Genomic DNA, 70,788 nt, shown 5'->3' on the forward strand with positions numbered 1-70,788 from the left:
TATTTTAAGGGGAATGGGAAAAGTATTCTTGTGGTGTTATGGGTTTGATTTGAAGGCAGCCCACCCCATTTTCATCACCCTCGGGTTTAAATGGAGGGGGCAGCCCTGGTGTCCCTCCTTTTCAAGGGTTTGAATGGAGGTCGAAATCGCCCTTTCCCATCAGTCGAAGACTTTCATTTAAGGAGCGCCCCTTCTTTTCTGCTCTCGTAGGGGACGAAACTGAAGGGAAGAACGCATTTCTTTGCCCTTGTTGAAGTGAGGAAAGGAAAGGAAAGGGAAGATTTATATAGAAATATAAATCTAAATATAGAAATATACAGTCAATATAGAAAGATATTTGTAAAAACACGACTGAACGACGCCGCCTTCGGCCGAATGGAACGAGCTCAGCCGAACCAAGGCGAGACCGGCCGAACCTGACGGGCTCGAGCGAACCGAGGCCAGGCTTGCGAGGCTGCCTGAACGGAGCCGAGCTCAGCCGAACCGAGCCCACTGCTCTCGTGCGCGCTAATTAGCACGAGTGCGGTCACAGCCCAATGAGCTCCTGTGCCACCCCGCGCTCCCGGTGCGATGGCCGGGCCACCCGCGGGACGCGGCAGCAGGAGAGCCCCGAGCCGGGCGAGTTTAACGTGAGGCGCCGCCGCTTGCCTGCCCTCAGGGAGCCCCGAGCCGCGTCGAGCGCATTGAGCGGCTCCGAGTTCGGCCGAAGCGAGCCGAACGCACGGAGAGGCTCCGAGTTCGGCCGAATGAAGCCGAGCCGCGCCGAAGGCACAGAGAGCGGCTCCGAGTTCGGCCGAAGCGAGCCGAGCGCACGGAGAGGCTCAGAGTTCGGCCGAAGCGAGCCGAGTGGCGCCGAACGTACAGAGCGGCTCCGAGTTCGGCCGAAACGAGCCGAGCCGCACCGAGCGCGCTGAGCGGCTCCGAGTTCGGCCGAAACGAGCCAAGCCGCACCGAGCGCACTGAGCGGCTCCGAGTTTGGCCGAAGCGAGCCGAGCCGCGCCGAAGAGGCGAGTCCAGCCGAACGCAGCCGACAATAGCCGAGTTTAGCCGTTTACAGCCGAATTTAGCCGAGCAGCTGTGAGCCTTGCACGCTTGAGGTGAGCGTGCATCATTGCCGGTTTGGGATTGAGTGAAATGCACTAAGGAAACCAGCTCTGGGGAGGGAGGCAGGGAAATCCTCTCTTAACATTTACCAATTCTTCCGTCAAAGCCATCACGGCAGGACAGCGTGAAGACCGAAAGTGTAAGAAGATGTGGAGGGAAACAGAGAATCTGACAGGAGCAGCCAACGCACGAGTGCACGAATTTTGCTTGTTGCTTGGATGTAAACTCAGAAGTTGTAAGGAATTTGGGAATGAGAAGGGACATTTCAGAAGAAGAAGTTGTTGTTACAGTCCTGGCAAAATTTTTTGTTCTAGCTAATAAAAGAAGTTAGTTTAAATTAAAAAAAAAAAAAAGTGTTTTTTTTTTTTTTCTTCACTATTATATTCATTGGTGGTATATGGTGTGTTGTTTTATTTCTTGGTGTTATTAACTCTGTGTAAATTGTTTTTTGAGTGAAGCTGACTTTCTGGATGGGTTGGTTTGTATTTGAGGTAGGATTGATTTCAATAGGTTTCTTTCATAGACTTGTGATAGCTATTACTGGGATTTTGGTTTTGTTTACTGTATGTATAAACATACAGATTTGGTAGGGCCAGCTGGGCTGCTGGAGTTTTGAGTGTGAACTTATTAGATGGCTTTTCCTAAACACAGAATAATTATGTAAGGTAACAGCAAATTTTTTGTGAGAAAAAGTTACAAAAAGCAGCCAGACCACGGGTAGCTGCTGAAGTTCTTCGTGTTTTGTTATTGTAATCACGAGTCGTTGTGGCTAATCGCTCCTTTTGTATCAGCAGAGCCTCGCCCGAGGCTAAGTTGTACCTTTCCCAGAAGGGTGGGAACCTTCCCGAACAGTAGAAGAGACCTGAGAAGGTGCGGGGGGGCTATGCAAAGTGACTCCAAGACCACAATGCAGCATGGGTCCCCCGCTGTATGGAGAAAACCCCAAAAAAAACGAGCCACCTAAGAATTGAGAGACCAGAGTGATGTCTAGACGTGAGGAGCCGAATGCTGAGCTTGCAGAGATGCAGAACACCTTCGGACCCTCTCGCCCTGACCAAGAGAGACGACCCCGGCGGTGAGACCAGGCCGACTGAGTGGGTGGGGCACCATCTGACGGGATCAGCAGGCCCTAAAGGCTCCCACGAGGACGTGATCCCCAGCTCTGCCCCTAGTGGACAGAGCTGTGCATATCTTCCTCCTCTGAGTCGCCCGGGAAGACGACGGAGACTGCAGACCCGTTGAGCCACCCAATCCTGAGCTGTTCACTTTTAATAAAGGCATTAAAAAGGAGAAGAAGTCTCCTGGCCCTTTCTGTTTATTTCACTGTCCAGCTGTAAATTTATCTTGTGTTTTGTCTTCCAGGTTCGCTCGTGTTGTAATTTGCAAATGGCACGCCGAATGCCACGAGAGCAGCTGGTGAAGGTGGTTCAGAAGCAATGACAAGAATGTGCTGCAAAGTTGGGTCCAGCAGTCCAGCTTCCCGACACGGTAGGGCAGGCACACCTTTTGATAAAGCATCAAACGCTGTAGTTTTTATTCTTGGTGTTTGTCTGTGCTCCCATTCTGATCACCCCTTGAAGTATTATTTTTCAAAATGATATCTAGGAGAGAAATCATGTTTATTCAGGGGGAGCCATAATTTTCATCTGTTCCAAATGCACCAGGTGTGTTTTAAGGCCTGCACACACAGCAAGAGCCACAGAGCTTGTTGTGCAGTTTCCTGCAGCACTGATTTATTCTGTATTCCAGTAACCATGCCCTGGGCTGCCAGCCAGGCTCAATGCCAGGAGCGGGAGGAGTAGACCCGAGAGGTGCTTTGGGTGGAGCCCAGCCAGGTTTCAGGCAGGCCGCAGAGTCTGCCCTTGCAGTCCACACCGGTCTGCTGTTGCCATCTGCTGGAAAAATCCCTAATGGATATTTCCAAAGGTGGGGAGGAGCATCCGCTCCTGTCACGGACCTGCTGGGGGCTCTTTGCCCTCTGGCTCCGTGCGCTCTGCCCAAGAACAGCGTGTGCAGCAGGCTGTCACCGCTCTCTGCAGGGTGAAGCACCTTCAGCCAAGGTCAGTGCAAGAGCAAAACAATCCTGCCAGCAAAGCCTGCTACTAGAGAGGCAAACAATGATCCTTTCAAAGGAATTCATCCTTCTTCTCCCTTACAACTCTCCTGTGTCATCACACCGCAGAATGGTTTGGGGTGGAAGAGATCTTGAAAACAACCTAGTTCCACCCCTGTCCTGGGCAGGCTCACCTTCCTCTGGGCCAGGGTGCTGTGCTGTCACAGATCAGGTGGCAGATCTGTGGAAATTGTAATGATATTATTAAGGCGTGTCTCTTATTGCCTTGCCATTCGTGAATCCCGAGGCTGTCTTGTCCTAGTTTAGCTTTCTGATGTGGAGGAGCTGAACTGCCAACTGATATGGAATTTGGTGCTCTCTGTGGAGTGACGTCCTGTAAAATTTCTGTCCCAGAAATGCTGTCACAATGGCTCTGCTCCATAAAGAATGACACGGCCTGATTGTCAGCAATTTTTGCTGCTGCAATAGTGTATAAATGCTAAAATTTGAACACTGCTTATTATTTCAAAAGAGAATATTTTAAAACTGGAAGTGATAGCTAAAATTACGCCTGAAAGGTAGCAAGAGCAAATACATAGAATATTTCTCCCTGTTTGTAGATATACTTTTCATTTAAAATTATGCTGATGGGGATATGCTTTTATGTATTTAGTGACTTTACAGATTTCTTCCCCGAGTTTTTTGAGTTCATAGAATCATGGAATAATTCAGGTTGGAAGGGGCTCTAAAGATCACCTCGTTCCAAGCCTGCTGCCGTGGGCAGGGACACGGTTCCATGGACCAGGTTGCTCTGAGCCTGATCCCAGAGCACCAATGGGCCTTGGAACACTTCCAGGGATGGGGCAGCCCCAGCCTGTGTGAGCAACCTGTGCCAGCCAGGTGCCAGAGGAGGAAGAAAGCCCTTCCCAGCTGGAGCAGAGGCTGCTGCAGCTTGGCGCAGCCTCGTGTCACCGAGCGTGTGAGGCAGAAGGGCCCTTCCCGTGGAGGGAGAACGGCACTGGAAGATCTTTTTTGGGAGGAGCGGAGCAATGGAACGCCAAAGCAGCCTTCAGTTCTTGCAGCAGAGTTGGGAACAACCGGAAGCAGGAGCAGAGCTGGCCTGGTGCCTGGCAGCTCTGCAGGCAGTGGGGATGGAGAAGGTGCAGTTGTCTGTCTTCTTGGCTGAGTCTTGAAAAATGAGGCACTTTTCTGTAGTTCCTTTTCAAGCATTATGTGGCAGTTGCCCCTAGAAGTCCAAAGGCAGCTGTTTTCTTAGCAGGAGGAAGTCAGGAAGAGGCAAAGCAGGCAAAGACATCAGATAAGTCTGGATAAAAATCTTGGCTAAGCTGTTTTTTCCCCCTCCTCCAAACAGGCAATTCTGAAGCGCTGAGCAGAGATCTGCCCCCGGGAGGCAGAGCAGAGCCGATCTGTGAGAGCTGACACGGGAGCTGTGGTGAGGACAGCTGCTCCCCTGCCTCGGTGTGGGACCTGCTGAGCTGCCGTTCCTGTGCTGGGAGTGTTTCTCCTCTCATGCAGGCAAGCCAGAGAGCTCCTAGGGAAGGAGCAGGTAAGGTTGAAGTGCCGAGATCTCCCCGGTAAGAAGTGCCGTGACAAAAGGAAATGGCCTCAAGTTGCAGCAGGGAAGGCTCAGATTGGCTTTGAGGACCAATTTGTTCACTGAAAGGGTGGTCAGGCATAGGAGCGGGCTGCCCAGGGCAGTCCTCATTGCTGGAGACATTTGAAGCATGGCAAGATGTGGTGTTTAGGGACCTGATTTGGGTGGGGGCTTGGCAGTGCTGGGGCAGCAGCTGGGCTCAATGGCCTTAGCAGGCTTTTGCAGCCTAAAGGATGCTATGGTTCTGGAAAGCCTCGACCCCTCTGGCTCCGACACAGCACCTGGATGCTGACGGAAGGAGGCTGGTCATAGAGCCTGGAGGTGCCTGTGCCACAGGGAGGGAGAGGACAAGGCAGTGTCACCTGCAGGGAGGGTCTCGTCCCCAGAGAGCGGCCAGTGACTCCATCCGTGCCCGGGGCTCTGGGTGCACCCTCGGGGTGGATACCTGCCCTCAGGTTTCCCTCTGGGCACCCGGGGAGGGAACCAGGTCCATCCGTGTGGCAGCTCCAGGGCCTGCAGGCTCTGGGGCCCTGCAGCCGTGCGCCCTGTCACAGGGCGGCAGGGACGTGACGCTGCCCGGCCGCGCCGCTGGCCTGGGATCCTTGCTGCTTTCCTCCCGATCCCACATGGCTGTAGCAGCAATCTTGTGTCTTTTCTTTAAAAGTGTCCTTGGGAGAGTTCAAAGAGAGGGTAATTAGTTATGTCAAAGCCTACATATTTGACCTGTTGGCACTCAAGAGAAAAGACAGAAACCTGCTTGGCATCCTTGTGCCTGGAAGTCATTGTGACCCAGGGAAGCGAGGAAGTGGCTGGCCGAGGTCACTGAGGCTCTGAGATGGAGGTGAGTTTGCATTCCAGTTGATTGGAACGGAGGCTCATCAGAAGTTTCCTCGGCTATCTAAGGCACAGAGCCCTGGAGCCAAGTGAGCCTGAGCTGCTGCATGCTTGCTGTGAGCTTTGGGGGTGAGGGTGCATCGTTGCAGGCCTGGGATGGATTGAAATGCGCTGAGGAAAGCAGAGGGAGGGAGGGAGGGAAATGCTCTGTTAACTTGTGCCAATTCTTCTGTCAGACTCATCACGGCGGGACAGCATGGAGACTGAAAGTGTGAGAAGATGTGGAGGGGAAGAGAGAATCTGACGGGAGCAGCGAACGCACGAGTGCACGAATTTTGCTTTTTGCTTGGATGTAAACTCAGGAGTTTTAAGGAATTTGGGAGTGAGAAGGGACATTTCAGAAGGAGAAGAAGAAAAAGAGGTTGTTGTTGTTGTTACAGTCCTGGCAAAATCTTTTGTCCTAGCTAATAAAAGAAGTTAGTTTAAAAAACAAAAAGAAAAAGGTGTAGGGTTTTTTTTTACTTCACTGTTATATTCATTGGTGGTATATGGTGTGTTGTTTTATTTCTTGGTATTATTAACTCTGTGTAAATTGTTTTTTGAGTGAAGCTGACTTTCTGGATGGGTTGGTTTGTATTTGAGGCAGGATTAATTTCAATGGGATTCTTTCATAGATTTCTGATGGTTATTACTGGGATTTTGGTTTTGTTTGCTGTATGTATAAACATAGAGCTTTGGTAGGGCCAGCTGGGCTGCTGGAGTTTTGGGTGTGAATTTATGAGATGGCTTTTGTTAAATGCAGATTTTAATTTTTGAAATGTTTTCCAATGTAGTGGTTTTAAGGTGGTTTTTAAGAATTCATTGTATTGTTTCCTGTTGTTTGTAGTTGGTGTATGATAAGGGATGTGGTGTGACTTCTTAAACACTATGGTTTTAGTGTTCCTAAGTTCTGATTTCTTTCTGGTTCGATAGTTTTTTTTATTTTTTAGGACAAGGGCATTTATATGGTGGGTTTTTATAGGCAATACGTTTTTTAATTTAGGTAGTGATATTTTTTAGTATTTTAATAGTTTAGGTTTTTTATTTTCATGGTTTTAATTATTTTTTTAAATTTTTTCAAATAACTTTTCTAGATGATAGGTTATTATTTGTGCATTAGCATAAAGGTAGAGCTTTGGGGACTTTTTTTAGTAATGTTTAGGGTCAGTTGTACAGTTTTGAGTCTCATGAGTTGGTTTGATTTAGTTTTTACTGGGTGTTTGTTTTTATTAGCAGTTGTGTCATTTTCAAGGTGTATTTGAGTTTTTTGGGGTTTTTGAGATATTGGTTTAGGAGGAAGTTTATGATGAGAATGTGCGGAGGTTTTGAGCTACTTTATAGTGGGATTTAAAATTTATTGACAGTTAGGTTTATTTGAGTTTTTATTAGGGTTCAATGACGTTGTGGGACGTTTGTTCCGTTAGTAATAGCAATGGGTTTTGTTTTGATGCGCTGCGATGGGACGAGCATGTGCTGCGTGCCGGTGCTGACAAAGGTACGGTATTGTTGTGGTTCTGGTGCGTGGGGTTAATGAACATGTATGGTTTAATATAGAGATGAAAATAGAAATAAATATACATTTAAAAATAAATATAACATTAGAGTGGTAGACATGAATATAGATAACAGATACATACATAAAACTGTAATATCTGGTATATAATTGTAACATCATATAGATAAATGATAGTCTATTATATATATATATATATACACAAAGATATATAAATATAGATAGTTAATATGAAAATATTTAAATGGAGTTAAAATAAATGGGGGGGTTTTATTAGGTTATAGGCTGGGGTTTTTAAATAAATGATAGAAATAAAATATCAATTCAGATATACAAATATATATACAAATACAAATCTCTATAAATATTTAATTTAAATAAATATAAGGAAAAGAAATCTATAATACAGAAAATACAGATCTATTATTATATTAGAAGGTATTCTCTCTAATATATATAATATCTATGAATAAAATAAATTAAAATATCCATATGAATATCATTTTAATTTTGAAAAATAAATTTACTTCCTACATTTTTAAATCTGGTTCAAATAAAGGGGTGTCCTTGCTTTTCATTTGGTTAGAGGCAGGAGTTTTATTTGAAATAATATAAGTAATATCGAAATGTGGATCTTAAGATAGAAATATGTAATAAATATATAAGGAGAAATTGCTAAAATATGAATATAAATTTATATATAAATATATGTAAGTAATATGAAGAGTTGTAGTGTAGAATGTAAATAACATTATACGGCAATATAAATTATAAATGGGAATATAAATATAAAAATATGTAAATATAGCTTAAAAGAAAGGGAATGTTTTGGCTTTTATTTAAGTAGAGGCAGGGGTTTTATTTTGAATATCATAAGTGTTCCAGAAGTAAAAACCTTGAGGCAGAAATATTTAATCAATATAAAAAATATGAATAAAAATATATAAAAATTCATAAATAACTACTCGCATCAGATGTAATATAGAATATAAATTTGTTTATAACTTGACATTGGTAAAGATAAATGTATAAGTAAGCAATAGACATTAATATACATTATAAATACAAATATGAATATAAAAATTGAATATAAGGATAAGGTCTATTTAAATATTGTTTAAAAAAAGGGTTGGGGTTTTATTTATTCTTATTGTGTTTTGAGACAGGGTTTTTATTTTAAATAGTATGAATGTAGATATTATTGTCATATATTTCTAAATATTGAGATATACAATCAAGATCTAAATATATATATAAACACAAAATATAAAGAAATACAAATAATAGGAAGAGATGTAATGAAGAATACAAATAACAGTATACATAAGTGTACATTTTAAATGTAAATGTGAATATGAACCTGAAAACTAGAATTTTAAAAAATATTTAAATACAGTTGAGAAGAAAGGGGTTCTTTTTGGCTTTAACGTGGATGGAGGCAAAGGTTTTATTTTAAATAATGCAAGTGTTACAGAAGTAAAAATCATAACAGAAATATATACTTACCATGTAAAAATACGTATAAAAATACACAAATAAATTTAAGTTTTAGGGATATATGCAATATGGAATAGAAATGTATTTATAAAAAGAAACGTATAAATGGATAGTGTACATCAATGTACATTGTAAATAGAAATGTGAATATTAATAGGAAAAAACTTTTTAAAAAATATTTAAATATTTTTTAAAAGAAATTGTTGTTTATTTGGGTTTTTTTTGTGTGTTGTGTTTTGTTTTGTCTTTTATCCTTTTAGATTAGAGGCAGAAGTTTATTTTTCCTCTTCCCCGTTGTTTTGGGGCATTTATTTCAGAGCAGTTTTCGGCGGGGGCCGCCCCTGTTCTTTTTCGCCGCCTTCCCTGCCCGCAGCCCCGAGGCGCGCTGCGCCCCCGGCTGGGGCGTGCGGCAGTGCTGCCGCCTTGTGGGCAGAGCGCGGTACTGCAGCCCTGCACCGAGAGGGCGCCACCTTGGGAGTGGCGCGTCGCGGGCGTCGCGGACTTTTAATTGACCTTCTCATCATGGCGGCGAAAAGGGCGGGGAAGTGGAGGACCGGGGTGGGTGTAAGTGGACTGCCTGCATGAAATACCGACGTCATGACGGCCCCGACGGATTTTTCTGTGGCGTTTCATGTGTACCCGACACAAGGTGTGGGCTCAGTGGCGCTGCGGGCAGGCGTATTTTGGCGGGTTTGTGCCAGGCATGTGGGTTAAACGCCTCGCTGTGCCGGGGTCCTCTGACGGCCTCCTTCCCGCCCTGAGGGAGCCGAGCCGGGCTGAATTGTTCCGAAGAGCCGAAGAGCCGAGGGTGGCCGAAAAGAGCTGAGTTTACCCGAAGAGCCGAGGGAAGCCGGAAACAGCCGAGTTTACCCGAAGGGCCGAGGGAAGCCGGAAATAGCCGAGTTTACCCGAAGGGCCGAGGGAAGCCGGAAATAGCCGACTTGAACCGAAGAGCCCAGGGCGGCCCAAAATAGCCCAGTTTACACCAAGAGACCATGATAGCCGACTGGAACCGATAGCCGAGTGTAGCCGACACTGGCCGCATTTAGACAATGTGCCCAATATGACCGAGTTTAGCCGAACCGTGCCGAGTTCGGCCGAAGAGCCGAACTGAAACGACTTTAGACCAAGAGCCGAACCAAGCCGAATTCAGCCGAGTTTCGTTAAACAGAACCGAACGACGCCGCAGCGCTCTGCCTGCAGTGCGCCTGTGCAGGGGGCAGGGATCGCTGTGCCTGCAGTGCTCCGAGGCAGACGGCAGGAGGCGCTCTGCCTGCAGTGCGCCTGTGCAGACGGCAGGGATCGCTGTGCCTGCACTGCGCCGGGGCAGACGGCAGGGGGCGCTGTATAAAGTAAGTAGACAATATCAACTCTCTATAAGAAGGAATAAAAGCTCTATGTCACGTGCAGCAGTAGAAAATTTCAGGCTCCCAGGGAAGAAATAGTTTTCTTTAAATCCTTTTCGTTCTGGAGTTTTTTTTTTTACTCCCAGGTAGCCTGAAAGTTTCTACTGCTGCTTTTTTGTTCTAAAGCTAGAAAGGTAAACCAAGATCAGAAATACAAGAAAGGGAAAGGCAAAGGCAAAGGAAAGGAAAGGAAGCGGGAGAGCAAGAGGGAAGGGAAGGGGTGAAAAACAGAGTGAAAAAAGAAAAAAGGGTTGGAGGGAAAAAGAGAGGGCATTCGGGAGGAGCGGTGGTGCCTCAGGTCCTCCCCCGCCCAGGGGTGAAGGTCCCGTTTGATGCCCGGGAGGTTCTGCAGCTCCCGGCGGCGGGGGACGGAGCCGTGGCTGTCAGCCCGAGACTACAACTCCCGGCAGGCCCTGCTGCCGGCGCGGCGCGTGACGCAACGGCTGACGCGGCACCTGAGTGGCTGGCGTGCCAGGGGGCCGGGCGGGGCTGTGCGCGGGCAGCTCCCGGCGCCTCTCCCGCGCGTGATGGCGACGCCGGACGGGCGAAGCCTCCGTCCGGCCGCCCGCACGGCGCCGAGCAGCGCGGAAGGAGCGTCCGCGGGGTTCCTCGGCCTCACTCGGCGGTGCCGGGGGCGGGGGGCGGGGCGGTGCTTTGCTGCCGCGGGCCGGGAGCTGCAGGAGCCGCCCCGGGCGAGCGGCGCCGGGCGCTCCCGCGATCCCGGTGGGGCGGCTACCCTCGGGCTGGCGGAGGCGCAGCAGCCCCTGAGCTGCAGCCGTCTCCCTCGGGCTGCTGCCGGTGCTGCGGGCGGAGGCGGCTCCGCCGCGTGTTGGGCGTTGCGACCAGAGAGCGCTGCGATATCGCGTTAGTGCTCGTGGCTCTTTGTTCCATGAAAACGGATGGAGCGGCGCTGACCGGTAAAGCCAGAGATGGCCAGGAGAATGCCCAGCGCAAGGAGCAGGCTGGCTGTATGCTTCGGATGGCACAGGTGCGGTGTGCAAACGCACCCCTTTCCGCCCCTGCCCTCCCGAGCCCCAGGGAAAATGTTTTCCAGCATTTTCGAGCTTCTGAAAGACAAAACTTGTGATTTGACACTAGCATCCAGAAAAGGTTTCTGACTAGATTAGCAACTGCCTAAATTATTCTTGGTTACATCCCATGACCGGATTTAGGCAGTGAATTTATACTGCTTTTAGGATTTTCTTGTACAATGGTGAGAAAATAGGCAGGTCTGATATTGGTTTCACTTTTTTACTACTTCACGTTCCGTAAGATTCTTTTATCCAAGCACTTGTTTAAAAAATCTACTGTAGGCGTTACTGGTTCACGTTTTTTTTCTTTGCAGCACCCGTGACTTCTATCAAAACTCAATCTGTGAAATTTCTGGGGAAAACCCTTTTGTGTCCTGAAGGGTTCAAACTCTGTTGAGGATCCAGTTATCAGTTGCTCACCTGGATGGTTCCAGATCCCAAAGGTAACACTTTTACTCTTGCCCTGTAGTTTATATCTATTGCATTTTTGTTATTTTGCAAGATTTTTTGTCTTTGCAAAATATTGTTCTTTTCACTCTTTGGAGCCTCTCCCATCGTTCTTTGGTGTAGCAGCACCCCATAGGACACTTGGCTGCTGTCCTAAAGGGGATGGTCGCTAGAATTGTAAATTCTGGAGAGTTTGTAAGTCTTCTATCCCCAGTGAGGTACCGTGCTTTGTTTACTTTTGTTCTGTTGGTTAGGCGCTGCTTCTTGTTGGAAGTATGAATTTCAAACTACCCTGTTCTTTTTTTAACTGTTTTCCTGGTTCTCTCTGTACGGCAGGGAAAGACTCTCGTATCCTTGTCTTCAGGCTCGGTGCTGTCCAAGAAGATACAGAGACTAGAAAAATCATAAGAAGCAAAATATGACTGCAGGGAAAACAAGCTGGAGAGAACAAAAGGTGATATTGTTATCCTTACCCTGTATTAGAAACATCCACTGTGCTTTGATGCTGGCAGCTGCCAGGGGCTTGTTAGCTCTTTTTAGGCAGGTGTAGGTGTTCAGTTGCAGGTTTTTTCTCTGGACAAGTCAGTTCAAACTTTGCTAAGCTTATATTTGCAGATTACTCTCTAGCACAGTCCAGCATGACATTTTTGAATGCTGTAAAAAAAGCATGTTACTTGGAAATTGCTAATGATGAGAAGCTTTAGGGGAAAATAAGATTTCAGAGTTGGGAGATATGAGAAGAATTTTGTGGGGATGTTAGACTGAAATAAAGCACACTGTAGGCTGGACTGGCACGCTGGCAGGTCCCCTATTAAACAGTAGTGCTTAGATTAGCCTGGGGGTTGCCCGTTGTTTCTGTAGAAATCAGTGTTTCCTGGTCTTCAGAAGTAAGCTGCTTTGAAAAGCTGGAAGGTGCAGCATGGTGACAATCCGTGTGCTTTGGATTAAAAGTAGATTTCAGAAGGGTCCTAGGCTTTTGTCTTTTCCTAGAAGTCGATGTAATCCTATCGAGCAGTTTTTAATTCTGTGCTGCCGCGTCATCGGTCAGGGCCCTGTCGTACTAATCATCATACAGATACAAAACAAAAAATCGGACCCCGTCCCAACCACTTAGAGCCCAGAACACGATTTCCTCGGGCTGCCATTTGTGTGCCATCGGCACTCACCACGGAAGCGAGCTGGGGATTGTTGCAGCTGCTGGGAACAAACCGCTCCTCGTCACACAGGAACGGAATTGGGACGACGCCTCGGCCAGCCCCTCTCTGCCATCGTCTCCTGAATCTGCAGCAGAGCAGTTCCGGTCCATCCGGGCACGTGTAATCCAGTTCCTGATGATCTGAGCGCACGGAGCAGCGCTCCGCTGCTGTGGGGGGCTCAGGGAAGGCAGAGTGTGCATTGTCATCTTCCTGAACCTGCAGACGAATCCAAGTGAGAAGCCACAGGGTGGAAATCAGTCGCATATATGCTAAACGAAACTTGCAGGTTTTTTTTAAGAATTGTTTCTGCTTGTTCTTTTTTGTGCTTCAGCACTTAGAAAACCTCTCTTTAAAATCAGTTCAATTCATCAGTTGAGCCTTTTTTTGCAGACCCTCAGTGAGCAGAATTTGTTGCAGACTCCGTGCACGCTGTGCCGGCCTCCCAGGAGTGTGAGGGGCTCACGTGTGCTACTTTTTGCTTTAGGACGCTCTGAGGTATTTATTCCTTTTGGGATACATGATGAGAATTGCCAAGAGAGGTAGTTACAAGGTATGACATGGGGAAAAAGCCTGTGTGGTTGGAACGTTGTTGCTGTCAAAAGTTAATTTTTCCTTCTTTCTTAGCCAGTAGTTAGCTTTTTGCTTAATTTTTGTGGTATCATTATTTTATTGTTTAAAAAATTCCTTCAAAATCACTTTGGTGGTTGGTGTTGGCCACCAGTACCTTGTTCAGATTTGCCTATTTGCTTGTAGCTAAAATGTTCGCATCCTGTTTATCATTCTATTTAAGAAACTGCTGCCCAGCCAACTAATAACTGAATATCCATCTGTCTGGGACACGGAGAGAGGATTTAGGTAATGTCTTTGTTTCCAGAAAAAAGTTCCAGTGTAGTTTCTAAATAGAGGAGAAGGGGATGAAGACTCGGGGCTCTGATGCCGTATGGGCACCCCAAGGTCCCCAGGAGCGGGAGCCCCACTGGAGTGCAGGAGCAGGTATGTTCTCATGTAATATTGAACAAATTATAAATATAAATATGACAATTATAAGCATGAAAATATTTTTTAAAATAGTTAAACCAAGTGGGTTTTTTCATTTGTCAATAGGCAGTGTTTTGATTGTAAAAATTATAACTACAAATAATATAAAGGGAGAAATCTAAGTATAGAAATATAAATATATACAGATATATATAAAATTTAAACCTATAAGAAAAAATTAGTTTTAGCAGTAGATGTGATACCTAATATAAATAATAATTTAAATACTTTCCTAGAATTTTGTATCTATTATATATAATTATGAATATAATGCATCAAAAGAAACTATAAATATAAATGTGAATATAATTATACAAAAGTATAAAAATATTTCAATATCGTTCAAAAGAAGGCTTTTTTTGTGTTTATTTGGTTAGAGACGGGGGTTTTATTTGGAATCATAGAAGTGTTATGGAAGTATAAATCTAAATGTAGAAATATACAGTCAATAAAGAAAGGTATTTATAAGAACACGACTGAACGACGCCGCCTTCGGCCGAATGGAACGAGCTCAGCCGAACCAAGGCGAGACCGGCCGAACCTGACGGGCTCCAGGGAACCGAGGCCAGGCTTGCGAGGCTGCCTGAACGGAGCCGAGCTCGGCCGAACCGAGCCCGCCGCTCTCGTGCGCGCTAATTAGCGCGAGTGCGGTCACAGCGTAATGAGTTCCTGTGCCACCCCGCGCTCCCGGTCGTGTCGGTGCGATGGCCGGGCCGCCCGCGGGACGCGGCAGCAGGAGAGCCCCGAGCCGGGCGAGTTTAACGTGAGGCGGCGCCGCTTGCCCGCCCTCGGGGAGGCGAGCCGAGCCGACCTCAGCCGAACGCGCAGAGAGCGGCTCCGAGTTCGGCCGAAGCGAGCCGAAGGGACGAATGCAGCCGAATGCGGCCGCCAATAGCCGAGTTTAGCCGAAAATAGCCGAGTTTAGCCGAAGAGCCGACTGGAGCCGAGTGACTCCGGAGCGAGCCGAGCTCCCCCGAGCGCAGCCTCCCGGGCAGGGCGAGGCGCCGGGCCGGGCTCGGAGTGCAGCCGGGGCTCTGTGAGGCTTCCCCGCCCGTCCCTCTCTCTCGCCCTCCTTCCTTCTCCCCGTATTCGCCTTCTCTCGCTCCCTTTCCCCCATTCCCTCTCCCCCCACAAGCCCGGCTCCTTCCTGTCCAGCCCCTTCCCCGCTACTCCCTTTCTCTTCCCCGTTTCTGCCTCCTCTGTCCACCCTCCCTCTACCCCCTCCCGGGCTTTCCCTTCCCGTCCCGCTTTCCTGCACAGCCCGCCCTCCCTCGCCGCCCTTTGTCATGCCCTGCTCTCGCTCCTCTCTTCCGGTGCCCGCTTTCCTTCTTTGCCGCGCAGCCGCGGGGCTCGGGGTGCCGGAGAATGAAGGCCCGAGGGTATGGGGGTTCATCCGTGGTGCTGTTAACACAGTCAGAATGGCTCAGTGACTCTGTGCCAGGCTGGTGTGGCCTCAAAGGCTGCCCCTGCTGCTGGCAGAGTGTGTGAAGCGTCTGCTGAGCGGGCAGCGGCATCCCCCTGAACACCTTCTCGCAGCAGGGACGGAGATGGAGCCAGCCCAGCGCGTGGAAATGGATCTCTCCAGCTGAACGCTCAGGTGAAGCGAGCAGAGAACTTGCCCAGCATGAACCAGGTGAGCTGCACGTCTCCAGGGTAATGGTTCTTGCACCTTCAGAGCCACAGTGTCGCTGAGCTTTTTTTTTCCCCAGGCTTTCCATCACCTCTCAAACAGACGAATGCTCCCCTTGGAGGCTGCTGTGCCCTGGGGAGCCTGGCAGGTGGCCCCGTTGGTGAGAGGAGGGCAGCTGCAGGCAGGCAGCCCCCAGGAAAACACGGGAGTTTCAGTGGTTTCTGATGCCTGAGGAACGGGGAGATGGCGTGAGCTGAGCAGGAGTTAAGCACGGTCGTACAGAGGCCTGGCTGTTATGATTTAAGATGGCTTATTGAATATCTGTAGTTTCTATAGATATTTGTATATCTGTCCAAGTAGGATATAGAGCCTTGTGCAGGAGAAAAAGAACTCTTGATGTAAGATATGACCTGGGGGAGGCATCATGCCAGGCTATCCCTTCCAGATTTGGACGGCTTCAGTGTCTTGTGTGGCATGATGGGAAGTTCTGAAAATTAAGATTTCCTCTTTGGTGCGGGTCAGATGGGTGACGCCTGGCAGCTCGTGCACTGCCACTGTGCTAACCTGTGTGCCTCTCCTTCCCTCCCTGCTCCACAGGCAGCACAACACGGGAGCAGCAGGGAGAGCTGGCTTTGTCCTGGAAGATCCAGGAGCTCGCGGTGGATATCTGAGCCTGCAGCTCCAGGCTGCCGCACGACGCAAGGGCTGCACACACCCAGAGCGTACAGGTACTGTCACAAACGTGGGCTGTCGTGGCTGAGCCCTCAGGAGCTGGCGGTGCCAGCTGGGAGAAGAACAGTAGCTTCCAGCCTTTTCTTTTGTCTGCGTTTCCCGTGTTCAGTCAGTCTGATTACTTCTGGGCATTGCCCAGCAGGGTGTGAAATGCTTCCAGGGCTAAAGGGGGAAAAAAAGGGAAACACAAACTATAATCCACACCTCAGGAGGGAGAAGGCATCTGTCAGGACAAACTCTTAAGAGAAATGGGATGAAGAATACTTGTTTATTCGGTCTTTGGTATGTGTAGCTAGTTCAAAGAGGTCTCCCAGTCCTTCCCATTAGCAGAGCAAAGGAAGAGCAGCAAAGCCCTCAGGCTAAGCCATTAAAAGCAGCAGCAGCAGCTTTGTGTGCTGGAGTGTGGCAGGCATTCCTAGGTTTACTTTTTGGTTTTGCATCTAGCAGTGGTAGAGGAAAGTTCTTTGCAAGGTGATAGTTCCAGCCTTGTATTGAAATGTGAGCAAAGAGGAACTTTCTCAGTTGGATTGGGGTTTATTCACAGCACTTGTAAACAGAGTTAACATTCAGATAACATGTGCAGGGAGTGTGTGCTGTGGGTTAGCACAAGTGACAAAGGAAGTGGGACAGGGACAGGGCACTTTCCCCTTCAAGGTACTGGTTTTTTTTCTGGAAGAATGACGTGAGAGCAGAAAAGTTGCAATGGCATTGCAGTTCCCTGCACAGAATATACCCAGGGAGGTGAAGCACAGCCCAGTGGTGCCATTCACCTGCGCCCCAATGGGGAGCATCAGTGAAGTGAGGAGGACTGAGGAGCTCTCCCCTTGAGCAATCACAACAGTCATGTCAACGAGTGTCACCCTTTTCCAGACCACTGGCATGTGCTTGGGGACAATAACCTGTGTTTTTTACAGCCAGGTCTTCTGAGCCGCTGCTCACTGCTCGCAGTGAAAAGAAACAGGCACTCTGCAAAATTGCCACCTCAGATGCCACTGAAGCACAGCTTTGGCTTTCAGGCATCTCCCCTGCAAGCTGTCCCTTGCAGCGTTTCCGCACTGGGTTCATTGTAAATTCATTCCTCCCATTTTTTATTTGTAATTTCCAAAGAATATCAGTCGACTTTTACGGCCTCTTCAGGGCTCCCCAAGCTTCATACCACACCTAAATGCTCGTTTTCACTGCCTGAAGGGCTTCTCTCACCCGAGTGATTCTATGAATTTGGCCTGTACTTCAGCTTAAGGGGAAAGCTGTACATTGATTGCATTTTGGAGAAAAAGATTTGACTGTCCAGCTGTAAATTTATCTTGTGTTTTGCCTTCCAGGTTCGCTCGTATTGTAATTTGCAAATGGCACGGCAAATGCCACGAGAGCAGCTGGTGAAGGTGGCTCAGAAGCAATGACAAGAATGTGCTGCGAAGTTTGGTCCAGCAGTCCAGCTTCCCGACACGGTAGGGCAGGCACACCTTTTGATAAAGCATCAAACGCTGCAGTTTTTATTCTTGGTGTTTGTCTGCGCTCCCATTCTGATCACCCCTTGAAGTATTATTTTTCAAAATGATATCTAGGAGAGAAATCATGTTTATTCAGGGGGAGCCATAATTTTCATCTGTTCCAAATGCACCAGGTGTGTTTTAAGGCCTGCACACACAGCAAGAGCTGCAGAGCTTGTTGTGCAGTTTCCTGCAGCACTGATTCATTCTGTATTCCAGTAACCATGCCCTGGGCTGCCAGCCAGGCTCAATGCCAGGAGCGGGAGGAGCAGACCCGAGAGGTGCTTTGGGTGGAGCCCAGCCAGGTTTCAGGCAGCCCGCAGAGTCTGCCCTTGCAGTCCACGCCGGTCTGCTGTTGCCATCTGCTGGAAAAATCCCTAATGGATATTTCCAAAGGTGGGGAGGAGCATCCGCTCCTGTCACGGACCTGCTGGGGGCTCTTTGCCCTCTGGCTCCGTGCGCTCTGCCCAAGAACAGCGTGTGCAGCAGGCTGTCACCGCTCTCTGCAGGGTGAAGCACCTTCAGCCAAGGTCAGTGCAAGAGCAAAACAATCCTGCCAGCAAAGCCTGCTACTAGAGAGGCAAACAATGATCCTTCCAAAGGAATTCATCCTTCTTCTCCCTTACAACTCTCCTGTGTCATCACACGGCAGAATGGTTTGGGGTGGAAGAGATCTTGAAAACGACCTAGTTCCACCTCTGTCCTGGGCAGGCTCACCTTCCTCTGGGCCAGGGTGCTGTGCTGTCGCAGATCAGGTGGCAGATCTGTGGAAATTGTAATGATATTATTAAGGTGTGTCTCTTATTGCCTTGCCATTCGTGAATCCCGAGGCTGTCTTGTCCTAGTTTAGCTTTCTGATGTGGAGGAGCAGAACTGCCAACTGATATGGAATTTGGTGCTCTCTGTGGAGTGACATCCTGTAAAATTTCTGTCCCAGGAATGCTGTCACGATGGCTCTGCTCCATAGAGAATGACACGGCCTGATTGTCAGCAAGTTTTGCTTCTGCAATAGTGTATAAATGCTAAAATTTGAACACTGCTTATTATTTCAAAAGAGAATATTTTAAAACTGGAAGAGATAGCTAAAATTACGCCTGAAAGGTAGCAAGAGCAAATACATAGAATATTTCTCCCTGTTTGTAGATATACTTTTCATTCAAAGTTATGCTGATGGGGATATGCTTTTATGTATTTAGTGACTTTACAGATTTCTTCCCCGAGTTTTTTGAGTTCATAGAATCATGGAATAATTCAGGTTGGAAGGGGCTCTAAAGATCACCTCGTTCCAAGCCTGCTGCCGTGGGCAGGGACACGGTTCCATGGACCAGGTTGCTCTGAGCCTGATCCCAGAGCACCAATGGGCCTTGGAACACTTGCAGGGATGGGGCAGCCCCAGCATGTGTGAGCAACCTGTGCCAGGCAGGTGCCAGAGGAGGAAGAAAGCCCTTCCCAGCTGGAGCAGAGGCTGCTGCAGCTTGGCGCAGCCTCGTGTCACCGAGCGTGTGAGACAGAAGGGCCCTTCCCGTGGAGGGAGAACGGCACTGGAAGATCTTTTCTGGGGAGAAGCGGAGCAATGGAACGCCAAAGCAGCCTTCAGTTCTTGCAGCAGAGTTGGGAACAACTGGAAGCAGGAGCAGAGCTGGCCTGGTGCCTGGCAGCTCTGCAGGCAGTGGGGATGGAGAAGGTGCAGTTGTCTGTCTTCTTGGCTGAGTCTTGAAAAATGAGGCACTTTTCTGTAGTTCCTTTTCAAGCATTACGTGGCAGTTGCCCCTAGAAGTCCAAAGGCAGCTGTTTTTTTAGCAGGAGGAAGTCAGGAAGAGGCAAAGCAGGCAAAGACATCAGATAAGTCTGGATAAAAATCTTGGCTAAGCTGTTTTTTCCCCCTCCTCCAAACAGGCAATTCTGAAGCGCTGAGCAGAGATCTGCCCCCGGGAGGCAGAGCAGAGCCGATCTGTGAGAGCTGACACGGGAGCTGTGGTGAGGACAGCTGCTCCCCTGCCTCGGTGTGGGACCTGCTGAGCTGCTGTTCCTGTGCCGGGAGTGTTTCTCCTCTCATGCAGGCAAGCCAGAGAGCTCCTAGGGAAGGAGCAGGTAAGGTTGAAGTGCCGAGATCTCCCCGGTAAGAAGTGCCGTGACAAAAGGAAATGGCCTCAAGTTGCAGCAGGGAAGGCTCAGATTGGCTTTGAGGACCAATTTGTTCACTGAAAGGGTGGTCAGGCGTAGGAGCGGGCTGCCCAGGGCAGTCCCCATTGCTGGAGACATTTGAAGCATGGCAAGATGTGGTGTTTAGGGACCTGATTTGGGTGGGGGCTTGGCAGTGCTGGGGCAGCAGCTGGGCTCGATGGCCTTAGAAGGCTTTTGCAGCCTAAAGGATGCTATGGTTCTGGAAAGCCTCGACCCCTCTGGCTCCGACACAGCACCTGGATGCTGACGGAAGGAGGCTGGTCATGGAGCCTGGAGGTGCCTGTGCCACAGGGAGGGAGAGGACAAGGCAGTGTCACCTGCAGGGAGGGTCTCGTCCCCAGAGAGCGGCCAGTGACTCCATCCGTGCCCGGGGCTCTGGGTGCACCCTCGGGGTGGACACCTGCCCTCAGGTTTCCCTCTGGGCACCCGGGGAGGGAACCGGGTCCATCCGTGTGGCAGCTCCAGGGCCTGCAGGCTCTGGGGCCCTGCAGCCGTGCGCCCTGTCACAGGGCGGCAGGGACGTGACACTGCCCGGCCGCGCCGCTGGCCTGGGATCCTTGCTGCTTTCCTCCCGATCCCACATGGCTGTAGCAGCAATCTTGTGTCTTTTCTTTAAAAGTGTCCTTGGGAGAGTTCAAAGAGAGGGTAATTAGTTATGTCAAAGCCTACATATTTGACCTGTTGGCACTCAAGAGAAAAGACAGAAACCTGCTTGGCATCCTTGTGCCTGGAAGTCATTGTGACCCAGGGAAGTGAGGAACGGGCTGGCCGAGGTCACTGAGGCTCTGAGATGGAGGTGAGTTTGCATTCCAGTTGATTGGAACGGAGGCTCATCAGGAGTTTCCTCGGCTATCCGAGGCACAGAGCCCTGGAGCCAAGTGAGCCTGAGCTGCTGCACGCTTGCTGTGAGCTTTGGGGTGAGGGTGCATCGTTGCAGGCCTGGGATGGATTGAAATGCGCTGAGGAAAGCAGAGGGAGGGAGGGAGGGAGGGAAATGCTCTGTTAACTTGTGCCAATTCTTCTGTCAGACTCATCACGGCGGGACAGCGTGAAGACTGAAAGTGTGAGAAGATGTGGAGGGGAAGAGAGAATCTGACGGGAGCAGCGAACGCACGAGTGCACGAATTTTGCTTTTTGCTTGGATGTAAACTCAGGAGTTGAAAGGAATTTGGGAGTGAGAAGGGACATTTCAGAAGGAGAAGAAGAAAAAGAGGTTGTTGTTGTTGTTACAGTCCTGGCAAAATCTTTTGTTCTAGCTAATAAAAGAAGTTAGTTTAAGAAATAAAAAGAAAAAAATGTAGTGTTTTTTTTTTTACTTGACTATTATATTCATTGGTGGTATATGGTGTGTTGTTTTATTTCTTGGTATTATTAACTCTGTGTAAATTGTTTTTTGAGTGAAGCTGACTTTCTGGATGGGTTGGTTTGTATTTGAGGCCGGATTAATTTCAATGGGATTGTTTCATAGATTTCTGATGGGTATTACTGGGATTTTGGTTTTGTTTGCTGTATGTATAAACATAGACCTTTGGTAGGGCCAGCTGGGCTGCTGGAGGTTTGGGTGTGAATTTATGAGATGGCTTTTGTTAAATGCAGATTTTAATTTTTGAAATGTTTTCCAATGTAGTGGTTTTAAGGTGGTTTTTAAGAATTCATTGTATTGTTTTCTGTTGTTTGTAGTTGGTGTATGATAAGGGATGTGGTGTGAGGTCTTGAACGCTATGGTTTTAGTGTTCCTAAGTGCTGATTTCTTTCTGGTTCGATAGTTTTTTTTATTTTTTGGGACAGGGGCATTTATATGTTGGGTTTTTATAGGCAATACGTTTTTTAATTTAGGTAGTGATATTTTTTAGTATTTTAATAGTTTAGGTTTTTTATTTTCATGGTTTTAATTATTTTTTTTAATTTTTTTCAAATAACTTTTCTAGATGATAGGTTATTATTTGTGCATTAGCATAAAGGTAGAGCTTTGGGGACTTTTTTTAGTAATGTTTAGGGTCAGTTGTACAGTTTTGAGTCTCGTGGGTTGGTTTGATTTAGTTTTTACTGGGTGTTTGTTTTTATTAGCAGTCATTTTCAAGGTGTATTTGAGTTTTTTGGGGTTTTTGAGATATTGGTTTAGGAGGAAGTTTATGATGAGAATGTGCGGATGTTTTGGGCTACTTTATAGTGGGATTTAAAATTTATTGACAGTTAGGTTTATTTGAGTTTTTATTAGGGTTCAATGACGTTGTGGGACGTTTGTTCCGTTAGTAATAGCAATGGGTTTTGTTTTGATGCGCTGCGATGGGACGAGCATGTGCTGCGTGCCGGTGCTGACAAAGGTACGGTACTGTTGTGGTTCTGGTGCGTGGGGTCAATGAACTTGTATGGTTTAATATAGAGATGAAAATAGAAATAAATATACATTTAAAAATAAATATAACATTAGAGTGGTAGACATGAATATAGATAACAGATACATACATAAAACTGTAATACCTGGTATATAATTGTAACATCATATAGATAAATGATAGTCTATTATATATATATATATATATATATATATATATATATATATATACACAAAGATATATAAATATAGATAGTTAATATGAAAATATTTAAATGGAGTTAAAATAAATGGGGGGGGTGTTATTAGGTTATAGGCTGGGGTTTTTAAATAAATGATAGAAATAAAATATCAATTCGGAAATACAAATATATATACAAATACAAATCTCTATAAATATTTAATTTAAATAAATATAAGGAAAATAAATCTATAATACAGAAAATACACATCTCTTATTATATTAGAAGGTATTCTCTCTAATATATATAATATCTATGAATAAAAAAAATTAAAATGTCCATATGAATATCATTATAATTTTGAAAAATAATATTACTTCCTACATTTTAAATCTGGTTCCAATAAAGGGGTGTCCTTGGTTTTCATTTGGTTAGAGGCAGGAGTTGTATTTTAAATAATATAAGTAATATAGAAATGTGGATCTTAAGATAGAAATATTTAATAAATATATAAAGAGAAATTGCTAAAATATGAATATAAATTTACATATAAATATGTGTAAGTAATATGAAGAGTTGTAGTGTAGAATATAAATAACATTATATGGCAATATAAATTATAAATGGGAATATAAATATTAAAATATGTAAATATAGCTTAAAAGAAAGGGAATGTTTTGGCTTTTATTTAAGTAGAGGCAGGGGTTTTATTTTGAATATTGTAAGTGTTCCAGAAGTAAAAATCCTGACGCAGAAATGTTTAATCAATATAAAAAATATGAATAAAAATATATAAAAATTCATAAATAACTACTCGCATCAGATGTATTATAGAATACAAATTTATTTATAACTTGACATTGGTATAGATAAATGTATAAGTAAGCAATATACATTAATATGCATTATAAATACAAATATGAATATAAAAATTGAATATAAGGATAAAATCTATTTAAATATTGTTTGCAACAAAGGCTTGGGGTTTTTTTTATTCCTATTGTGTTAGAGGCAGGGTTTTTATTTTAAATAATATGAATGTAGATATTATTGTTATTTATTTCTAAATATGAAGATATACAATCGAGATATAAATATATATATAAAAACACAAAATATAAAGAAATACAAATAATAGGAAGAGATGTAATGAAGAATACAAATAACAGTATACATAAGTGTACATTTTAAATGTAAATATGAATATGAACCTGAAAACTAGAATTTTAAAAAATATTTAAATACAGTTGAGAAGAAAGGGCTTCTTTTTGGCTTTAATGTGGATGGAGGCAAAGGTTTTATTTTAAATAATGCAAGTGTTACAGAAGTAAAAATCGTAACAGAAATATATACTTACCATGTAAAAATATGTATAACAATATACAAATAAATTTAAGTTTTAGGGATATATGCAATATGGAATAGAAATGTATTTATAAAAAGAAATGTATAAATGGACAGTGTACATCAATATACATTGTAAATAGAAATGTGAATATTAATAGGAAAAAACTTTTTAAAAAATATTTAAATATTTTTTAAAAGAAATTGTTGTTTATTTGGGGTTTTTTTGTGTGTTGTGTTTTGTTTTGTCTTTTATCCTTTTAGATTAGAGGCAGAAGTTTATTTTTCCTCTTCCCCGTTGTTTTGGGGCATTTATTTCAGAGCAGTTTTCGGCGGGGGCCGCCCCTGTTCTTTTTCGCCGCCTTCCCTGCCCGCAGCCCCGAGGCGCGCTGCGCCCCCGGCTGGGGCGTGCGGCAGTGCTGCCGCCTTGTGGGCAGAGCGCTGTACTGCAGCCCTGCACCGAGAGGCCGCCACCTTGGGAGTGGCGCGTCGTGGATGTCGCGGACTTTTAATTGACCTTCTCATCATGGCGGCGAAAAGGGCGGGGAAGTGGAGGACCGAGGTTGGTCTAAGTGGACTGCCTGCACAGAATACTGACGTCATGGCGGCTCCGACGGATTTTTCTGCGGCGTTTCATGTGTACCCGACACACGGTGTGGGCTCAGCGGCGCCGCGGGCGGGGTAGTTTGGCGGGTTTGTGCCAGGCATGTGGGTTAAACGCCTCGCTGTGCCGGGGTCCTCTGACGGCCGCTTTCGCGCCCTGAGGGAGCCGAGCCGGGCCGAATTGTTCTGAAGAGCCGAAGAGCCGAGGGTGGCCGAAAACAGCCGAGTTTGCCCGAAGAGCCAAGGGAAGCCGGAAATAGCCGAGTTTACCCGAAGAGCCGAGGGTGGCCGAAAACAGCCGAGTTTACCCGAAGAGCCGAGGGTGGCCGAAAACAGCCGACTTGAACCGAAGAGCCCAGGGCGGCCCAAAATAGCCCAGTTTACACCAAGAGACCATGATAGCCGACTGGAACCGATAGCCGAGTGTAGCCGACACTGGCCGCATTTAGACAATGTGCCCAATATGACCGAGTTTAGTCGAACCGTGCCGAGTTCGGCCGAAGAGCCGAACTGAAACGAGTTTAGACCAAGAGCCGAACCAAGCCGAATTCAGCCGAGTTTCATTAAACAGAACCGAACAACGCCGCAGGGCTCTGCCTGCAGTGCGCCTGTGCAGGCGGCAGGGATCGCTGTGCCTGCAGTGCTCCGAGGCAGACGGCAGGGGGCGCTGTGCCTGCAGTGCGCCTGTGCAGACGGCAGGGATCGCTGTGCCTGCAGTGCTCCGGGACAGACGGCAGGGGGCGCTGTATAAAGTAAGTAGACAATATCAACTCTCTATAAGAAGGAATAAAAGCTCTATGTCACGTGCAGCAGTAGAAAATTTCAGGCTCCCAGGGAATAAATAGTTTTCTTTAAATCCTTTTCGTTCTGGAGTTTTTTTTTTACTCCCAGGTAGCCTGATAGTTTCTACTGCTGTTTTTTTATTCTAAAGCTAGAAAGGTAAACCAAGATCAGAAATATAAGAAAGGGAAAGGGAAGGGAAAGGAAAGGAAAGGAAAGGAAAGGAAAGGAAAGGAAAGGAAAGGAAAGGAAAGGAAAGGAAAGGAAGCAGGAGAGCAAGAGGGAAGGGAAGGGGTGAAAAACAGAGTGAAAAAAGAAAAAAGAGTTGGAGGGGGAAAGAGAAGGCATTCGGAAGGAGCGGTGCTGCCTCAGGTCCTTCCCCGCCCAGGGGTGAAGGTCCCGTGTGATGCCCGGGAGGTTCTGCAGCTCCCGGCGGCGGGGGACGGAGCCGTGGCTGTCAGCCCGAGACTACAACTCCCGGCAGGCCTTGCTGCCGGCGCGGCGCGTGACGCAACGGCTGACGCGGCACATGAGTGGCTGGCGGGCCAGGCGGCCGCGCGGGGCTGTGCGCGGGCAGCTCCCGGCGCCTCTCCCGCGCGTGATGGCGACGCCGGATGGGCGAAGCCTCCGTCCGGCCGCCCGCACGGCGCCGAGCAGCGCGGAAGGAGCGTCCGCGGGGTTCCTCGGCCTCACTCGGCGGTGCCGGGGGCGCGGGGCGGGGCGGTGCTTTGCTGCCGCGGGCCGGGAGCTGCAGGAGCCGCCCCGGGCGAGCACGGCGAGCACCTGTGAGTGTTTTTTTTTTCCTCTAAATCGGGAGTAAATATAGCTGAGTAAAATTAGCTTGGTTTTCTTCCTTCTTTTTTAACTGAATTGTTTTTATTAAAAATCCTATTTGAATGTGTAGAAAAAGTGGGGATGTCCTGTAATATATTGTAGCTTTTCTTGTTTACAGGGTACTCAGAAAATACGTCTCCCTTAGAGTCCCACAGAAAGGTTCTCAGTGCGATCTCTGTCAAGGTATGTATTTCCAAATAAGTGATCCCTTTAGATATTTGCCTGTGTACCTTTTCCTGTTATTCAGAGCTTTCCTTCTGTGGGTTTTATGATAAACCTGTAAAACCGGTTTTGCAAGTCTTAATCGTTGAAGGCAGCATAGAGCCTGTTCTTGACCAGACAAAGGGAAAAAGTGTGACACTGAGGCTGAACTTGTCATTTTTCATTTGACTTGTCTTGAATTATTTAAGAATAGAGAGAACTAGAAAAAGAGAGAAATAGAATTGGTTATTGAGCACTCCCCAAATGCTCACCATGATTCAGTGTAGAGCCACAGGGCAGGGTGATGGAAAGGGCTCTATGCTTTAGAAGGAAATAAATTTAAACCTGACCTCCACAGAGTCTCACTAACTTCTGTTGTTTTAAAATACAAAATACGTTCAGGAAGTGTTGGAAGTTAGTATTTTGGGAAAGAAATGGCAGTTCCACAGAACATTCCATTTAACAGTAAATTGGAGGAGAGCCCAAGAGAAATTTTTCATCCCTTGATAGAAAAGGTAGGAAGTGACTTTTTTTGGTTTGGTTCTTTTTTCTTTATTATTTTCTGGAAATAAAAGTAATTAAGTATAGGTACTACTGGTCTGTTTCTTCCAGTAACAGGTGATAATAATAGTAGTAGTAATAGTAAAAATAATAATAGAAATAATAATAACAGTAATGTAATACTAGTTAAACAGTCTTTATCCATTGAACTGGCCATTTCAAATCAAAACTTCTAAACACAAATCAAACCATCATCCTTGTAGAATCTTTCACAGCAGTGGGCTAAAGATCCTGGTTTTGTTGACAGGATTTATTGGTTCTGGAAGAACAAGAGGGAAGTAGAAGCCTAACTACTTCTAGCTCACAGACCCGTCCAGTGAACAGAGCTTTGTATTTTGATGGGCTTGTGATGACTTTGAAATCAATTGGTCATTACAGTAAAAAAAATTAATGTTTTTTTGAACGTGACAGCAGAAATAACTTTAAGCACCAACTTAATAATAATAGATCACCAATTTAAGTTAAAAATTCATGCTATACTATCAAAATTTAAAGGTAAGTGATTATGTATTAGGTGATGGTATAAAGTGTATGTTCTAATGTGTAGGATGTATGCAAAGATACATACATACCTGAAAGTCCTTAGAGGAAACAAATTTTTATGTTTGCTGTCTGACTGTTTATCATACAATATTTGGTTTTATTTTGCAGGGATTGGTGAATTTTAACTTTGGAGTCCTCTATGCTAAGGATGCTCAGCCTGCAGATGATGAAATGTTCAGTAATGGTGAGTTTTTCACTTTCTCTTTAATTGCTATGCTGATCTGAATAAGAAAAAAACAAAAGCAAGAGAAAAAAAAGGATGGTTTATTATTTTTTACACTGTTATGTTTGTTTCCTCAGTATTTGCTGCAGCTCTGCTTACCCAAGCTTTGGGTTCCTTCTGTCCCACAGGGAGTTGCCCTGTTTGGTTGCATCTGGTGAAATTCACCCTGAGACCTTACAGAAGTAGCTCAAACTACGTGAGAGCCATTTGCAGTTCCCTCCACACACCTGGAGAATGGGTGACGTTTCTGAGGATGTGGCAACTGTACTTCTATCAAAACTCAGTCTGTGAAATTTCTGGGGAAAACTCTTCGGTGACCCGAAGGGTTCAAACTCTGGTGAGAATCCAGTTATCAGGTGCTCACCTGGATGGTTCCAGCTCTTAAAGTGAACACTTGTACTCTTGCCCTGTAGTTTACATCCATTGTATTTTTGTTATTTTGCAAGATTTTATGTCTTTGCAAAATATCGTGCGTTTCGCTCTTTGGAACCTCTCAGATTGTTCTTTGGTGTAGCACCACCTCACGGGACACTTGGCTGCCGTCCTGAAGGGGATGGTCGCTAGAATTGTAAATTCTGGAGAGTTTGTAAGTCTTCTGTCCCCAGGGAGCTATCATGCTTTGTTTACTTTTGTTCTGTTGGTTAGGCGCTGCTTCTCATTGCAAGTATGAATTTCAAACTACCCTGTTCTCTTTTTAACTGTTTTTCTGGTTCTCTCCGTATGGCAGGGAAAGACTCTCGTATCCTTGTCTTCAGGCTCGGTGCTGTCCACGAAGATACGGAGACTAAAAAAATCATAAGAAGCAAAATATGACTGCAGGGAAAACAAGCTGGAGAGAACAAAAGGTGATATTGTTATCCTTACCCTGTATTAGAAACATCCAATGTGCTTTGATGCGGGCAGCTGCCAGGGGCTTGTTAGCTCTTTGTAGGCAGGTGTAGGTGTTCGCTTGTAGGTTTTTTCTCTGGACAAGTCAATTCAAACTTTGCTAAGCTTATATTTGCAGATTACTCTCTAGCACAGTCCAGCATGACATTTTTGAATGCTGTAAAAAAAACATGTTACTTGGAAATTGCTAATGATGAGAAGCTTTAGGGGAAAAAAAGATTTCAGGGTTGGGAGACGTGAGAAGAATTTTGTGGGGATGTTAGACTGAAGTAAAGCACACTTTAGGCTGGACTGGCACGCTGGCAGGTCCCCTATTAAACAGTAGTGCTGAGATTAGCCTGGGGGTTGCCCATTGTTTCTGTAGAAATCAGTGTTTCCTGGTCTTCAGAAGTAAGCTGCTTTGAAAAGCTGGAAGGTGCAGCATGGTGACAATTCGTGTGCTCTGGATTAAAAGTAGATTTCAGAAGGGTCCTAGGCTTTTGTCTTTTCCTAGAAGCCGATGTAATCCTATTGAGGAGTTTTTAATTCTGTGCTGCCACGTCATCGGTCAGGGCCCTGTTGTACTAATCATCATACAGATACAAAACAAAAAATCGGACCCCGTCCCAACCACTTAGAGCCCAGAACACGATTTCCTCGGGCTGCCATTTGTGTGCCATCGGCACTCACCACGGAAGCGAGCTGGGGATTGTTGCAGCTGCTGGGAACAAACCGCTCCTCGTCACACAGGAACGGAACTGGGACGACGCCTCGGCCAGCCCCTCTCTGCCATCGTCTCCTGAATCTGCAGCAGAGCAGTTCCGGTCCATCCGGGCACGTGTAATCCAGTTCCTGATGATCTGAGCGCACGGAGCAGCGCTCCGCTGCTGTGGGGGGCTCAGGGAAGGCAGAGTGTGCATTGTCATCTTCCTGAACCTGCAGACGAATCCAAGTGAGAAGCCACAGGGTGGAAATCAGTCGCATATATGCTAAACGAAACTTGCAGGTTTTTTTTAAGAATTGTTTCTGCTTGTTCTTTTTTGTGCTTCAGTGCTTCGAAAACCTCTCTTTAAAATCAGTTCAATTCATCAGCTGAACCTTTGTTTGCAGACCCTCAGTGAGCAGAATTTGTTGCAGACTCAGTGCACGCTGTGCCGGCCTCCCAGGAGTGTGAGGGGCTCACGTGTGCTACTTTTTGCTTTAGGACGCTCTGAGGTATTTATTCCTTTTGGGATACATGACGAGAATTGCCAAGAGAGGTAGTTACAAGGTATGACATGAGGAAAAAGCCTGTCTGGTTGGAACGTTGTTGCTGTCAAAAGTTAATTTTTCCTTCTTTCTTAGCCAGTAGTTAGCTTTTTGCTTAATTTTTGTGGTATCATTATTTTATTGTTTAAAAAATGGCTTCAAAATCACTTTGGTGGTTGGTGTTGGCCACCAGTACCTTGTTCAGATTTGCCTATTTGCTTGTAGCTAAAATGTTCGCATCCTGTTTATCATTCTATTTAAGAAACTGCTGCCCAGCCAACTAATAACTGAATATCCATCTGTCTGGGACACGGGGAGAGGATTTAGGTAACGTCTTTGTTCCCAGGAAAAGGTTCCAGTGTAGTTTCTAAATAGAGGAGAAGGGGATGAAGACGCGGGGCTCTGATGCCATTGGGGCACCCCAAGGTCCCCAGGAGCGGGAGCCCCGCTGCAGTGCAGGAGCAGGTATGTTCTCATGTAATACTGAACAAATTATAAATACAAATATGACAATTTAAGCATGAAAATATTTTTTAAAATAGTTAAACAAAGTGGGTTTTTTCATTTGTCAATAGGCAGTGTTTTGATTGTAAAAATTATAACTACAAATAATATAAAGGGAGAAATCTAAGTATAGAAATATAAATATATACAGATATATATAAAATTTAAACCTATAAGAAAAAATTAGTTTTAGCAGTAGATGTGATACCTAATATAAATAATAACTTAGATACTTTCCTAGAATTTTATATATATTATATATAATTATGAATATAATGCATCAAAAGAAACTATAAATATAAATGTGAATATAATTATACAAAAGTATAAAAATATTTCAATATCGTTCAAAAGAAGGCTTTTTTTGTGTTTATTTGGTTAGAGACAGGGGTTTTATTTGGAATCATAGAAGTAGAAATCTAAATATAGAAATATACAGTCAATAAAGAAAGGTATTTATAAGAACACGACTGAACGACGCCGCCTTCAGCCGAATGGAACGAGCTCAGCCGAACCAAGGCGAGACCGGCCGAACCTGACGGGCTCGAGCGAACCGAGGCCAGGCTTGCGAGGCTGCCTGAACGGAGCCGAGCTCGGCCGAACCGAGCCCGCCGCTCTCGTGCGCGCTAATTAGCGCGAGTGCTAATTAGCACAGCCCAATGAGCTCCTGTGCCACCCCGCGCTCCCGGTCGTGTCGGTACGAAGGCCGGGCCGCCCGCGTGACGCGGCAGCAGGAGAGCCCCGAGCCGGGCGAGTTTAACGTGAGGCGGCGCCGCTTGCCCGCCCTCGGGGAGGCGAGCCGAGCCGACCTCAGCCGAACGCGCAGAGAGCGGCTCCGAGTTCGGCCGAAGCGAGCCGGAGGGACGAATGGAGCCGAATGCGGCCGTCAACAGCCGAGTTTAGCCGACAATAGCCGAGTTTAACCGACAATAGCCGAGTTTAGCCGAAGAGCCGACTGGAGCCGAGTGACTCCGGAGCGAGCCGAGCTCCCCCGAGCGCAGCCTCCCGGGCAGGGCGAGGCGCCGGGCCGGGCTCGGAGTGCAGCCGGGGCTCTGTGAGGCTTCCCCGCCCGTCCCTCTCTCTCGCCCTCCTTCCTTCTCCCCGTATTCGCCTTCTCTCGCTCCCTTTCCCCCATTCCCTCTCCCCCCACAAGCCCGGCTCCTTCCTGTCCAGCCCCTTCCCCGCTACTCCCTTTCTCTTCCCCGTTTCTGCCTCCTCTGTCCACCCTCCCTCTACCCCCCTCCCGGGCTTTCCCTTCCCGTCCCGCTTTCCTGCACAGCCCGCCCTCCCTCGCCGCCCTTTGTCATGCCCTGCTCTCGCTCCTCTCTTCCGGTGCCCGCTTTCCTTCTTTGCCGCGCAGCCGCGGGGCTCGGGGTGCCGGAGAATGAAGGCCCGAGGGTATGGGGGTTCATCCGTGGTGCTGTTAACACAGTCAGAATGGCTCAGTGACTCTGTGCCAGGCTGGTGTGGCCTCAAAGGCTGCCCCTGCTGCTGGCAGAGTGTGTGAAGCGTCTGCTGAGCGGGCAGCGGCATCCCCCTGAACACCTTCTCGCAGCAGGGACGGAGATGGAGCCAGCCCAGCGCGTGGAAATGGATCTCTCCAGCTGAACGCTCAGGTGAAGCGAGCAGAGAACTTGCCCAGCATGAACCAGGTGAGCTGCACGTCTCCAGGGTAATGGTTCTTGCACCTTCAGAGCCACAGTGTCGCTGAGCTTTTTTTTTCCCCAGGCTTTCCATCACCTCTCAAACAGACGAATGCTCCCCTTGGAGGCTGCTGTGCCCTGGGGAGCCTGGCAGGTGGCCCCGTTGGTGAGAGGAGGGCAGCTGCAGGCAGGCAGCCCCCAGGAAAACACGGGAGTTTCAGTGGTTTCTGATGCCTGAGGAACGGGGAGATGGCGTGAGCTGAGCAGGAGTTAAGCACGGTCGTACAGAGGCCTGGCTGTTATGATTTAAGATGGCTTATTGAATATCTGTAGTTTCTATAGATATTTGTATATCTGTCCAAGTAGGATATAGAGCCTTGTGCAGGAGAAAAAGAACTCTTGATGTAAGATATGACCTGGGGGAGGCATCATGCCAGGCTATCCCTTCCAGATTTGGACGGCTTCAGTGTCTTGTGTGGCATGATGGGAAGTTCTGAAAATTAAGATTTCCTCTTTGGTGCGGGTCAGATGGGTGACGCCTGGCAGCTCGTGCACTGCCACTGTGCTAACCTGTGTGCCTCTCCTTCCCTCCCTGCTCCACAGGCAGCGCAACACGGGAGCAGCAGGGAGAGCTGGCTTTGTCCTGGAAGATCCAGGAGCTCGCGGTGGATATCTGAGCCTGCAGCTCCAGGCTGCCGCACGACGCAAGGGCTGCACACACCCAGAGCGTACAGGTACTGTCACAAACGTGGGCTGTCGTGGCTGAGCCCTCAGGAGCTGGCGGTGCCAGCTGGGAGAAGAACAGTAGCTTCCAGCCTTTTCTTTTGTCTGCGTTTCCCGTGTTCAGTCAGTCTGATTACTTCTGGGCATTGCCCAGCAGGGTGTGAAATGCTTCCAGGGCTAAAGGGGGAAAAAAAGGGAAACACAAACTATAATCCACACCTCAGGAGGGAGAAGGCATCTGTCAGGACAAACTCTTAAGAGAAATGGGATGAAGAATACTTGTTTATTCGGTCTTTGGTATGTGTAGCTAGTTCAAAGAGGTCTCCCAGTCCTTCCCATTAGCAGAGCAAAGGAAGAGCAGCAAAGCCCTCAGGCTAAGCCATTAAAAGCAGCAGCAGCAGCTTTGTGTGCTGGAGTGTGGCAGGCATTCCTAGGTTTACTTTTTGGTTTTGCATCTAGCAGTGGTAGAGGAAAGTTCTTTGCAAGGTGATAGTTCCAGCCTTGTATTGAAATGTGAGCAAAGAGGAACTTTCTCAGTTGGATTGGGGTTTATTCACAGCACTTGTAAACAGAGTTAACATTCAGATAACATGTGCAGGGAGTGTGTGCTGTGGGTTAGCACAAGTGACAAAGGAAGTGGGACAGGGACAGGGCACTTTCCCCTTCAAGGTACTGGTTTTTTTTCTGGAAGAATGACGTGAGAGCAGAAAAGTTGCAATGGCATTGCAGTTCCCTGCACAGAATATACCCAGGGAGGTGAAGCACAGCCCAGTGGTGCCATTCACCTGTGCCCCAATGGGGAGCATCAGTGAAGTGAGGAGGACTGAGGAGCTCTCCCCTTGAGCAATCACAACAGTCATGTCAACGAGTGTCACCCTTTTCCAGACCACTGGCATGTGCTTGGGGACAATAACCTGTGTTTTTTACAGCCAGGTCTTCTGAGCCGCTGCTCACTGCTCGCAGTGAAAAGAAACTTGTGTACAGGCACTCTGCAAAATTGCCACCTCAGATGCCACTGAAGCACAGCTTTGGCTTTCAGGCATCTCCCCTGCAAGCTGTCCCTTGCGGCGTTTCCGCACTGGGTTCATTGTAAATTCATTCCTCCCATTTTTTATTTGTAATTTCCAAAGAATATCAGTCGACTTTTACGGCCTCTTCAGGGCTCCCCAAGCTTCATACCACACCTAAATGCTCGTTTTCACTGCCTGAAGGGCTTCTCTCACCCGAGTGATTCTATGAATTTGGCCTGTACTTCAGCTTAAGGGGAAAGCTGTACATTGATTGCATTTTGGAGAAAAAGATTTGACTGTCCAGCTGTAAATTTATCTTGTGTTTTGCCTTCCAGGTTCGCTCGTATTGTAATTTGCAAATGGCACGGCAAATGCCACGAGAGCAGCTGGTGAAGGTGGCTCAGAAGCAATGACAAGAATGTGCTGCGAAGTTTGGTCCAGCAGTCCAGCTTCCCGACACGGTAGGGCAGGCACACCTTTTGATAAAGCATCAAACGCTGCAGTTTTTATTCTTGGTGTTTGTCTGCGCTCCCATTCTGATCACCCCTTGAAGTATTATTTTTCAAAATGATATCTAGGAGAGAAATCATGTTTATTCAGGGGGAGCCATAATTTTCATCTGTTCCAAATGCACCAGGTGTGTTTTAAGGCCTGCACACACAGCAAGAGCTGCAGAGCTTGTTGTGCAGTTTCCTGCAGCACTGATTCATTCTGTATTCCAGTAACCATGCCCTGGGCTGCCAGCCAGGCTCAATGCCAGGAGCGGGAGGAGCAGACCCGAGAGGTGCTTTGGGTGGAGCCCAGCCAGGTTTCAGGCAGCCCGCAGAGTCTGCCCTTGCAGTCCACGCCGGTCTGCTGTTGCCATCTGCTGGAAAAATCCCTAATGGATATTTCCAAAGGTGGGGAGGAGCATCCGCTCCTGTCACGGACCTGCTGGGGGCTCTTTGCCCTCTGGCTCCGTGCGCTCTGCCCAAGAACAGCGTGTGCAGCAGGCTGTCACCGCTCTCTGCAGGGTGAAGCACCTTCAGCCAAGGTCAGTGCAAGAGCAAAACAATCCTGCCAGCAAAGCCTGCTACTAGAGAGGCAAACAATGATCCTTTCAAAGGAATTCATCCTTCTTCTCCCTTACAACTCTCCTGTGTCATCACACCGCAGAATGGTTTGGGGTGGAAGAGATCTTGAAAACGCCCTAGTTCCACCTCTGTCCTGGGCAGGCTCACCTTCCTCTGGGCCAGGGTGCTGTGCTGTCGCAGATCAGGTGGCAGATCTGTGGAAATTGTAATGATATTATTAAGGCGTGTCTCTTATTGCCTTGCCATTCGTGAATCCCGAGGCTGTCTTGTCCTAGTTTAGCTTTCTGATGTGGAGGAGCAGAACTGCCAACTGATATGGAATTTGGTGCTCTCTGTGGAGTGACATCCTGTAAAATTTCTGTCCCAGGAATGCTGTCACGATGGCTCTGCTCCATAGAGAATGACACGGCCTGATTGTCAGCAATTTTTGCTTCTGCAATAGTGTATAAATGCTAAAATTTGAACACTGCTTATTATTTCAAAAGAGAATATTTTAAAACTGGAAGAGATAGCTAAAATTACGCCTGAAAGGTAGCAAGAGCAAATACATAGAATATTTCTCCCTGTTTGTAGATATACTTTTCATTCAAAATTATGCTGATGGGGATATGCTTTTATGTATTTAGTGACTTTACAGATTTCTTCCCCGAGTTTTTTGAGTTCATAGAATCATGGAATAATTCAGGTTGGAAGGGGCTCTAAAGATCACCTCGTTCCAAGCCTGCTGCCGTGGGCAGGGACACGGTTCCATGGACCAGGTCGCTCTGAGCCTGATCCCAGAGCACCAATGGGCCTTGGAACACTTGCAGGGATGGGGCAGCCCCAGCATGTGTGAGCAACCTGTGCCAGGCAGGTGCCAGAGGAGGAAGAAAGCCCTTCCCAGCTGGAGCAGAGGCTGCTGCAGCTTGGCGCAGCCTCGTGTCACCGAGCGTGTGAGACAGAAGGGCCCTTCCCGTGGAGGGAGAACGGCACTGGAAGATCTTTTCTGGGGAGAAGCGGAGCAATGGAACGCCAAAGCAGCCTTCAGTTCTTGCAGCAGAGTTGGGAACAACTGGAAGCAGGAGCAGAGCTGGCCTGGTGCCTGGCAGCTCTGCAGGCAGTGGGGATGGAGAAGGTGCAGTTGTCTGTCTTCTTGGCTGAGTCTTGAAAAATGAGGCACTTTTCTGTAGTTCCTTTTCAAGCATTACGTGGCAGTTGCCCCTAGAAGTCCAAAGGCAGCTGTTTTTTTAGCAGGAGGAAGTCAGGAAGAGGCAAAGCAGGCAAAGACATCAGATAAGTCTGGATAAAAATCTTGGCTAAGCTGTTTTTTCCCCCTCCTCCAAACAGGCAATTCTGAAGCGCTGAGCAGAGATCTGCCCCCGGGAGGCAGAGCAGAGCCGATCTGTGAGAGCTGACACGGGAGCTGTGGTGAGGACAGCTGCTCCCCTGCCTCGGTGTGGGACCTGCTGAGCTGCCGTTCCTGTGCTGGGAGTGTTTCTCCTCTCATGCAGGCAAGCCAGAGAGCTCCTAGGGAAGGAGCAGGTAAGGTTGAAGTGCCGAGATCTCCCCGGTAAGAAGTGCCGTGACAAAAGGAAATGGCCTCAAGTTGCAGCAGGGAAGGCTCAGATTGGCTTTGAGGACCAATTTGTTCACTGAAAGGGTGGTCAGGCATAGGAGCGGGCTGCCCAGGGCAGTCCTCATTGCTGGAGACATTTGAAGCATGGCAAGATGTGGTGTTTAGGGACCTGATTTGGGTGGGGGCTTGGCAGTGCTGGGGCAGCAGCTGGGCTCGATGGCCTTAGCAGGCTTTTGCAGCCTAAAGGATGCTATGGTTCTGGAAAGCCTCGACCCCTCTGGCTCCGACACCACACCTGGATGCTGACGGAAGGAGGCTGGTCATGGAGCCTGGAGGTGCCTGTGCCACAGGGAGGGAGAGGACAAGGCAGCGTCACCTGCAGGGAGGGTCTCGTCCCCAGAGAGCGGCCAGTGACTCCATCCGTGCCCGGGGCTCTGGGTGCACCCTCGGGGTGGACACCTGCCCTCAGGTTTCCCTCTGGGCACCCGGGGAGGGAACCGGGTCCATCCGTGTGGCAGCTCCAGGGCCTGCAGGCTCTGGGGCCCTGCAGCCGTGCGCCCTGTCACAGGGCGGCAGGGACGTGACGCTGCCCGGCCGCGCCGCTGGCCTGGGATCCTTGCTGCTTTCCTCCCGATCCCACATGGCTGTAGCAGCAATCTTGTGTCTTTTCTTTAAAAGTGTCCTTGGGAGAGTTCAAAGAGAGGGTAATTAGTTATGTCAAAGCCTACATATTTGACCTGTTGGCACTCAAGAGAAAAGACAAGAACCTGCTTGGCATCCTTGTGCCTGGAAGTCATTGTGACCTAGGGAAGTGAGGAAGGGGCTGGCCGAGGTCACTGAGGCTCTGAGATGGAGGTGAGTTTGCATTCCAGTTGATTGGAACGGAGGCTCATCAGAAGTTTCCTCGGCTATCCAAGCCACAGAGCCCTGGAGGCAAGTGAGCCTGAGCTGCTGCACGCTTGCTGTGAGCTTTGGGGTGAGGGTGCATCGTTGCAGGCCTGGGATGGATTGAAATGCGCTGAGGAAAGCAGCGGGAGGGAGGGAGGGAAATGCTCTGTTAGCTTGTGCCAATTCTTCTGTCAGACTCATCACGGCGGGACAGCGTGAAGACTGAAAGTGTGAGAAGATGTGGAGGGGAAGAGAGAATCTGACGGGAGCAGCGAACGCACGAGTGCACGAATTTTGCTTTTTGCTTGGATGTAAACTCAGGAGTTGAAAGGAATTTGGGAGTGAGAAGGGACATTTCAGAAGGAGAAGAAGAAAAAGAGGTTGTTGTTGTTGTTACAGTCCTGGCAAAATCTTTTGTTCTAGCTAATAAAAGAAGTTAGTTTAAGAAATAAAAAGAAAAAAATGTAGTGTTTTTTTTTTTACTTGACTATTATATTCATTGGTGGTATATGGTGTGTTGTTTTATTTCTTGGTATTATTAACTCTGTGTAAATTGTTTTTTGAGTGAAGCTGACTTTCTGGATGGGTTGGTTTGTATTTGAGGCAGCATTAATTTCAATAGGATTGTTTCATAGATTTCTGATGGGTATTACTGGGATTTTGGTTTTGTTTGCTGTATGTATAAACGTAGAGCTTTGGTAGGGCCAGCTGAGCTGCTGGAGTTTTGGGTGTTAATTTATGAGATGGCTTTTGTTAAATGCAGATTTTAATTTTTGAAATGTTTTTCAATGTAGTGGTTTTAAGGTGGTTTTTAAGAATTCATTGTTTTGTTTTCTGTTGTTTGTAGTTGGTGTATGATAAGGGATGTGGTGTGACTTCTTGAACGCTATGGTTTATTGTTCCTAAGTTCTGATTTCTTTCTGGTTCGATAGTTGTTTTTTTTTTTATTTTTTGGGACAGGGGCATTTATATGGTGGGTTTTTATAGGCAATACGTTTTTTAATTTAGGTAGTGATATTTTTTAGTATTTTAATAGTTTAGGTTTTTTATTTTCATGGTTTTAATTATTTTTTTTAATTTTTTCAAATAACTTTTCTAGATGGTAGGTTATTATTTGTGCATTAGCATAAAGGTAGAGCTTTGGGGACTTTTTTTAGTAATGTTTAGGGTCAGTTGTACAGTTTTGAGTCTAGTGAGTTGGTTTGATTTAATTTTTACTGGGTGTTTGTTTTTATTAGCAGTTGTGTCATTTTCAAGGTGTATTTGAGTTTTTTGGGGTTTTTGAGATACTGGTTTAGGAAGAAGTTTATGATGAGAATGTGCGGAGGTTTTGGGCTACTTTATAGTGGGGTTTAATATTTATTGACAGGTTTATTTGAGTTTTTATTAGGGTTCAATGACGTTGTGGGACGTTTGTTCCGTTAGTAATAGCAATGGGTTTTGTTTTGATGTGCTGCGATGGGACGAGCATGTGCTGCGTGCCGGTGCTGACAAAGGTACGGTATTGTTGTGGTTCTGGTGCGTGAGGTTAATGAACTTGTATGGTTTAATATAGAGATGAAAATATAAATAAATATACATTTAAAAATAAATATAACATTAGAGTGGTAGACATAAATATAGATAACAGATACATACACAAAACTATAATGCGTGGTATATAATTGTAATATATTATCATATAGATTAATGATAGTCTGTTATATATATATATACACAAAGATATATAAATATAGATTATAAATATAAAAACATTTAAATAGAGTTAAAATAAATGGGGGGGTGTTATTAGGTTGTAGGCTGGGGTTTTTAAATAAATTATAGAAATAAAATATCAATTCAGATATACAAATATATTTATTTAAATTAAATATTTATAGAGATTTGTATTTGTATATATAAGTAAAAAAAATATAATACAGAAAATACATATCTATTATATTAGAAGGTATTCTCTCTAATATATATAATATCTATGAATATAATAAATAAAAATATCTATATAAATATCATTATAATTTTGAAAAATAAATTTACCTGCTACATTTTAAATCTGGTTCACATAAAGGGGTGTCCTTGGTTTTTATTTGGTTAGAGGCAGGAGTTTTATTTGAAATAATGTAAGTAATATAGAAATGTGGATCTTAAGATAGAAATATATAATAAATATATAAAGAGAAATTGCTAAAGTATTAATACAAATTTATATATAAATATATGGAAGTAATATGAAGAGTTGTAGTATAGAATATAAATAATATTATATGGCAATATAAATTATAATTGGGAATATAAATATAAAAATATGTAAATATAGCTTAAAAAAAAGGGAATGTTTTGGCTTTTATTTAAGTAGAGGCAGGGGGTTTTTTTTGAATATTGTAAGTGTTACAGAAGTAAAAATCTTGACGCAGAAATATATAATCAATGTATAAAAATATGTATAAAAATTCATAAATAACTACTCGCATCAGATGTAATATAGAATATAAATTTGTTTATAACTTGACATTGATAAAGATAAATGTATAAGTAAGCAATAGACATTAATATACATGATAAATACAAATATGAATATAAAAATCAGACATAAGGATAAAACCTATTTAAATATTGTTTAAAAGAAAGGGTTGGGGTCTTTTTTATTATTGGGTTTGAGGCAGGGTTTTTATTTTAAATAATATGAATGTAGATATTATTGTTATATATTTCTAAATATTGAGATATACAATCAAGATCTAAATATATATATAAACACAAAATATTAGCAAATAGAAATAATAGGAAGAGATGTAATGGAGAATACAAATAAGAGTATACGTTAGTATACATTTTAAATGTAAATGTGAATATGAACCTGAAAAATAGAGTTTTAAAAAATATTTAAATACAGTTGAGAAGACTGGGGTTCTTTTTGGCTTTAATGTGGGTAGAGGCAGGGGTTTTATTTTAAGTAATGTAAGTGTTGCAGATGTAAAAATCCTAACAGAGAAAGATATAATAAATATATAAAGATATGAATAAAAGTATATAAAAAATATAAGTAATAGGAACACATGTAACATAGAATATAAATTATAACTAAATCGCTAAATAGAAATGCAAAATCGATCATACATCAGTAAACATTTTAAATACAAATTTGAAAAATATTTTTTTTAAGATTTTAAATACAGTTGAAATGAAAGGGGGTTTTATTTGCCATGTATGGGGTAGAGGCAGGGGTTTTGAGTACTGTAAGTGTTACAGAAGTAAAAATCCGAACAGAAATATATACTTACTATGTAAAAATATGTATAAAAATATACAAATAAATTTAAGTTTTAGGGATATATGCAATATGGAATAGAAATGTATTCATAAAAACAAATGTATAAATGGACAGTATACATCAATATACATTATTGATAGAAATGTGAATATTAAAAGGAAAAAAACCTTTTTTTAAATTTTTAATTTTCTTTTTTTTAAGAAATTGTTGCGGTTTTGTTTTGTTTTTTTTTATCCTATTAGATTAGAGGCAGAAGTTTATTTTTCCTCTTCCCCGTTGTTTTGGGGCATTTATTTCAGAGCAGTTTTCGGCGGGGGCCGCCCCTGTTCTTTTTCGCCGCCTTCCCTGCCCGCAGCCCCGAGGCGCGCTGCGCCCCCGGCTGGGGCGTGCGGCAGTGCTGCCGCCTTGTGGGCAGAGCGCGGTACTGCAGCCCTGCACCGAGAAGCCGCCACCTTGGGAGTGGCGCATCGCGGATGTCGCGGACTTTTAATTGACCTTCTCATCATGGCGGCGAAAAGGGCGGGGAAGTGGAGGACCGGGGTTGGTCTAAGTGGACTGCCTGCATGGAATACCGACGCCGGCGCGGCCCCGGTGGTATTTTCTGTGGCATTTCAAGTGTACCCGATACGGGCCGCGGGCTCAGCGGCGCCGCGGGCGGGCGTATTTTGGCGGGTTTGTGCCAGGCATGTGGGTTAAACGCCTCGCTGTGCCGGGGTCCTCTGACGGCCGCTTTCGCGCCCTGAGGGAGCCGAGCCGGGCCGAATTGTTCCGAAGAGCCGAAGAGCCGAGTGTGGTCGAAAAGAGCCGAGTTTACCCGAAGAGCTGAGGGTGGCCAAAAAGAGCCGAGTTTACCCGAAGAGCCGAGGGTGGCCGGAAACAGCCGAGTTTACCCGAAGAGCCCAGTGCGGCCGAAAATAGACGAGTGTGGCCGAAAACAGCCGAGTTTACACCAAGAGCCGATGATAGCCGACTGGAACCGATAGCCGAATGTGGGCGACACTGGCCGCATTTAGACAATGTGCTGAATATGACCGAATTTAGCCGAACCGTGCCGAGTTCGGCCGAAGAGCCGAACTGAAACGACTTTAGACCAAGAGCCGAACCAAGCCGAATTCAGCCGAGTTTCATTAAACAGAACCGAACAACGCCGCAGCCCTCTGCCTGCAGTGCGCCTGTGCAGACGGCAGGGATCGCTGTGCCTGCAGTGCTCCGGGACAGACGGCAGGGGGCGCTGTATAAAGTAAGTATATAATATCAACTATCTATAAGAAGGAATAAAAGCTCTATGTCACGTGCAGCAGTATAGAAAATTTCAGGCTCCCAGGGAATAAATAGTTTTCTTTAAATCATTTTCGTTTTGGAGGTTTTTTTACTCCCAGGTAGCCTGAAAGCTACTACTGGTGCTTTTTTTATTCCAAAGCTAGAAAGGAAAACCAAGATTAGATATACAGGGAAAGAAAGAAAGAAAAGAAAAAAAAGAAAATAAGGAAAGGAACTGAAAGGAAGAAAGAAAGGACAGAGGGGCCAGCTGTCTGTCATCTGAAATTCTGCATTGCACAGGATGCCTCCCAGACCCCAGCTGCCAGCACTGCAAAGTCAGGCTGCTTTGAAGGTTCAAAATGTCCCCAGCAACGTGCCTTCAGGAACCTGAGCTGGTGAGTTACACTTACCTGGGGCAATGGGGGGCATTTGCATCCAGTGCCCGGGGGCCCTTAGTGGCCGGCTGGCTCCTCATATTCTGCATTGCACAGGATGCCTCCCGGAACCCAGCTGCCACCACCGCAGTGTCTGGCTGGTTTGAGGGTGCCAAGTGGCCCCAGCAATGTTCCATCAAGAACCTGAGCTGGTGAGTTACACTTCCCTGTGTAAAGGGCGGCGTTGGTGTCCAGGAATCAGGGGCCCTTAGTGGCAGGCTGCCTGCTGAAACTCTGCATTGTGCAGGATCCCTCCCAGACGCAAGCTGCCACCACCGCAGGATCTGTCTGATTTCAGGATCCCAAATGGCCCCAGCAATCTTCCATCACGAACCTGAGCTGGTGAGTTACCCTTACCTGTGTAAAGGGCAGCACTTCTGTTCAGAGGTCAGGGGCCCTTTGTGGCCGGCTGCCTGCTGAAATTCTCCATTGCGTAGGATGCCCCCCGTACCTAAGCTGCCACCACCGTAGAGTCAGGCTGGATTTTAGGTCCCAAATGGCCCTGTCAATCTGCCATCAGGAACCTGAGCAGGTGAGTTACACTTCTCTGCGTAATGGGCGGCATTGGTGTCCAGGGTCCTGGGGCCCTTAGTGAACGCCTGGCTCATGAAATTCTTCACTGCACAGGATGACTCCCAGCCCCAAGCTGCTTCCTGTGCTGAGTTGAGCTTGTTTGAGAGTCCCAAGCCCCTCAAGCAATATGCCACCAGGAACCAGGGCTGCTGAGTTTTGCTTAACTGGAGAAAGGGTCAGCCTTAGTTTTCAGGAGCCTCTGGCCAAGAGGGGCGGGCCGTCTGCCTCCTGAAATTCTGTATTGCGCGGGATGCCTCCCGGACCCACGCTGCCACCACCGCAAAGTCAGGCTGGTCTGAGGGTCTGAAATGTCCCCAGCAATCTGCCATCAGGAACCGGAGCTGGTGGGTTACACTTACCTGGGGTAATGGACGGCATTAGTGTCCAGGGCGCAGGGGCCCTTAGTGGCAGGCTGCCTGCTAAAACTCTGCATTGCGCAGGAGGCCTTCTGGACCCAAGCTGCCACCTCGGCAAAGTCCGGCTGGTTTGAGCGTCCCATATGGATCCAGCAATCTTCTATCAGGAGCCTGGGCTGCTGAGATTTCTTTTTCTGGGAAAGGGCTGGCCTTGTTGTTCAGGAGCCCTTGCCTGGAGTGGCCGGCAGCCTGCTGAAATTCTGTCTTGCGCAGGGTGCATCCCAGGCCCAAGGTGGCACCAGTTCAAACTCCCGCCCCTTTGTCCTCGGCACGTGTCCCCTGCTACCTGCCATCAGGGACCTGGGCGTCTGAGTTACACTTACCTTTTTAAGGGACTAGCATTGGTCTTCAGTCCCAAGGGCCCTTAGTGGCTAGCTGCCTGCAGAAATTTCGTATTGCGCAGGATACCTCTGAGACCCAAGCTGCCACCTGCGTAAAGTCAGGCAGGTTTGAGAGTCCCAAGTGACTCCAGCCACCTGCCATCAGGAACCTGAGCTGGTGGGTTACGCTTACTTGTGTAAAGGGCAGCATTTCTGTTGAGAGCCCAGGGGCCCTTTGTGGCCGGCTGCCTCCTCAAATTGTGCATTGCGCAGGATGCCTCCCGGACCCAAGCTGTCACCGCCGCAGAGTCTGGCTGGTTTGAGGCTCCGAAATGTCCCCAGCAATGTGCCATCAGGAACCGGAGCTGGTGAGTTACACTTACCTGGGGTAATGGGCGGCATTTGTGTCCAGGGCACAGGGGCCCTTAGTGGCCGGCTGTCTGCTCAAATTCTGCATTGCTCAGGATGCCTCCCAGCACCAAGCTGCCACCTGTACCTAGTTGATCTTGTTTGAGACTGCAAAGCACCTCCAGCCATCTGAAACTAGGAACCTTGGCTGCTGAGTTTTGCTTACCTGGGAAGAGGGACTGCACTAGTGTTCAGGAGCCTCTGGTCCAGAGGGGCCAGCTGTCTGTCATCTGAAATTCTGCATTGCACAGGATGCCTCCCAGACCCCAGCTGCCAGCACTGGAAAGTCAGGCTGCTTTGAAGGTTCAAAATGTCCCCAGCAACGTGCCATCAGGAACCTGAGCTGGTGAGTTACACTTACCTGGGGCAATGGGGGGCATTTGCGTCCAGTGCCCGGGGGCCCTTAGTGGCCGGCTGGCTCCTCATATTCTGCATTGCACAGGATGCCTCCCGGAACCCAGCTGCCACCACCGCAGTGTCTGGCTGGTTTGAGGGTGGCAAGTGGCCCCGGAAATGTTCCATCAAGAACCTGAGCTGGTGAGTTACACTTCCCTGTGTAAAGGGCGGCATTGGTATCCAGGGTCCTGGGGCCCTTAGTGAATGCCTGGCTCATGAAACTCTTCACTGTGCAGGATGACTCCCAGCCCCAAGCTGCTTCCTGTGCTGAGCTGAGCTTGTTTGAGAGTCCCAAGCACCTCAAGCAATATGCCACCAGGAACCTGGGCTGCTGAGTTTTGCTTAACTGGAGAAAGGGTCAGCCTTAGTTTTCAGGAGCCTCTGGCCAAGAGGGGCGGGCCGTCTGCCTCCTGAAATTCTGCATTGTGCAGGATACCTCTGAGACCCAAGCTGCCACCTCTGTAAAGTCAGGCAGGTTTGAGAGTCCCAAGTGACTCCAGCCACCTGCCATCAGGAACCTGAGCTGGTGGGTTACGCTTACCTGTGTAAAGGGCAGCATTTCTGTTGAGAGCCCAGGGGCCCTTAGTGGCCGGCTGCCTCCTCAAATTGTGCATTGCGCAGGATGCCTCCCGGACGCCAGCTGTCACCGCCGCAGAGTCAGGCTGCTTTGAGGGTTCAAAATGTCCCCAGCAATCTGCCATCAGGAACCGGAGCTGGTGAGTTACACTTCCCTGTGTAAAGGGCGGCGTTGGTGTCCAGGAATCAGGGGCCCTTAGTGGCAGGCTGCCTGCTGAAAGGCTGCATAGCGCAGGATGCCTCCCAGACCCCAGCTGCCACCACCGCAGGATCCGTCTGGTTTCAGGATCCCAAATGGCCCCAGCAATTTTCCATCCCAACCTAAGCTGGTGAGTTACCCTTACCTGTGTAAAGGGCAGCACTTCTGTTCAGAGGTCAGGGGCCCTTTGTGGCCGGCTGCCTGCTGAAATTCTCCATTGCGTAGGATGCCCCCCGGACCCAAGCTGCCACCACCGCAGAGTCAGGCTGGATTTTAGGTCCCAAATGGCCCTGTCAATCTGCCATCAGGAACCTGAGCTCGTGAGTTACACTTCTCTGTGTAATGGGCGGCATTGGTGTCCAGGGTCCTGGGGCCCTTAGTGAACGCCTGGCTCATGAAATTCTTCACTGCGCAGGATGACTCCCAGCTCCAAGCTGCTTCCTGTGCTGAGTTGAGCTTGTTTGAGCGTCCCAAGCCCCTCAAGCAATATGCCACCAGGAACCAGGGCTGCTGAGTTTTGCTTAACTGGAGAAAGGGTCAGCCTTAGTTTTCAGGAGCCTGTGGCCAAGAGGGGCTGGCCGTCTGCCTCCTGAAATTCCGCATTGTGCAGGATGCCTCTGAGACCCAAGCTTCCACCTCTGTAAAGTCAGGCAGGTTTGAGAGTCCCAAGTGACTCCAGCCACCTGCCATCAGGAACCTGAGCTGGTGGGTTACGCTTACCTGTGTAAAGGGCAGCATTTCTGTTGAGAGCCCAGGGGCCCTTTGTGGCCGGCTGCCTCCTCAAATTGTGCATTGCGCAGGATGCCTCCCGGACCCAAGCTGTCACCGCCGCAGGGTCTGGCTGGTTTGAGGCTCCGAAATGTCCCCAGCAATGTGCCATCAGGAACCGGAGCTGGTGAGTTACACTTACCTGGGGTAATGGGCGGCATTAGTGTCCAGGGCGCAGAGGCCCTTAGTGGCCGGCTGTCTGCTCAAATTCTGCATGGCTCAGGATCCCTCCCAGCACCAAGCTGCCACCTGTGCCCAGTTGATCTTGTTTGAGACTGCAAAGCACCTCCAGCCATCTGAAACTAGGAACCTTGGCTGCTGAGTTTTGCTTACCTGGGAAGAGGGACTGCACTAGTGTTCAGGAGCCTCTGGTCCAGAGGGGCCAGCTGTCTGTCATCTGAAATTCTGCATTGCACAGGATGCCTCCCAGACCCCAGCTGCCAGCACTGGAAAGTCAGGCTGCTTTGAAGGTTCAAAATGTCCCCAGCAACGTGCCATCAGGAACCTGAGCTGGTGAGTTACACTTACCTGGGGCAATGGGGGGCATTTGCGTCCAGTGCCCGGGGGCCCTTAGTGGCCGGCTGGCTCCTCATATTCTGCATTGCACAGGATGCCTCCCGGAACCCAGCTGCCACCACCGCAGTGTCTGGCTGGTTTGAGGGTGCCAAGTGGCCCCAGCCATGTTCCATCAAGAACCTGAGCTGGTGAGTTACACTTCCCTGTGTAAAGGGCGGCGTTGGTGTCCAGGAATCAGGGGCCCTTAGTGGCAGGCTGCCTGCTGAAATTGTCCATTGCGCAGGATGCCTCCCAGACGCCAGCTGCCAGCACTGCAGGGTCAGCCTACTTTGAGGGCCCCCAATGTGTGCCGCAATCTGCCATCAGGAACCTGAGCTGGTGAGTTACACTTCCCTGTGTAAAGGGCGGCGTTGGTGTCCAGGAATCAGGGGCCCTTAGTGGCAGGCTGCCTGCTGAAACTCTGCATTGCGCAGGAGGCCTTCTGGACCCAAGCTGCCACCACCGCAGGATCCGTCTGGTTTCAGGGTCCCAAATGGCCCCAGCAATCTTCCATCACGAACCTGAGCTGGTGAGTTACCCTTACCTGTGTAAAGGGCAGCACTTCTGTTCAGAGGTCAGGGGCCCTTTGTGGCCGGCTACCTGCTGAAATTCTCCATTGCGTAGGATGCCCCCCGGACCTAAGCTACCACCACCGCAGAGTCAGGCTGGATTTTAGGTCCCAAATGGCCCTGTCAATCTGCCATCAGGAACCTGAGCTGGTGAGTTACACTTCCCTGTGTAATGGGCGCCATTGGTGTCCAGGGTCCTGGGGCCCTTAGTGAACGCCTGGCTCATGAAATTCTTCACTGCGCAGGATGACTCCCAGCCCCAAGCTGCTTCCTGTGCTGAGTTGAGCTTGTTTGAGCGTCCCAAGCCCCTCAAGCGATATGCCACCAGGAACCAGGGCTGCTGAGTTTTGCTTAACTGGAGAAAGGGTCAGCCTTAGTTTTCAGGAGCCTGTGGCCAAGAGGGGCGGGCCGTCTGCCTGCTGAAATTCCGCATTGTGCAGGATGCCTCTGAGACCCAAGCTTCCACCTCTGTAAAGTCAGGCAGGTTTGAGAGTCCCAAGTGACTCCAGCCACCTGCCATCAGGAACCTGAGCTGGTGGGTTACGCTTACCTGCTTAAAGGGCAGCATTTCTGTTGAGAGCCCAGGGGCCCTTTGTGGCCGGCTGCCTCCTCAAATTGTGCATTGCGCAGGATGCCTCCCGGACGCCAGCTGTCACCGCCGCAGAGTCTGGCTGGTTTGAGGCTCCGAAATGTCCCCATTAATCTGCCATCAGGAACCGGAGCTGGTGAGTTACGCTTACCTGGGGTAATGGGCTGCATTTGTGTCCAGGGCGCAGGGGCCCTTAGTGGCCGGCTGTCTGCTCAAATTCTGCATTGCTCAGGATCCCTCCCAGCACCAAGCTGCCACCTGTGCCCAGTTGATCTTGTTTGAGACTGCAAAGCACCTCCAGCCATCTGAAACTAGGAACCTTGGCTGCTGAGTTTTGCTTACCTGGGAAGAGGGACTGCACTAGTGTTCAGGAGCCTCTGGTCCAGAGGGGCCAGCTGTCTGTCATCTGAAATTCTGCATTGCACAGGATGCCTCCCAGACGCCAGCTGCCAGCACTGGAAAGTCAGGCTGCTTTGAAGGTTCAAAATGTCCCCAGCAACGTGCCATCAGGAACCTGAGCTGGTGAGTTACACTTACCTGGGGCAATGGGGGGCATTTGCGTCCAGTGCCCGGGGGCCCTTAGTGGCCGGCTGGCTCCTCATATTCTGCATTCCACAGGATGCCTCCCGGAACTCAGCTGCCACCACCACAGTGTCTGGCTGGTTTGAGGGTGCCAAGTGGCCCCAGCAATGTTCCATCAAGAACCTGAGCTGGTGAGTTACACTTCCCTGTGTAAAGGGCGGCGTTGGTGTCCAGGAATCAGGGGCCCTTAGTGGCAGGCTGCCTGCTGAAATTGTCCATTGCGCAGGATGCCTCCCAGACGCCAGGTGCCAGCACTGCAGGGTCAGCCTACTTTGAGGGCCCCCAATGTGTGCCGCAATCTGCCATCAGGAACCTGAGCTGGTGAGTTACACTTCCCTGTGTAAAGGGCGGCATTGGTGTCCAGGAATCAGGGGCCCTTAGTGGCAGGCTGCCTGCTGAAACTCTGCATTGCGCAGGAGGCCCTCCTAGACCCAAGCTGCCACCACGGCAAAGTCAGGCTGATTTGAGCGTCCCATATGGATCCAGCAATCTTCTATCAGGAGCCTGGGCTGCTGAGATTTCTTTTTCTGGGAAAGGGCTGGCCTTGTTGTTCAGGAGCCCTTGCTTGGAGTGGCCGGCTGCCTGCTGAAATTCTGTCTTGCGCAGGGTGCATCCCAGGCCCAAGTTGGCACCAGTTCAAACTCCCGCCACTTTGTCCTCGGCACGTGTCCCCTGCTACCTGCCATCAGGGACCAGGGCGTCTGAGTTACACTTACCTTTTTAAAGGACTAGCATTGGTCTTCAGGCCCAAGGGCCCTTAGTGGCTGGCTGCCTGCAGAAATTCCGTATTGCGCAGGATACCTCTGAGACCCAAGCTGCCACCTGCATAAAGTCAGGCAGGTTTGAGAGTCCCAAGTGACTCCAGCCACCTGCCATCAGGAACCTGAGCTGGTGGGTTACGCTTACCTGTGTAAATGGGAAGCATTTCTGTTGAGAGCCCAGGGGCCCTTAGTGGCCGGCTGCCTCCTCAAATTGTGCATTGCGCAGGATGCCTCCCGGACCCAAGCTGTCACCGCCGCAGAGTCTGGCTGGTTTGAGGCTCCGAAATGTCCCCAGCAATCTGCCATCAGGAACCGGAGCTGGTGAGTTACACTTCCTTGTGTAAAGGGAAGCATTGGCGTCGAAGACTCATGGGCCCTTAGTGACCGGCTGTCTGCTGAAATTCTGCATTGCGCAGGATGCCTCCCGGACCCACGCTGCCACCACCGCAAAGTCAGGCTTGTCTGAGGGTCTGAAATGTCCTCAGCAATCTGCCATCAGGAACCGGAGCTGGTGAGTTACACTTACCTGGGGTAATGGGCGGCATTTGTGTCCAGGGCGCAGAGACCCTTAGTGGCCGGCTGTCTGCTCAAATTCTGCATTGCTCAGGATCCCTCCCAGCACCAAGCTGCCACCTGTGCCCAGTTGATCTTGTTTGAGACTGCAAAGCACCTCCAGCCATCTGAAACTAGGAACATTGGCTGCTGAGTTTTGCTTACCTGGGAAGAGGGACTGCACTAGTGTTCAGGAGCCTCTGGTCCAGAGGGGCCAGCTGTCTGTCATCTGAAATTCTGCATTGCACAGGATGCCTCCCAGACGCCAGCTGCCAGCACTGGAAAGTCAGGCTGCTTTGAAGGTTCAAAATGTCCCCAGCAACGTGCCATCAGGAACCTGAGCTGGTGAGTTACACTTACCTGGGGCAATGGGGGGCATTTGCGTCCAGTGCCCGGGGGCCCTTAGTGGCCGGCTGGCTCCTCATATTCTGCATTCCACAGGATGCCTCCCGGAACTCAGCTGCCACCACCGCAGTGTCTGGCTGGTTTGAGGGTGCCAAGTGGCCCCAGCAATGTTCCATCAAGAACCTGAGCTGGTGAGTTACACTTCCCTGTGTAAAGGGCGGCGTTGGTGTCCAGGAATCAGGGGCCCTTAGTGGCAGGCTGCCTGCTGAAATTGTCCATTGCGCAGGATGCCTCCCAGACGCCAGGTGCCAGCACTGCAGGGTCAGCCTACTTTGAGGGCCCCCAATGTGTGCCGCAATCTGCCATCAGGAACCTGAGCTGGTGAGTTACACTTCCCTGTGTAAAGGGCGGCATTGGTGTCCAGGAATCAGGGGCCCTTAGTGGCAGGCTGCCTGCTGAAACTCTGCATTGCGCAGGAGGCCCTCCTAGACCCAAGCTGCCACCACGGCAAAGTCAGGCTGATTTGAGCGTCCCATATGGATCCAGCAATCTTCTATCAGGAGCCTGGGCTGCTGAGATTTCTTTTTCTGGGAAAGGGCTGGCCTTGTTGTTCAGGAGCCCTTGCTTGGAGTGGCCGGCTGCCTGCTGAAATTCTGTCTTGCGCAGGGTGCATCCCAGGCCCAAGTTGGCACCAGTTCAAACTCCCGCCGCTTTGTCCTCGGCACGTGTCCCCTGCTACCTGCCATCAGGGACCAGGGCGTCTGAGTTACACTTACCTTTTTAAAGGACTAGCATTGGTCTTCAGGCCCAAGGGCCCTTAGTGGCTGGCTGCCTGCAGAAATTCCGTATTGCGCAGGATACCTCTGAGACCCAAGCTGCCACCTGCATAAAGTCAGGCAGGTTTGAGAGTCCCAAGTGACTCCAGCCACCTGCCATCAGGAACCTGAGCTGGTGGGTTACGCTTACCTGTGTAAATGGGAAGCATTTCTGTTGAGAGCCCAGGGGCCCTTAGTGGCCGGCTGCCTCCTCAAATTGTGCATTGCGCAGGATGCCTCCCGGACCCAAGCTGTCACCGCCGCAGAGTCTGGCTGGTTTGAGGCTCCGAAATGTCCCCAGCAATCTGCCATCAGGAACCGGAGCTGGTGAGTTACACTTCCTTGTGTAAAGGGAAGCATTGGCGTCGAAGACTCATGGGCCCTTAGTGACCGGCTGTCTGCTGAAATTCTGCATTGCGCAGGATGCCTCCCGGACCCACGCTGCCACCACCGCAAAGTCAGGCTTGTCTGAGGGTCTGAAATGTCCTCAGCAATCTGCCATCAGGAACCGGAGCTGGTGAGTTACACTTACCTGGGGTAATGGGCGGCATTTGTGTCCAGGGCGCAGAGACCCTTAGTGGCCGGCTGTCTGCTCAAATTCTGCATTGCTCAGGATCCCTCCCAGCACCAAGCTGCCACCTGTGCCCAGTTGATCTTGTTTGAGACTGCAAAGCACCTCCAGCCATCTGAAACTAGGAACATTGGCTGCTGAGTTTTGCTTACCTGGGAAGAGGGACTGCACTAGTGTTCAGGAGCCTCTGGTCCAGAGGGGCCAGCTGTCTGTCATCTGAAATTCTGCATTGCACAGGATGCCTCCCAGACGCCAGCTGCCAGCACTGGAAAGTCAGGCTGCTTTGAAGGTTCAAAATGTCCCCAGCAACGTGCCATCAGGAACCTGAGCTGGTGAGTTACACTTACCTGGGGCAATGGGGGGCATTTGCGTCCAGTGCCCGGGGGCCCTTAGTGGCCGGCTGGCTCCTCATATTCTGCATTCCACAGGATGCCTCCCGGAACTCAGCTGCCACCACCGCAGTGTCTGGCTGGTTTGAGGGTGCCAAGTGGCCCCAGCAATGTTCCATCAAGAACCTGAGCTGGTGAGTTACACTTCCCTGTGTAAAGGGCGGCGTTGGTGTCCAGGAATCAGGGGCCCTTAGTGGCAGGCTGCCTGCTGAAATTGTCCATTGCGCAGGATGCCTCCCAGACGCCAGGTGCCAGCACTGCAGGGTCAGCCTACTTTGAGGGCCCCCAATGTGTGCCGCAATCTGCCATCAGGAACCTGAGCTGGTGAGTTACACTTCCCTGTGTAAAGGGCGGCATTGGTGTCCAGGAATCAGGGGCCCTTAGTGGCAGGCTGCCTGCTGAAACTCTGCATTGCGCAGGAGGCCCTCCTAGACCCAAGCTGCCACCACGGCAAAGTCAGGCTGATTTGAGCGTCCCATATGGATCCAGCAATCTTCTATCAGGAGCCTGGGCTGCTGAGATTTCTTTTTCTGGGAAAGGGCTGGCCTTGTTGTTCAGGAGCCCTTGCTTGGAGTGGCCGGCTGCCTGCTGAAATTCTGTCTTGCGCAGGGTGCATCCCAGGCCCAAGTTGGCACCAGTTCAAACTCCCGCCGCTTTGTCCTCGGCACGTGTCCCCTGCTACCTGCCATCAGGGACCAGGGCGTCTGAGTTACACTTACCTTTTTAAAGGACTAGCATTGGTCTTCAGGCCCAAGGGCCCTTAGTGGCTGGCTGCCTGCAGAAATTCCGTATTGCGCAGGATACCTCTGAGACCCAAGCTGCCACCTGCATAAAGTCAGGCAGGTTTGAGAGTCCCAAGTGACTCCAGCCACCTGCCATCAGGAACCTGAGCTGGTGGGTTACGCTTACCTGTGTAAATGGGAAGCATTTCTGTTGAGAGCCCAGGGGCCCTTAGTGGCCGGCTGCCTCCTCAAATTGTGCATTGCGCAGGATGCCTCCCGGACCCAAGCTGTCACCGCCGCAGAGTCTGGCTGGTTTGAGGCTCCGAAATGTCCCCAGCAATCTGCCATCAGGAACCGGAGCTGGTGAGTTACACTTCCTTGTGTAAAGGGAAGCATTGGCGTCGAAGACTCATGGGCCCTTAGTGACCGGCTGTCTGCTGAAATTCTGCATTGCGCAGGATGCCTCCCGGACCCACGCTGCCACCACCGCAAAGTCAGGCTTGTCTGAGGGTCTGAAATGTCCTCAGCAATCTGCCATCAGGAACCGGAGCTGGTGAGTTACACTTACCTGGGGTAATGGGCGGCATTTGTGTCCAGGGCGCAGAGACCCTTAGTGGCCGGCTGTCTGCTCAAATTCTGCATTGCTCAGGATCCCTCCCAGCACCAAGCTGCCACCTGTGCCCAGTTGATCTTGTTTGAGACTGCAAAGCACCTCCAGCCATCTGAAACTAGGAACATTGGCTGCTGAGTTTTGCTTACCTGGGAAGAGGGACTGCACTAGTGTTCAGGAGCCTCTGGTCCAGAGGGGCCAGCTGTCTGTCATCTGAAATTCTGCATTGCACAGGATGCCTCCCAGACGCCAGCTGCCAGCACTGGAAAGTCAGGCTACTTTGAAGGTTCAAAATGTCCCCAGCAACGTGCCATCAGGAACCTCCCGGGCCTCTTTCGGCAGAAGCCGCACACCGCAGAGCACTGTGAGCGGCAGAATCGTCTTTGCGCGAAGAAGCCGCTTCTTGGCCTCCAGGAGCCGGAGAGAGCGGCAACTTCGCAAAGGTGATGAAACAAGCTGTACAACACTGCGATTGTGTGCGCAGCTTGCCAACTGAGAGAAAACAGTACCTGACCACTCTCCTGCCTTTTGTAATCACATGAACATTCGATTGCAAGCTGTTTTGGACAACTTTCTTTCTCTTCTTGCAAAACACTCGGCAGACCTCCGTGCAGCTTCTAGAACACGATGGGGGATGTTTTCTGTGCTGGCACAGTTTCTCCTTGCCAGACAGAGTGGAAAAGCTTTTTGCTAAGATGTAGACGAGAAGAGAGGCTAAAGACGAAGGTACGGTGCTCTGCAGAGCTAAGCACTGCTCCTGGGCCTCTTTCGGCAGAAGGCGCACACCGCAGAGCACTGTGAGCGGCAGAATCGTCTTTGCGCGAAGAAGCAGCTTCTTCGTCTCCGGGAGCCGGAGAGAGCGGCAACTTCGCAAAGGTGATGAAACAAGCTGTACAACACTGCGATTGTGTGCGCAGCTTGCCAACTGAGAGAAAACAGTACCTGACCACTCTCCTGCCTTTTCTATTCACATGAACATTCGATTGCAAGCTGTTTTGGACAACTTTCTTTCTCTTCTTGCAAAACACTCGGCAGACCTCCGTGCAGCCTCTAGAACACGATGGGAGATGTTTTTAGTGCTGGCACAGTTTCTCCTTGCCAGAGTGGAAAAGCTTTTTGCTAAGATGTAGATGAGAAGAGAGGCTAAAGACGAAGGTACGGTGCTCTGCAGAGCTAAGCACCGCTCCCGGACCTCTTTCGGCAGAAGGCGCACACCGCAGAGCACTGTGAGCGGCAGAATCGTCTTTGCGCGAAGAAGCAGCTTCTTCGTCTCCGGGAGCCGGAGAGAGCGGCAGCTTCGCAAAGGTGATGAAACAAGCTGTACAACACTGCGATTGTGTGCGCAGCTTGCCAACGGAGAGAAAACAGTACCTGACCACTCTCCTGCCTTTTCTATTCACATGAACATTCGATTGCAAGCTGTTTTGGACAACTTTCTTTCTCTTCTTGCAAAACTCTCGGCACACCTCCGTGCAGCCTCTAGAACACGATGGGAGATGTTTTTTGTGCTGGCACAGTTTCTCCTTGCCAGACAGAGTGGAAAAGCTTTTTGCTAAGATGTAGACGAGAAGAGAGGCTAAAGAAGCACGTATGGTTCTCTGCAGAGCTAAGCAGAGCTCCCGGGCCTCTTTCGGCAGAAGACACACACTGCAGAGCACTGTGAGCGGCAGAATCGTCTTTGCGCGAAGAAGCAGCTTCTTCGTCTCCGGGAGCCGGAGAGAGCGGCAACTTCGCAAAGGTGATGAAACCAGCTGTACAACACTGCGATTGTGTGCGCAGCTTGCCAACTGAGAGAAAACAGTACCTGACCTCTCTCCTGCCTTTTCTATTCACATGAACATTCGATTGCAAGCTGTTTTGGACAACTTTCTTTCTCTTCTTGCAAAACACTCGGCAGACCTCCGTGCAGCCTCTAGAACACGATGGGAGATGTTTTCTGTGCTGGCACAGTTTCTCCTTGCCAGACAGAGTGGAAAAGCTTTTTGCTAAGATGTAGACGAGAAGAGAGGCTAAAGACGAAGGTACGGTGCTCTGCAGAGCTAAGCATCGCTCCCGGACCTCTTTCGGCCGAAGACACACATCGCAGAGCACTGTGAGCGGCAGAATCGTCTTTGCGCGAAGAAGCAGCTTCTTCGTCTCCGGGAGCTGGAGAGAGCGGCAACTTCGCAAAGGTGATGAAACAAGCTGTACAACACTGCGATTGTGTGCGCAGCTTGCCAACTGAGAGAAAACAGTACCTGACCACTCTCCTGCCTTTTCTATTCACTTGAACATTCGATTGCAAGCTGTTTTGGACAACTTTCTTTCTCTTCTTGCAAAACACTCGGCAGACCTCCGTGCAGCCTCTAGAACACGATGGGAGATGTTTTTTGTGCTGGCACAGTTTCTCCTTGCCAGACAGAGTGGAAAAGCTTTTTGCTAAGATGTAGACGAGAAGAGAGGCTAAAGACGAAGGTACGGTGCTCTGCAGAGCTAAGCACAGCTCCCGGGCGTCTTTCGGCAGAAGGCGCACACCGCAGAGCACTGTGAGCGGCAGAATCGTCTTTGCGCGAAGAAGCAGCTTCTTCGTCTCCGGGAGCCGGAGAGAGCGGCAGCTTCGCAAAGGTGATGAAACAAGCTGTACAACACTGCGATTGTGTGCGCAGCTTGCCAAGTGAGAGAAAACAGTACCTGACCACTCTCCTGCCTTTTCCATTCACATGAACATTCGATTGCAAGCTGTTTTGGACAACTTTCTTTCTCTTCTTGCAAAACACTCGGCAGACCTCCGTGCAGCCTCTAGAACACGATGGGAGATGTTTTTTGTGCTGGCACAGTTTCTCCTTGCCAGAGAGAGTGGAAAAGCTTTTTGCTAAGATGTAGACGAGAAGAGAGGCTAAAGAAGCAGGTATGGTGCTCTGCAGAGCTAAGCACAGCTCCCGGGCCTCTTTCGGCAGAAGCCGCACACCGCAGAGCACTGTGAGCGGCAGAATCGTCTTTGCGCGAAGAAGCAGCTTCTTCGTCTCCGGGAGCCGGAGAGAGCGGCAACTTCGCAAAGGTGATGAAACCAGCTGTACAACACTGCGATTGTGTGCGCAGCTTGCCAACTGAGAGAAAACAGTACCTGACCACTCTCCTGCCTTTTCTATTCACATGAACATTCGATTGCTATCTCTTTTGGACAACTTTCTTTCTCTTCTTGCAAAACACTCGGCAGACCTCCGTGCAGCTTCTAGAACACGATGGGAGATGTTTTCTGTGCTGGCAACGTTTCCCCTTGCAAGACAGAGTGGAAAAGCTTTTTGCTAAGATGTAGACGAGAAGAGAGGCTAAAGACGAAGGTACGGTGCTCTGCAGAGCTTAACACAGCACCCGGGCCTCTTTCGGCCGAAGACACACACCGCAGAGCACTGTGAGCGGCAGAATCGTCTTTGCGCGAAGAAGCAGCTTCTTCGTCTCCGGGAGCCAGACAGAGTGGCAACTTCGCAAAAGGTGATGAAACAAGCTGTACAACACTGCGATTGTGTGCGCAGCTTGCCAACTGAGAGAAAACAGTACCTGACCACTCTCCTGCCTTTTCTATTCACATGAACATTCGATTGCAAGCTGTTTTGGACAACTTTCTTTCTCTTCTTGCAAAACACTCGGCAGACCTCCGTGCAGCCTCTAGAACACGATGGGAGATGTTTTCTGTGCTGGCACAGTTTCTCCTTGCCAGACAGAGTGGAAAAGCTTTTTCCTAAGATGTAGACGAGAAGAGAGGCTAAAGACGAAGGTACGGTGCTCTGCAGAGCTAAGCACCGCTCCCGGACCTCTTTCGGCAGAAGGCGCACACCGCAGAGCACAGTGAGCGGCAGAATCGTCTTTGCGCGAAGAAGCAGCTTCTTCGTCTCCGGGAGCCGGAGAGAGCGGCAACTTGGCAAAGGTGATGAAACAAGCTGTACAACACTGCGATTGTGTGCACAGCTTGCCAACTGAGAGAAAACAATACTTAACCACTCTCCTGCGTTTTCTATTCACATGAACATTCGATTGCAAGCTGTTTTGGACAACTTTCTTTCTCTTCTTGCAAAACACTCGGCAGACCTCCGTGCAGCCTCTAGAACACGATGGGAGATGTTTTTTGTGCTGGCACAGTTTCTCCTTGCCAGACAGAGTGGAAAAGCTTTTTGCTAAGATGTAGACGAGAAGAGAGGCTAAAGACGAAGGTACGGTGCTCTGCACAGCTAAGCACCGCTCCCGGGCGTCTTTCGGCAGAAGGCGCACACCGCAGAGCACTGTGAGCGGCAGAATCGTCTTTGCGCGAAGAAGCAGCTTCTTCATCTCCGGGAGCCGGAGAGAGCGGCAGCTTCGCAAAGGTGATGAAACAAGCTGTACAACACTGCGATTGTGTGCGCAGCTTGCCAACTGAGAGAAAACAGTACCTGACCACTCTCCTGCCTTTTCCATTCACATGAACATTCGATTGGAAGCTGTTTTGGACAACTTTCTTTCTCTTCTTGCAAAACACTCGGCAGACCTCCGTGCAGCCTCTAGAACACGATGGGAGATGTTTTTTGTGCTGGCACAGTTTCTCCTTGCCAGACAGAGTGGAAAAGATTTTTGCTAAGATGTGGACGAGAAGAGAGGCTAAAGAACCAGGTATGGTGCTCTGCAGAGCTAAGCACAGCTCCCGGGCATCTTTCGGCAGAAGCCGCACACCGCAGAGCACTGTGAGCGGCAGAATCGTCTTTGCGCGAAGAAGCAGCTTCTTCGTCTCCGGGAGCCGGAGAGAGCGGCAACTTCGCAAAGGTGATGAAACAAGCTGTACAACACTGCGATTGTGTGCGCAGCTTGCCAAGTGAGAGAAAACAGTACCTGACCACTCTCCTGCCTTTTCTATTCACAGGAACATTCGATTGCAAGCTGTTTTGGACAACTTTCTTTCTCTACTTGCAAAACACTCGGCAGACCTCCGTGCAGCTTCTAGAACACGATGGGAGATGTTTTCTGTGCTGGCAAAGTTTCTCCTTGCCAGACAGAGTGGAAAAGTTTTTTGCTAAGATGTAGACGAGAAGAGAGGCTAAAGACGAAGGTACGGTGCTCTGCAGAGCTTAACACAGCACCCGGGCCTCTTTCGGCCGAAGACACACACCGCAGAGCACTGTGAGCGGCAGAATCGTCTTTGCGCGAAGAAGCAGCTTCTTCGTCTCCGGGAGCCGGAGAGAGCGGCAACTTCGCAAAGGTGATGAAACAAGCTGTACAACACTGCGATTGTGTGCGCAGCTTGCCAACTGAGAGAAAACAGTACCTGACCACTTTCCTGCCTTTTCTATTCACATGAACATTCGATTGCAAGCTGTTTTGGACAACTTTCTTTCTCTTCTTGCAAAACACTCGGCAGACCCCCGTGCAGCTTCTAGAACACGATGGGAGATGTTTTCTGTGCTGGCAAAGTTTCTCCTTGCCAGACAGAGTGGAAAAGCTTTTTGCTAAGATGTAGACGAGAAGAGAGGCTAAAGACGAAGGTACGGTGCTCTGCAGAGCTTAACACAGCACCCGGACCTCTTTCCGCAGAAGGCGCACACCGCAGTGCACTGTGAGCGGCAGAATCGTCTTTGCGCGAAGAAGCAGCTTCTTCGTCTCCGGGAGCCGGAGAGAGCGGCAGCTTCGCAAAGGTGATGAAACAAGCTGTACAACGCTGCGATTGTGTGCGCAGCTTGCCAACTGAGAGAAAACAGTACCTGACCACTCTCCTGCCTTTTCTATTCACATGAACATTCGATTGCAAGCTGTTTTGGACAACTTTCCTTCTCTTCTTGCAAAACAATCGGCACACCTCCGTGCAGCCTCTAGAACACGATGGGAGATGTTTTTTGTGCTGGCACAGTTTCTCCTTGCCAGACAGAGTGGAAAAGCTTTTTTCTAAGATGTAGATGAGAAGAGAGGCTAAAGAAGCACGTATGGTACTCTGCAGAGCTAAGCACCGCTCCCGGGCCTCTTTCGGCAGAAGACACACACTGCAGAGCACTGTGAGCGGCAGAATCGTCTTTGCGCGAAGAAGCAGCTTCTTCGTCTCCGGGAGCCGGAGAGAGCGGCAACTTCGCAAAGGTGATGAAACCAGCTGTACAACACTGCGATTGTGTGCGCAGCTTGCCAACTGAGAGAAAACAGTACCTGACCACTCTCCTGCCTTTTCTATTCACATGAACATTCGATTGCAAGCTGTTTTGGACAACTTTCTTTCTCTTCTTGCAAAACACTCGGCAGACCTCCGTGCAGCCTCTAGAACACGATGGGAGATGTTTTTTGTGCTGGCACAGTTTCTCCTTGCCAGACAGAGTGGAAAAGCTTTTTGCTAAGATGTAGACGAGAAGAGAGGCTAAAGACGAAGGTACGGTGCTCTGCAGAGCTAAGCACCGCTCCCGGACCTCTTTCGGCAGAAGGCGCACACCGCAGAGCACAGTGAGCGGCAGAATCGTCTTTGCGCGAAGAAGCAGCTTCTTCGTCTCCGGGAGCCGGAGAGAGCGGCAACTTCGCAAAGGTGATGAAACAAGCTGTACAACACTGCGATTGTGTGCGCAGCTTGCCAACGAAGAGAAAACAGTACCTGACCACTCTCCTGCCTTTTCTATTCACATGAACATTCGATTGCAAGCTGTTTTGCACAACTTTCTTTCTCTTCTTGCAAAACACTCGGCAGACCTCCGTGCAGCCTCTAGAACACGATGGGAGATGTTTTTTGTGCTGGCACAGTTTCTCCTTGCCAGACAGAGTGGAAAAGCTTTTTGCTAAGATGTAGACGAGAAGAGAGGCTAAAGACGAAGGTACGGTGCTCTGCAGAGCTATGCATCGCTCCCGGACCTCTTTCGGCAGAAGGCGCACACCGCAGAGCACAGTGAGCGGCAGAATCGTCTTTGCGCGAAGAAGCAGCTTCTTCGTCTCCAGGAGCCGGAGAGAGCGGCAACTTCGCAAAGGTGATGAAACAAGCTGTACAACACTGCGATTGTGTGCGCAGCTTGCCAACTGAGAGAAAACAGTACCTGACCACTCTCCTGCCTTTTCTATTCACATGAACATTCGATTGGAAGCTGTTTTGGACAACTTTCCTTCTCTTCTTGCAAAACACTCGGCAGACCTCCGTGCAGCCTCTAGAACACGATGGGAGATGTTTTCTGTGCTGGCACAGTTTCTCCTTGCCAGACAGAGTGGAAAAGCTTTTTGCTAAGATGTAGACGAGAAGAGAGGCTAAAGAAGCAGGCACGGTGCTCTGCAGAGCTAAGCACCGCTCCCGGACCTCTTTCGGCAGAAGGCGCACACCGCAGAGCACTGTGAGCGGCAGAATCGTCTTTGCGCGAAGAAGCAGCTTCTTCGTCTCCGGGAGCCGGAGAGAGCGGCAACTTCGCAAAGGTGATGAAACAAGCTGTACAACACTGCGATTGTGTGCGCAGCTTGCCAAGTGATAGAAAACAGTACCTGACCACTCTCCTGCCTTTTCTATTCACATGAACATTCGATTGCAAGCTGTTTTGGACAACTTTCCTTCTCTTCTTGCAAAACACTCGGCAGACCTCCGTGCAGCCTCTAGAACACGATGGGAGATGTTTTTTGTGCTGGCACAGTTTCTCCTTGCCAGACAGAGTGGAAAAGCTTTTTGCTAAGATGTAGACGAGAAGAGAGGCTAAAGACGAAGGTACGGTGCTCTGCAGAGCTAAGCACCGCTCCCGGACCTATTTCGGCAGAAGGCGCACACTGCAGAGCACTGTGAGCGGCAGAATCGTCTTTGCGCGAAGAAGCAGCTTCTTCGTCTCCGGGAGCCGGAGAGAGCGGCAGCTTCGCAAAGGTGATGAAACAAGCTGTACAACACTGCGATTGTGTGCGCAGCTTGCCAAGTGAGAGAAAACAGTACCTGACCACTCTCCTGCCTTTTCTATTCACATGAACATTCGATTGGAAGCTGTTTTGGACAACTTTCCTTCTCTTCTTGCAAAACACTCGGCAGACCTCCGTGCAGCCTCTAGAACACGATGGGAGATGTTTTTTGTGCTGGCACAGTTTCTCCTTGCCAGACAGAGTGGAAAAGCTTTTTGCTAAGATGTAGACGAGAAGAGAGGCTAAAGACGAAGGTACGGTGCTCTGCAGAGCTATGCACCGCTCCCGGACCTCTTTCGGCAGAAGGCGCACACTGCAGAGCACTGTGAGCGGCAGAATCGTCTTTGCGCGAAGAAGCAGCTTCTTCGTCTCCGGGAGCCGGAGAGAGCGGCAGCTTCGCAAAGGTGATGAAACAAGCTGTACAACACTGCGATTGTGTGCGCAGCTTGCCAAGTGAGAGAAAACAGTACCTGACCACTCTCCTGCCTTTTCTATTCACATGAACATTCGATTGCAAGCTGTTTTGGACAACTTTCCTTCTCTTCTTGCAAAACAATCGGCACACCTCCGTGCAGCCTCTAGAACACGATGGGAGATGTTTTCTGTGCTGGCACAGTTTCTCCTTGCCAGAGAGAGTGGAAAAGCTTTTTGCTAAGATGTAGACGAGAAGAGAGGCTAAAGACGAAGGTACGGTGCTCTGCAGAGCTAAGCACCGCTCCCGGGCGTCTTTCGGTAGAAGGCGCACACCGCAGAGCACTGTGAGCGGCAGAATCGTCTTTGCGTGAAGAGGCAGCTTCTTCGTCTCCGGGAGCTGGAGAGAGCGGCAGCTTCGCAAAGGTGATGAAACAAGCTGTACAACACTGCGATTGTGTGCGCAGCTTGCCAACTGAGAGAAAACAGTACCTGACCACTCTCCTGCCTTTTCCATTCACATGAACATTCGATTGCAAGCTGTTTTGGACAACTTTCTTTCTCTTCTTGCAAAACACTCGGCAGACCTCCGTGCAGCCTCTAGAACACGATGGGAGATGTTTTTTGTGCTGGCACAGTTTCTTCTTGCCAGACAGAGTGGAAAAGCTTTTTGCTAAGATGTAGACGAGAAGAGAGGCTAAAGACGAATGTACGGTGCTCTGCAGAGCTAAGCACAGCTCCCGGGCCTCTTTCGGCAGAAGCCGCACACCGCAGAGCACTGTGAGCGGCAGAATCGTCTTTGCGCGAAGAAGCAGCTTCTTCGTCTCCGGGAGCCGGAGAGAGCGGCAGCTTCGCAAAGGTGATGAAACAAGCTGTACAACACTGCGATTGTGTGCGCAGCTTGCCAACTGAGAGAAAACAGTACCTGACCACTCTCCTGCCTTTTCTATTCACATGAACATTCGATTGCAAGCTGTTTTGGACAACTTTCTTTCTCTTCTTGCAAAACTCTCGGCACACCTCCGTGCAGCCTCTAGAACACGATGGGAGATGTTTTTTGTGCTGGCACAGTTTCTCCTTGCCAGACAGAGTGGAAAAGCTTTTTGCTAAGATGTAGACGAGAAGAGAGGCTAAAGAAGCACGTATGGTTCTCTGCAGAGCTAAGCACAGCTCCCGGGCCTCTTTCGGCAGAAGACACACACTGCAGAGCACTGTGAGCGGCAGAATCGTCTTTGCGCGAAGAAGCAGCTTCTTCGTCTCCGGGAGCCGGAGAGAGCGGCAACTTCGCAAAGGTGATGAAACCAGCTGTACAACACTGCGATTGTGTGCGCAGCTTGCCAACTGAGAGAAAACAGTACCTGACCACTCTCCTGCCTTTTCTATTCACATGAACATTTGATTGCAAGCTGTTTTGGACAACTTTCTTTCTCTTCTTGCAAAACACTCGGCAGACCTCCGTGCAGCCTCTAGAAGACGATGGGAGATGTTTTCTGTGCTGGCACAGTTTCTCCTTGCCAGACAGAGTGGAAAAGCTTTTTGCTAAGATGTAGACGAGAAGAGAGGCTAAAGACGAAGGTACGGTGCTCTGCAGAGCTAAGCATCGCTCCCGGACCTCTTTCGGCCGAAGACACACACCGCAGAGCACTGTGAGCGGCAGAATCGTCTTTGCGCGAAGAAGCAGCTTCTTCGTCTCCGGGAGCCGGAGAGAGCGGCAACTTCGCAAAGGTGATGAAACAAGCTGTACAACACTGCGATTGTGTGCGCAGCTTGCCAACTGAGAGAAAACAGTACCTGACCACTCTCCTGCCTTTTCTATTCACTTGAACATTCGATTGCAAGCTGTTTTGGACAACTTTCTTTCTCTTCTTGCAAAACACTCGGCAGACCTCCGTGCAGCCTCTAGAACACGATGGGAGATGTTTTTTGTGCTGGCACAGTTTCTCCTTGCCAGACAGAGTGGAAAAGCTTTTTGCTAAGATGTAGACGAGAAGAGAGGCTAAAGACGAAGGTACGGTGCTCTGCAGAGCTTAACACAGCACCCGGGCCTCTTTCGGCCGAAGACACACACCGCAGAGCACTGTGAGCGGCAGAATCGTCTTTGCGCGAAGAAGCAGCTTCTTCGTCTCCGGGAGCCAGACAGAGTGGCAACTTCGCAAAGGTGATGAAACAAGCTGTACAACACTGCGATTGTGTGCGCAGCTTGCCAACTGAGAGAAAACAGTACCTGACCACTCTCCTGCCTTTTCTATTCACATGAACATTCGATTGCAAGCTGTTTTGGACAACTTTCTTTCTCTTCTTGCAAAACACTCGGCAGACCTCCGTGCAGCCTCTAGAACACGATGGGAGATGTTTTCTGTGCTGGCACAGTTTCTCCTTGCCAGACAGAGTGGAAAAGCTTTTTCCTAAGATGTAGACGAGAAGAGAGGCTAAAGACGAAGGTACGGTGCTCTGCAGAGCTAAGCACCGCTCCCGGACCTCTTTCGGCAGAAGGCGCACACCGCAGAGCACAGTGAGCGGCAGAATCGTCTTTGCGCGAAGAAGCAGCTTCTTCGTCTCCGGGAGCCGGAGAGAGCGGCAACTTGGCAAAGGTGATGAAACAAGCTGTACAACACTGCGATTGTGTGCGCAGCTTGCCAACTGAGAGAAAACAGTACCTGACCACTCTCCTGCGTTTTCTATTCACATGAACATTCGATTGCAAGCTGTTTTGGACAACTTTCTTTCTCTTCTTGCAAAACACTCGGCAGACCTCCGTGCAGCCTCTAGAACACGATGGGAGATGTTTTTTGTGCTGGCACAGTTTCTCCTTGCCAGACAGAGTGGAAAAGCTTTTTGCTAAGATGTAGACGAGAAGAGAGGCTAAAGACGAAGGTACGGTGCTCTGCACAGCTAAGCACCGCTCCCGGGCGTCTTTCGGCAGAAGGCGCACACCGCAGAGCACTGTGAGCGGCAGAATCGTCTTTGCGCGAAGAAGCAGCTTCTTCGTCTCCGGGAGCCGGAGAGAGCGGCAGCTTCGCAAAGGTGATGAAACAAGCTGTACAACACTGCGATTGTGTGCGCAGCTTGCCAACTGAGAGAAAACAGTACCTGACCACTCTCCTGCCTTTTCCATTCACATGAACATTCGATTGGAAGCTGTTTTGGACAACTTTCTTTCTCTTCTTGCAAAACACTCGGCAGACCTCCGTGCAGCCTCTAGAACACGATGGGAGATGTTTTTTGTGCTGGCACAGTTTCTCCTTGCCAGACAGAGTGGAAAAGATTTTTGCTAAGATGTGGACGAGAAGAGAGGCTAAAGAACCAGGTATGGTGCTCTGCAGAGCTAAGCACAGCTCCCGGATCTCTTTCGGCAGAAGCCGCACACCGCAGAGCACTGTGAGCGGCAGAATCGTCTTTGCGCGAAGAAGCAGCTTCTTCGTCTCCGGGAGCCGGAGAGAGCGGCAACTTCGCAAAGGTGATGAAACAAGCTGTACAACACTGCGATTGTGTGCGCAGCTTGCCAACTGAGAGAAAACAGTACCTGACCACTTTCCTGCCTTTTCTATTCACAGGAACATTCGATTGCAAGCTGTTTTGGACAACTTTCTTTCTCTTCTTGCAAAACACTCGGCAGACCTCCGTGCAGCTTCTAGAACACGATGGGAGATGTTTTCTGTGCTGGCAAAGTTTCTCCTTGCCAGACAGAGTGGAAAAGCTTTTTGCTAAGATGTAGACGAGAAGAGAGGCTAAACACGAAGGTACGGTGCTCTGCAGAGCTTAACACAGCACCCGGGCCTCTTTCGGCCGAAGACACACACCGCAGAGCACTGTGAGCGGCAGAATCGTCTTTGCGCGAAGAAGCAGCTTCTTCGTCTCCGGGAGCCGGAGAGAGCGGCAACTTCGCAAAGGTGATGAAACAAGCTGTACAACACTGCGATTGTGTGCGCAGCTTGCCAACTGAGAGAAAACAGTACCTGACCACTTTCCTGCCTTTTCTATTCACATGAACATTCGATTGCAAGCTGTTTTGGACAACTTTCTTTCTCTTCTTGCAAAACACTCGGCAGACCTCCGTGCAGCTTCTAGAACACGATGGGAGATGTTTTCTGTGCTGGCAAAGTTTCTCCTTGCCAGAGAGAGTGGAAAAGCTTTTTGCTAAGATGTAGACGAGAAGAGAGGCTAAAGACGAAGGTACGGTGCTCTGCAGAGCTTAACACAGCACCCGGACCTCTTTCCGCAGAAGGCGCACACCGCAGTGCACTGTGAGCGGCAGAATCGTCTTTGCGCGAAGAAGCAGCTTCTTCGTCTCCGGGAGCCGGAGAGAGCGGCAACTTGGCAAAGGTGATGAAACAAGCTGTACAACACTGCGATTGTGTGCGCAGCTTGCCAAGTGAGAGAAAACAGTACCTGACCACTCTCCTGCCTTTTCTATTCACATGAACATTCGATTGCAAGCTGTTTTGGACAACTTTCCTTCTCTTCTTGCAAAACACTCGGCAGACCTCCGTGCAGCCTCTAGAACATGATGGGAGATGTTTTTTGTGCTGGCACAGTTTCTCCTTGCCAGACAGAGTGGAAAAGCTTTTTGCTAAGATGTAGACGAGAAGAGAGGCTAAAGACGAAGGTACGGTGCTCTGCAGAGCTAAGCACCGCTCCCGGGCGTCTTTCGGCAGAAGGCGCACACCGCAGAGCACTGTGAGCGGCAGAATCGTCTTTGCGCGAAGAAGCAGCTTCTTCGTCTCCGGGAGCCGGAGAGAGCGGCAACTTGGCAAAGGTGATGAAACAAGCTGTACAACACTGCGATTGTGTGCGCAGCTTGCCAACTGAGAGAAAACAGTACCTGACCACTCTCCTGCCTTTTCTATTCACATGAACATTCGATTGCAAGCTGTTTTGGACAACTTTCTTTCTCTTCTTGCAAAACACTCGGCACACCTCCGTGCAGCCTCTAGAACACGATGGGAGATGTTTTTTGTGCTGGCACAGTTTCTCCTTGCCAGACAGAGTGGAAAAGCTTTTTGCTAAGATGTAGACGAGAAGAGAGGCTAAAGACGAAGGTACGGTGCTCTGCAGAGCTAAGCACCGCTCCCGGACCTCTTTCGGCAGAAGGCGCACACTGCAGAGCACTGTGAGCGGCAGAATCGTCTTTGCGCGAAGAAGCAGCTTCTTCGTCTCCGGGAGCCGGAGAGAGCGGCAGCTTCGCAAAGGTGATGAAACAAGCTGTACAACACTGCGATTGTGTGCGCAGCTTGCCAAGTGAGAGAAAACAGTACCTGACCACTCTCCTGCCTTTTCTATTCACATGAACATTCGATTGCAAGCTGTTTTGGACAACTTTCCTTCTCTTCTTGCAAAACAATCGGCACACCTCCGTGCAGCCTCTAGAACACGATGGGAGATGTTTTTTGTGCTGGCACAGTTTCTCCTTGCCAGACAGAGTGGAAAAGCTTTTTGCTAAAATGTAGACGAGAAGAGAGGCTAAAGAAGCACGTATGGTACTCTGCAGAGCTAAGCACAGCTCCCGGGCCTCTTTCGGCAGAAGACACACACTGCAGAGCACTGTGAGCGGCAGAATCGTCTTTGCGCGAAGAAGCAGCTTCTTCGTCTCCGGGAGCCGGAGAGAGCGGCAACTTCGCAAAGGTGATGAAACCAGCTGTACAACACTGCGATTGTGTGCGCAGCTTGCCAAGTGAGAGAAAACAGTACCTGACCACTCTCCTGCCTTTTCTATTCACATGAACATTCGATTGCAAGCTGTTTTGGACAACTTTCTTTCTCTTCTTGCAAAACACTCGGCAGACCTCCGTGCAGCCTCTAGAACACGATGGGAGATGTTTTTTGTGCTGGCACAGTTTCTCCTTGCCAGACAGAGTGGAAAAGCTTTTTGCTAAGATGTAGACGAGAAGAGAGGCTAAAGGCGAAGGTACGGTGCTCTGCAGAGCTAAGCACCGCTCCCGGACCTCTTTCGGCAGAAGGCGCACACCGCAGAGCACAGTGAGCGGCAGAATCGTCTTTGCGCGAAGAAGCAGCTTCTTCGTCTCCGGGAGCCGGAGAGAGCGGCAACTTCGCAAAGGTGATGAAACAAGCTGTACAACACTGCGATTGTGTGCGCAGCTTGCCAACTGAGAGAAAACAGTACCTGACCACTCTCCTGCCTTTTCTATTCACATGAACATTCGATTGCAAGCTGTTTTGCACAACTTTCTTTCTCTTCTTGCAAAACACTCGGCAGACCTCCGTGCAGCCTCTAGAACACGATGGGAGATGTTTTTTGTGCTGGCACAGTTTCTCCTTGCCAGACAGAGTGGAAAAGCTTTTTGCTAAGATGTAGACGAGAAGAGAGGCTAAAGAAGCACGTATGGTACTCTGCAGAGCTAAGCACAGCTCCCGGGCCTCTTTCGGCAGAAGACACACACTGCAGAGCACTGTGAGCGGCAGAATCGTCTTTGCGCGAAGAAGCAGCTTCTTCGTCTCCGGGAGCCGGAGAGAGCGGCAACTTCGCAAAGGTGATGAAACAAGCTGTACAACACTGCGATTGTGTGCGCAGCTTGCCAACTGAGAGAAAACAGTACCTGACCACTCTCCTGCCTTTTCTATTCACATGAACATTCGATTGCAAGCTGTTTTGGACAACTTTCTTTCTCTTCTTGCAAAACACTGGGCAGACCTCCGTGCAGCCTCTAGAACACGATGGGAGATGTTTTTTGTGCTGGCACAGTTTCTCCTTGCCAGACAGAGTGGAAAAGCTTTTTGCTAAGATGTAGACGAGAAGAGAGGCTAAAGACGAAGGTACGGTGCTCTGCAGAGCTTAACACAGCACCCGGGCCTCTTTCGGCCGAAGACACACACCGCAGAGCACTGTGAGCGGCAGAATCGTCTTTGCGCGAAGAAGCAGCTTCTTCGTCTCCGGGAGCCAGACAGAGTGGCAACTTCGCAAAGGTGATGAAACAAGCTGTACAACACTGCGATTGTGTGCGCAGCTTGCCAACTGAGAGAAAACAGTACCTGACCACTCTCCTGCCTTTTCTATTCACATGAACATTCGATTGCAAGCTGTTTTGGACAACTTTCTTTCTCTTCTTGCAAAACACTCGGCAGACCTCCGTGCAGCCTCTAGAACACGATGGGAGATGTTTTCTGTGCTGGCACAGTTTCTCCTTGCCAGACAGAGTGGAAAAGCTTTTTCCTAAGATGTAGACGAGAAGAGAGGCTAAAGACGAAGGTACGGTGCTCTGCAGAGCTAAGCACCGCTCCCGGACCTCTTTCGGCAGAAGGCGCACACCGCAGAGCACAGTGAGCGGCAGAATCGTCTTTGCGCGAAGAAGCAGCTTCTTCGTCTCCGGGAGCCGGAGAGAGCGGCAACTTGGCAAAGGTGATGAAACAAGCTGTACAACACTGCGATTGTGTGCGCAGCTTGCCAACTGAGAGAAAACAGTACCTGACCACTCTCCTGCGTTTTCTATTCACATGAACATTCGATTGCAAGCTGTTTTGGACAACTTTCTTTCTCTTCTTGCAAAACACTCGGCAGACCTCCGTGCAGTCTCTAGAACACGATGGGAGATGTTTTTTGTGCTGGCACAGTTTCTCCTTGCCAGACAGAGTGGAAAAGCTTTTTGCTAAGATGTAGACGAGAAGAGAGGCTAAAGACGAAGGTACGGTGCTCTGCACAGCTAAGCACCGCTCCCGGGCGTCTTTCGGCAGAAGGCGCACACCGCAGTGCACTGTGAGCGGCAGAATCGTCTTTGCGCGAAGAAGCAGCTTCTTCGTCTCCGGGAGCCGGAGAGAGCGGCAGCTTCGCAAAGGTGATGAAACAAGCTGTACAACACTGCGATTGTGTGCGCAGCTTGCCAACTGAGAGAAAACAGTACCTGACCACTCTCCTGCCTTTTCCATTCACATGAACATTCGATTGGAAGCTGTTTTGGACAACTTTCTTTCTCTTCTTGCAAAACACTCGGCAGACCTCCGTGCAGCCTCTAGAACACGATGGGAGATGTTTTTTGTGCTGGCACAGTTTCTCCTTGCCAGACAGAGTGGAAAAGATTTTTGCTAAGATGTGGACGAGAAGAGAGGCTAAAGAACCAGGTATGGTGCTCTGCAGAGCTAAGCACAGCTCCCGGATCTCTTTCGGCAGAAGCCGCACACCGCAGAGCACTGTGAGCGGCAGAATCGTCTTTGCGCGAAGAAGCAGCTTCTTCGTCTCCGGGAGCCGGAGAGAGCGGCAACTTCGCAAAGGTGATGAAACAAGCTGTACAACACTGCGATTGTGTGCGCAGCTTGCCAACTGAGAGAAAACAGTACCTGACCACTTTCCTGCCTTTTCTATTCACAGGAACATTCGATTGCAAGCTGTTTTGGACAACTTTCTTTCTCTTCTTGCAAAACACTCGGCAGACCTCCGTGCAGCTTCTAGAACACGATGGGAGATGTTTTCTGTGCTGGCAAAGTTTCTCCTTGCCAGACAGAGTGGAAAAGCTTTTTGCTAAGATGTAGACGAGAAGAGAGGCTAAAGACGAAGGTACGGTGCTCTGCAGAGCTTAACACAGCACCCGGGCCTCTTTCGGCCGAAGACACACACCGCAGAGCACTGTGAGCGGCAGAATCGTCTTTGCACGAAGAAGCAGCTTCTTCGTCTCCGGGAGCCGGAGAGAGCGGCAACTTCGCAAAGGTGATGAAACAAGCTGTACAACACTGCGATTGTGTGCGCAGCTTGCCAACTGAGAGAAAACAGTACCTGACCACTTTCCTGCCTTTTCTATTCACATGAACATTCGATTGCAAGCTGTTTTGGACAACTTTCTTTCTCTTCTTGCAAAACACTCGGCAGACCTCCGTGCAGCTTCTAGAACACGATGGGAGATGTTTTCTGTGCTGGCAAAGTTTCTCCTTGCCAGAGAGAGTGGAAAAGCTTTTTGCTAAGATGTAGACGAGAAGAGAGGCTAAAGACGAAGGTACGGTGCTCTGCAGAGCTTAACACAGCACCCGGACCTCTTTCCGCAGAAGGCGCACACCGCAGTGCACTGTGAGCGGCAGAATCGTCTTTGCGCGAAGAAGCAGCTTCTTCGTCTCCGGGAGCCGGAGAGAGCGGCAACTTGGCAAAGGTGATGAAACAAGCTGTACAACACTGCGATTGTGTGCGCAGCTTGCCAAGTGAGAGAAAACAGTACCTGACCACTCTCCTGCCTTTTCTATTCACATGAACATTCGATTGCAAGCTGTTTTGGACAACTTTCCTTCTCTTCTTGCAAAACACTCGGCAGACCTCCGTGCAGCCTCTAGAACATGATGGGAGATGTTTTTTGTGCTGGCACAGTTTCTCCTTGCCAGACAGAGTGGAAAAGCTTTTTGCTAAGATGTAGACGAGAAGAGAGGCTAAAGACGAAGGTACGGTGCTCTGCAGAGCTAAGCACCGCTCCCGGGCGTCTTTCGGAAGAAGGCGCACACCGCAGAGCACTGTGAGCGGCAGAATCGTCTTTGCGCGAAGAAGCAGCTTCTTCGTCTCCGGGAGCCGGAGAGAGCGGCAACTTCGCAAAGGTGATGAAACAAGCTGTACAACACTGCGATTGTGTGCGCAGCTTGCCAAGTGAGAGAAAACAGTACCTGACCACTCTCCTGCCTTTTCTATTCACATGAACATTCGATTGCAAGCTGTTTTGGACAACTTTCTTTCTCTTCTTGCAAAACACTGGGCAGACCTCCGTGCAGCCTCTAGAACACGATGGGAGATGTTTTCTGTGCTGGCACAGTTTCTCCTTGCCAGAGAGAGTGGAAAAGCTTTTTGCTAAGATGTAGACGAGAAGAGAGGCTAAAGACGAAGGTACGGTGCTCTGCAGAGCTAAGCACCGCTCCCGGGCGTCTTTCGGTAGAAGGCGCACACCGCAGAGCACTGTGAGCGGCAGAATCGTCTTTGCGTGAAGAGGCAGCTTCTTCGTCTCCGGGAGCTGGAGAGAGCGGC

At 49.0% G+C, this 70,788-nt stretch overlaps 1 long non-coding RNA gene across 1 annotated transcript; it reads left to right on the top strand.

The window, feature by feature from the left end:
- Positions 1-11,421: 11,421 nt before the first annotated feature.
- Positions 11,422-21,232, top strand: LOC128933538 (uncharacterized). The gene is made up of 3 exons (XR_008482793.1): positions 11,422-11,535; positions 11,876-11,993; positions 20,838-21,232. It is a non-coding gene; the product is annotated as an uncharacterized LOC128933538 (long non-coding RNA).
- Positions 21,233-70,788: the final 49,556 nt, after the last annotated feature.

This window comes from Melozone crissalis, unplaced genomic scaffold (genome assembly GCF_028551555.1).
Source record: "Melozone crissalis strain CALT ecotype California unplaced genomic scaffold, PUWL_Pcris_2 ptg000010l_1, whole genome shotgun sequence".
Taxonomy (NCBI): domain Eukaryota; kingdom Metazoa; phylum Chordata; class Aves; order Passeriformes; family Passerellidae; genus Melozone; species Melozone crissalis.